General features: G+C 37.3%; 4 protein-coding genes across 4 annotated transcripts in view; 3 read left to right on the top strand and 1 right to left on the bottom strand.

Moving 5' to 3' along the window:
- The window catches only part of LOC129281552 (endosomal/lysosomal proton channel TMEM175-like), a 37,500-nt gene extending 34,102 nt beyond the window's left edge, over positions 1-3,398 (bottom strand). The window contains exon 1 of the mRNA XM_064113199.1: positions 1,664-3,398. Within this exon, the coding sequence (XP_063969269.1) occupies positions 1,664-1,948 (285 nt within the window). The 5' untranslated portion in view covers positions 1,949-3,398. The remainder of the gene's footprint in view (positions 1-1,663) is intronic.
- A 17,186-nt stretch (positions 3,399-20,584) lies between these two features.
- LOC129281383 (cytochrome P450 2J5-like) lies at positions 20,585-29,430 on the top strand. The gene is made up of 6 exons (XM_064113318.1): positions 20,585-21,083; positions 22,375-22,549; positions 23,183-23,270; positions 23,974-24,364; positions 26,920-27,385; positions 28,007-29,430. The coding sequence occupies exons 1-6, from the start codon at positions 20,883-20,885 to the stop codon at positions 28,183-28,185; spliced, it is 1,500 nt and encodes a 499-aa protein (XP_063969388.1). The 5' UTR covers positions 20,585-20,882; the 3' UTR covers positions 28,186-29,430.
- Positions 29,431-31,969: 2,539 nt separating this feature from the next.
- Positions 31,970-41,838, top strand: LOC129281553 (farnesoate epoxidase-like). Its single transcript, XM_064113412.1, has 5 exons — positions 31,970-32,270; positions 33,904-34,078; positions 35,264-35,664; positions 38,067-38,532; positions 39,970-41,838. The coding sequence occupies exons 1-5, from the start codon at positions 32,070-32,072 to the stop codon at positions 40,146-40,148; spliced, it is 1,422 nt and encodes a 473-aa protein (XP_063969482.1). The 5' UTR covers positions 31,970-32,069; the 3' UTR covers positions 40,149-41,838.
- Positions 41,839-45,867: 4,029 nt separating this feature from the next.
- On the top strand, positions 45,868-65,736 carry LOC129281313 (isovaleryl-CoA dehydrogenase, mitochondrial-like). Its single transcript, XM_064113346.1, has 11 exons — positions 45,868-46,056; positions 49,228-49,317; positions 50,609-50,660; positions 51,868-52,037; positions 54,823-54,916; positions 55,709-55,842; positions 59,571-59,667; positions 61,030-61,123; positions 61,755-61,836; positions 62,715-62,892; positions 63,707-65,736. The coding sequence occupies exons 1-11, from the start codon at positions 45,877-45,879 to the stop codon at positions 63,841-63,843; spliced, it is 1,308 nt and encodes a 435-aa protein (XP_063969416.1). The 5' UTR covers positions 45,868-45,876; the 3' UTR covers positions 63,844-65,736.
- Positions 65,737-72,089: the final 6,353 nt, after the last annotated feature.

Genomic DNA, 72,089 nt, shown 5'->3' with positions numbered 1-72,089 from the left:
CTCTGGTGTGGACATAGATTCCGGGCTGGTGTTAAATCAACAACGGAGTTTTTTCAGTGTAGAAATGAAGGAGGAAGGAAGGAGATTATGTAGGTTAACCAAACTATAATAGAACAATCTTGAAAACGTGTCATTGATTATCAATTGATGGGCCCCATGGGGGAGGGGGATAAAGGGGGAGGAGACGGGGATTAGAGCTTAGAAAGGGGCCCCAAAAACTGGGGCTTTTAAAAAAAATATGTGATTTCATTTTCGACACCCTTTGCCAAACGAAACAAGGATTCATTGTTTTTCTTATCAGTAATTAATCAATCCTCGGTTGATCCCTAAAAAAAAATATTTAATTTCATTTTTTCGACACCCTTTGCCAAACGAAACATTGATTTTATTGTTTTTCTTATCAGTGATTAATCAAGTCTCGATTGATCCCTAACAACTGTGGTCAATTACCATATAGAATTGAAGATATATAGGCCTATATTGGTTTAGTAAGGGCTGTGGTAATTCATCGGTCTGCCAGGAAATTAATAAGAACCAGTTGCATGATATCGAGGAAATGAAAATCCATCCCATCCTCAAAGTGAGGCTTTTCTTCGGATGTGACTCAAAATTTCACTTTGTCCTCTTGTCTGTGCTAAGGTTAACTTGTTTCGTCTGAAGACAGTAATAATATTGTTATCTAGGACTCCCTTAAGACAGGGTCAAAGGAAGGGGCATGTAGACAAGGGCAGACCCAGGATTTCATGGACGACGAAAAGAAAGTGAGTGGTGATTGTTCAAAATTTCACTCCGAAATTGACGCAGTTGCTGAAAAAAAAACCAGTACACTCTTAAAACAAATCAGTCAAACTGACTATAGACAAGTAGTCAGCTGGGGGCAACTGATATGCTAGTCACATTTCTGACATATATTCTGGTTAGAAAGAACTCTGTTCTAATACATATACAACTAGAAAATGGTCGAATATGACTAGAATAACAGCTGCACACAGCTGACCCTATTTACAGTAACTTTTGACTGATTTGTTTTTAGTTAGAGTGTAAAACAGGCCTCCCTAAGACAAATTGTTATTTAAAGGAGATGCACAATGCTAATTAATTGCGACTGTAACTGGTTGACTTGGTCCGCCCCACCCTCCCCCTTTTCACCCACCCCCTCCCACCCCCCCCCCACATCCACACTTGCATGCAATAACTATGAGCAGCTCCGATTACAAAGACTTTTCACTTCCAATGACCAGACGATTCTAGGTTAGCAGGAATATATGCGTGGAAGTAAATAAAAATAATTCAATCACTTACTGTACTTGCAATTATCCCGAGGTGTTATACGTTTACCACCTAACCTCTTTAGCCCCCATACAGATACAATTACTTTTTTGTCACGAACGAGTCAATTTTTTAGGGGGGTATATATGACAGTTTAGATTTGTTGGTCTTTTAGGGGTAATGAGACATCCTCTTCTGGTCTGATGCTGTACAAAATTTGAAATTCCAGATACATCCCCTCCCCCTCCTCAATGACAGTTGCCCATTCTAACACACATGCAGTAAAATATAGGTCACCTGACGGCCAATAAGGGGAGCATTACGGGAATTTTCCATCAAGTCCTATTTATACTGTATAATTATATAAAACGCTGATTTTTTTTTTCTTACTTACCAAAGCTGTCAAACAAAGCGCGAAGACCATGTCCGTGTAATTTTCAATTTTCTCCACCGGTATGCAGTCGTGGTCGTGTTGGTTTATCTCTCGTCTTGTGCTGATAGTACTGATCGGGGTTGATCCAGGCGCTGTCTCGTCGGCGTCATCGACGGCGCCATCGTTATCGAGGTCGTCGTAGCCATCCTTTTCGACGTCGCGATCTGCATTGAACTCGCCTTCGTCGTCCATTTTGACGACGAGGTCATCCAAATCACCGTCGACACTTCGACTATTGTTCTCCATTTTTTAAGATGCGTTTTTACAAGAAATCCCTGAAGTTTCTAAATGTTATGCTCATTGAAAATAATAACATCCGTCACTGAAAAATATTACATCCGTCAATCAATGCGTGGGATTCAAATACACAATGAAAATGCATTTACATTCTTTAGCTGCTAAATCTCCTTACACAATAAGAACGAAAATAAACTTCTGATGTCTTGAATTGGAAATATGGATTGACTTGTACACAGCTCTCCACAGGGGTTTTCGTAGAATGTGAGGACAGGAAATTCGATGAAGCGCCAGGCAAATTTCGGACAAGCCAAAACACAATTACTCCGCTTACATCAGCTCATGATGACCCGATAAATGTTAAGTCCATTTTCCTCCAAAGGTAATTTGACACATAATTGACAACATAGAGCTACTAAGGTCCTTAAAAAGACGTCCTTGTTTCTTCTCGTTATAATCCAAGAGTGATGTGCAATTTTCAGGAACAGTGGGAACCGCCAAGAGAGCTGTAGGGTTCCAAGATGCTGAAGATATTAGTGAAGTTAGCTGTCTAAAAACTGTCGCATTCTAATCATGCCTTTGAAGAAAAAAAAACAATGATTGGCAGTTTACAAGACATTCGTCATAATCTGGTTGAACAATAGTGATTGTTTATTTGTCACTTTCCTTAAAATATCACAGTTATGAAGTCATAATGCGAAGCAATCCGAGCCTTCGGAGACGCAAGCTAAGACGCGATCGGCAGAGTAGACGATGAAGTGAAGATCACATTCATCGAGTAATCGCGATGACTAAATAATTGTTGGTCCCTTCTTTTCGCGCGCCTTTCATCCATCCGCCAACCGCGGTGGAGTCATCAATCCGCGCGAAGCTCCTCCTTAAATAACGATCTCACGTAGCAAAAGTTCTCTTGTCACTAATTCCCGGGTTGACTTTGTTTAGCTGCCCCCTTGGAGTCTAAACAGCGGCAGCGAGACTACCAACTGGAGACTGTGAAGAATGACAAGAAGTGTGAAGTCGGAAAATTAGCACTCAAAACAGAAAGGCGATCGTCTCTGTCACCAATACCCCGCCTACCTTGTCAACGCAGGAAATTGTACAGTTCCCACCCGTAATGATCTGTGTTGGTTCAATAAAGTCGTACAGCAGCTCGCGAACTTGACACACGCAACAAAGTCATACCCACGTTATTGATTTCATTCCTTTTCGTTGGCCTGGTATATAGACTCGTGTCTCAAAGTTATTACAGACTGCCGTACTGGTGCAATAGTGTTAAACAGCAAATTGTGAACTTGTCACAAGAAATTAGGAGTCACATTTGCTTTGTTTTAATCTCATAAAACAAACCCTGGCGTCTATGATCACATGGAGACTGTCACATTGTCCAGACTGTTTTGTTTCTGAAAAAGAATACTCGTTCACAATCCACTAATACAGGAAGTTAATGTACCTGTTTCTGAAGTGCGTTGCTCGACCCCGGGTGTTCGACTGTCTGCCCGCTTACGCCGCACGCTATTGCTTGAAAGTTTGGTGGTCGTTGTGCGCATGCCCAGACTGTCTGCTCTCCTCTGAGCAGAAAGTGCCATCGAACAGTTTGACAAAAGGGGGGGGGGGCATCTTAGAAGACCGTATGCAGGCCGCTACATCGACCTGTCTACAATAATATAAGAAGACCTAAACATTAAAAGGCAGGGAGATGAACGGCACCCCGTATACACAAAGCTTGGCAATCATCGTACACTGCAAAAACTCCGGTGTTGATTTAACACCAGCCCGGAATCTATATATGTCCACACCAGAGAAGTGTTAAACAACACCGTTTTCGGTATTAGTCTAACACCAGATAGGTGTTTATACAACACCAATTAGTATTAAAACAGCATCGGTTTGATTCCAAACTGGTGTTGTTTCAACACTTCTCTGGTGTGGACATATATAGATTCCGGGCTGGTGTTAAATCAACACCGGAGTTTTTGCAGTGTAGAGGATTTTTCTACGATTGATTGCATTGACTTTAATGTGCAGTTAATCGTGAAAATCAAGCATAAGATTAATCGCTAACCTTTGTGTTACGGGACCAAAGATGAAGGAGGGGGGGCGGACAGGAAGTTGTCTCCTTCAATAAAATCATCAAGACTTCATACCTTAATCATGTCGGTAATATTTTGTTGATATTAGTCACTCTTTGGCTCCGATCCATGAAAGAATTTCGTATGAAGTTTTAACGATGCATAAATGCACATTTCTCAGGAAGGAGTTTAAATATGGATCGAGGAACCTACGTGTTTCTTGATGTCACCGCATCAGGTCCCTGTTTCAGCAATAGCTGCAATCAAACTCAAATCGAGCGTCAACCAATGAGAAGCACACATTGAAATTGAGTTTGATTTTTTTGTAAGTTACGTTTTACACTCAGCTCTCCTAGCAACGGCCCCTCGTTATGATAGGTTTATATGATTACATCCACCTAATATACTAGTCTACTAGCACATGGTCTGATTATTAGATCGTCAAATACAATCATGGCTAAACCTAGATAAACAACTTTCAATTTGGTTTAATTATCATTTGGTCTAACCATCACTTGGTCTAACAAATTTGTCATTTAGTCTTATCTCCACTTAGTCGTCTTACTACTTTGCACTTTGTCAAATGAATATTAGACGAATTGGGTGTAGCCTAACTGGGAAATGGACATTGGTATATGAAACAAATGGTTAGTATTCAAACTGGTTTGAGACGAACTAGGATTAGACAATGTGGGATGAGACCAAACAGTAGGCGAAGTGGTAGTAGACCTAGTGGCAAATTACCAACCTACCTTGTTTGAACTAGTTATACGATATAGGATTAGACCATATGGGACAAGAGCAAAAGGAAAGTATCCCGCCACAAACTTTTGTTTGAGGGACTTGCACCTTCTTCTATAAACATAACTCGTGTAAATTATCTTGATAATCTTTATAAAAAGCAATTTTAATGAATTTTTCATTATTTTGTGTGTTAAAAAATAGCTCTATGGTGAAATCGAAGAAAATGAATATTTATATGAGTGAATAAAAATAGTGACTAGACAAAGTGGTCATAGACCAAATGGAAAATTATTAATCTACCTCGTATGAACACAGCTTGTGGGAGGCACTCGGGGCCAATTCACTGATTAAGTCGGATTAACACCGGGAACAACGCGAAGGTTATTGTGCCTCGTCATGAGCAATTTAGTTAATCCAGGGGTACAGCGATTAACCTCATGAGTGAGGGCAAAACTACAAGTCGATGTTAAAGAGAAGATTATTAGCACATAGTGGGACGAAAGAGGGGTAACGGGGGGCACGACATTTTTATCCGGGCTTAATAGCTAAGAGGGCATATACAATTAGGAATGTAATAGAGTATTTAGTTCAGAATAATGTAAAAATAACGATTAGGGTTTATTCAGCTTTGGAGGGTAGACTTTAAAGTTTGGCTTAACGTGCAGATTTTCGATCAGAGCAATTGTCGCCGGAGCAAATGTCATATTGAACCAGCGGCGAGGGGGTTCTCGAGAGTGAAGATTTCGCGGATCAAGGAATTTCCATACGCCAGACTTCATACGACCAATGAAAATCGAAATAATGCTTATTCACCATTTCTTTAGCATTTGTTGATCTCGTTCAACAAAGAGGACTTATATTTGTTGGTTATTAAGAAATTGTGGCAAAACGCTATGCATAAAGGCGACCGCACACCTTGCGATTGGTCTGCGACTCAATTTTGGAATAAAACGTAGTAGAATTTGATGCTAATATTGGGACTTGGAATATCTTACTGTGTAATGTTCAAAATCATCGTACGAATACCTATGTTCAAATCTGTGATTATGCTACCATCCTTCTTTGAATAAAAACAAATTTAATATGTAGTCGTAATGACGTCATAGTAGGCGTACGATTGGCTACGATTTGAAACTAATTTGGCCTTTACTCCAAAATAAAGGCTTACAATCTTACAAAATAGTTATATTAGTATTCTTTCAATTAATTTTAACCTCAAATAAAATGATATGGTCCATTCTTATTTTCAGAAAATGAGCAAAATGCGATTTGTTCCAAAATCGAATCTCGAACAGTCGTAAGGTGTGCGGTGGCCTTAAAACATCTAAAATGGTTTATAGAGGTGACAGAAAGGGGACTAGATGGAATAGCACCCTTTAGAGGACAAGTCCATCCCAACAAAAACTCGATTTTAATAAAAGGAGAAAAAACCAACAAGCACAAATCCGAAAATTTCATCAAAATCGAATGTAAAATAAGAAAGTTATGACATTTTCAAGTTTCGCCTAATTTCACAAAACAGTTATATTCACATCCTGGTCGGTATGCAAATGAGGGTACTGATGACATCACTCACTCACTATTTCTTTTGTATTCTATTATATGAAATATGAAATATTCAAATTTTCTCCCCGTTGTCCTGTGAAACAAAGTTTTATTCCTCCCTGAACATTTTTTATTTAGGAAATTCGGAACTACAAATGTTTGTGAAAACGGGGGTCCTTGGAACGGATCGCCAGCGTGTGAGTGCGTATGCATCCCTATGGAACGGGCATGCGTGCATGATGCAGCTAGCCCGGCGGCACGGCCGCCGGGTGCACTCGCGCAAAGGCGATGGTCGGACAGCGCTCTGCGGCCGCTTTTCACCAAAATTGCAGCTCATTGTAGCAGATCAATGCGACCGGAACGGCGTAACGAAAAATATGCGAAGCTTTGGAGCGGATTTCTTTCTTCTTTTTTCTCGATAAGAAGAGAATGCTATGCTTTGGAGCGGCTTTCTTTGTTCTTTTTTTCAATAAGACAAAAATGCTATGCCTTGGAACGGAAATTTGAGTGTAAAAATGGGGGTCCCCTCCGCGGCACATACCCACTATGCATTATATACTGAGTGCCCCCCCCCCCCCGGTGCCGATGGCCTTAGATACTGTTTCTGGAGAGGGAGGGAGGCTTTAGGTGCATATTCATTTTTATTTGTATACAAGTCTACTAAAATATATCTGCTAACCTACAAGAGCAGCGGAAGGGGGGGGGGCTTTAGCCACTGACTCCCATCTTTTTTAGAAAGCATGTTAAAAAAAACCTGTTAATTTTAATCAATGTGTGCAGAAAGAGGTTCCTTTGCAACGTTCCGTTCAAAAAATTGAACTACCTTACTGTTTAGGAGCACCTCCATCACTTTATCCTCTGTTATCAGAACAAAATGAATAAATCAATTTTATTCAATTTGAACTCCCCCCAAGACATTTAACGATTCAATAATCGATATTTAAGAAAACATTGCAAAGATTCGTACGTAGCACCACTGTTTTCCCCCATTTCAATGGTTCTATCAAGTGGCGAAATGAGTCAAAAACTGAGATGGCCAAACATGGTGCATGGGGCTATATTTCTTTGAAAGAAAGAGTCGCGAGCGAAGCGAGCGAGCACACGTTTTTTCCAACTTAATACGAAAAGCTAATGGGTGAATATTTTATTTAGAGTAAAAAAACATATTTCACTATTGGTCATTCTCTTTTCTTTATTTTTCTCATGTTTTATTTTTCCAATGGTGGAACCTACCTACGTGGCTCCCCAAGCCCCCCTCCCTCATTTATACGTCATAATGGTTCTATCTTTGTAAACAAAACAGACTGCAGACAAACCAAACCGCCGCCAAATCGAAAGCCATCATGCTTAAGGCACTTTTCCCATCTTGCGTACAACACCCCTCGATACTAACCAAAGTAATGTGTCTGGGTTCGGGACTACGGAATCATTTTCTGACGTCGGATCCCTAATCCAATCTGTCATTGGGCAACATGGATTCGCTGTTCCCCCTGAGCACCGCGGTTAGGGTCGATTGGCTGTCTGTTGAAGGATGCGTGGAGCTGAAGGCGGGGTCAGCGAAATGGCGGTAGAGAGTGGAAGACAAATGTTTTGCTAAGTTAATTCGTGAGACGTGACGCGGAAGTCATTGCTCTGGGGACCTGTTTCAAGGGAAATGTTAACAAAAGTTTAAGGCAGCCTTTCATAACAATGCCCCCAAAAGGATCCCTCGGCCTCGAGGTGTACTTTTTCGATAATCAGACTGGTCTTGAGGTACGAGCTGAACCCCCCCCCCCCCCCAAAAAAAAAAAATAAATAAATAAATAAATAAATAAAAAAAAATAAATAAATAAATTAAAAAAAATAAAATAAAAATAAATGATATCAAGCAACATGGAATTTTGATTTTTTTTTCCAAAAACTATGCATTTGTTTAGGTAATTATATTTCATTTCGTTTATTTCCATCTCTAACATTGTGTTTAATCGTGATAAATTTCACAGACGGCCTTCGGTTGCAGCCTATTGTTCACTGTTGCATAGCCTATCAAGGGCGTAGGCTGGTTTGAGCATGGGGAGGTGGAACTAAAGTGGTATGGGGATGCACTTGGGGAGGTGGAACTAAAGTTTGGAAAATCAGCTTTTGAAAGCAGATGAAGGGGAACAAATTTCGTTTTGCTTGCCAGTGTCGGAGCCTCCTCTGCCTTAGCGGGAGGGTGCACCCCCAGCTTACGCCCTTGCCTATCTAGATATCGCCCCCCCCCCCCATGTTTAGTACACTCGCTAACGCCCTTGATCGGCCAGGAACACTGCGCTGTTTCCAAATCTTAGCCACAGAAATTGGTAGACTCCTTTTCTTTTATTGCATGTATTAATACAAATTTATCGAACGACGAAACAATTTGATTTTGAATAGAATCGATTTTATATACGAACCAAAGGAGATTCCGTGGCCGAGTGGTCTTAGGCGCCTGGCTACCCTGGCTATACATTGAAAGTCCGGGGTTCGAGGTTGCCGGGGTTGCATGCAATGCATTTAATCTCCATTGCTCTTTTATCCTGCTTTCAAATAAATAGAAATGCTATATGCATTGTTGGTAACTAGGAGTGCACTTGTTTAATAAAAAATCAATATCTATAACAATTTGATTCGTCTATTATATTGATTATTTTTCGTCAAGCAAAAATAAACATTTTCGAAGATTTTCGTTCCTTCTGTATCAGCCTTTGAAGGACTTTACGTAAGTACATCCTCTTGGGAAACGTTCATAAAAAAAAATATGAAAATGGATGCTATCTTGACAATGTGAGGAGGCGATTACGTCATAATACGCTATATTGCAGTAAATCGTTGTGACATTTAATACGTACATGAACATTGGGGAATCGAAATGTTGCGCACAAAAGTAATCTCTGTGGAAATAATCACTGTCATTTTCATTTTATTATCGGGATGGTAAATGTCTTTAATTTGCCAATATGAAAGTTTGTAGATCAAAAGCAATTATGTATGACAGCAAGTCGTGGATTTTTGTGATATCTGTATTTTTTTTCTGGGCAGGTTAATACGTACGCGCCTGTAATTCGATTGAGAATAAATGACGTCCCTTTTAGGTCATCGTGCTGTCGTGAAGACAGTGCTGACTCAAGCACCCCCCCCCTCATTTATTCCCGATAACTTAACGATTTCAGACAGATTTTTGTGTCGTTCAACAGACGATTAGGGTTGTTCACGTGGTTAATTTTTGGTCATCCAAACGCGGTCAAAAACTTCATGTTTTGTCGGCATATTTTTAGCATTGTTAGGAAAAGCTTGAAAAATAAGTTATGTGATCATTCCCCACCGATAAAAGAAGTTAATCGTAAAACTACATAGAAGTATTATTTACAAAAGTGCGATTGAAAAGACAACAACTCAAAATTGACCATAAGAGTGGTTATATCGCCCCCAATTTGCTGCTAAGCAAGAGATTTCAATGTTTAGTCTTAACGTATAAAAAAAATCGGCGAACAGAATGTATCAATGTTCAAAATGATACATTTCTTTGTTTATATGTTTGTTTTATATATTCCCCACGAAAAGTGTGCATTCACATTGACAAGAAAAGCAGAGTTACATTTGAAGATAAGAATACTTAGTAGGAACAAAGAACTCGTCACCATTGCTCAACCAGGTATACACTTTGATCCGTTTCCTTTGCGCGTTTACTTCATACTCGTTATACATCACCTGTGAAACATTCTCTTATTTTAGTCCACATGCAGATATGTTCTTATCATCGTCTCTCCTTGTGGTTATTCTTCGTAAATTACTCATTTCATGCATCATGTTATTGTTTATTTCACATTTTTCTTCCCCTCTTTTGGCCACTATCATTATTTTAATAATGTAATTTAATATTAATGAATAATTTGTTTTGAGGGGTCCACGATTTACAAGCACAGCTTCACAGTGGACCTTTCCATTTCCAGCATGTTATTTTCAGCCACAAATATTCAATGATCCATATTAGTTTCAAATGTATAATTTAGATGAATTGTGTTACATGTTTCTTTATACATTTCAATTGTTATAAATGTATTTATGATGGATTTTGTATACTGTTTTGTTGGAAATGAGAAAAAATAAAAAACTGAAACTGAAACTGAAACAATAAAAAAAAATATTTGACGCACAAAAAAGGGCACAAATGCCCCCGAGTGATGCATATTTTCAGGATTATAAATCGGAAAAATTAGAATGTAGGACAATGGTCAACGATGGCTTTGCTCAGCACTCTTTTTGGTGCTTTTGGTGCTAGAGGCCTAATAGACCAATGGAATTATGTAAGTGTAAGCGCCCCCCCTCCCTCATCGAGATTATGAATAATGCTCCAATGAGATAGGAAGTCCCGATCAATTGGTGGGACCTACCAAGTAATCCCTCGGATGTGTCTTTAATACCCCTCAATTTGCCCCCTTCCTGTACCCCTCTCGTAGCAAAGCATCTAAAGTCTTATGCGACAGGGTCACACCAACGAAACCGACTCCAGACCGATCAAAGCTATTACGTTATTACCAATGACATACGATCGGTCGGTTTGGAGTCGGTTTCGTGGGGTTGACTGGGGCTTAAACCTGACCTAATTTGTCTATCTTATAATTGATATTAGAGCCCGATTGCCGACATCGCTAAGCAATTCAAATCCAATTGGTAGATTATTAGGTCAATCAATTCAATCACTGGAATCATGTAACGCTAATAAATGCTATTTTTAGTTTGTGCTATAGTTTTAATTGTGCTATTATAGTTTGCGATACAGTATAGTTGCTCAAATTTCCCACATGTCTTAAAATGCTGTTTGCAATGTTTCGTATGTTGAAATGAATTCCTTCAATTTCATTGGTCATTTTATACCTTAACTTAATCTTTTTATCGTTTAAACTTAACAAAATGTATTGTAATTTATTTGTTTTATATACTAAATAATTATAACTATTGTAATCGTAATAATAATCAACATCATACCATCGTTATAATCAGTAGCGTTATTTTTGTAGTAACTGTTGTATTTATGTCCACACCAGAGAAGTGTTATGCAACACCAGTATAGTTTTGGTCTAACACAGATAGGTGTTTATACAACACCAATAAGTATTAAAACAGCATCGGTTTGATTCCAAAGTGGTGTTGTTTCAATACTTCTCTGGTGTGGACATATATAGATTCCGGGCTGGTGTAAAATCAACACCGGAGTTTTTGCAGTGTACAGCCAAGGTAAACATAGAGCACTTAAATTTCAATACGATAAGAATCGTCTATAATTTTCAAAATTCATGTAATAGATCGAAAAAGGAATAGTGTTTGCAATGGGATAGGTGTCTCAGACAAAATCTAGTCTAATTTGTAACGAAATCACCTCCGGACCTACCGGCCTCATTCGCAATAATGCCAGTAAACCTAGAAAGATGATAACTAATCCCAAAATCTAAACTCGAAAGCTATATAGCCCCAAACCCTAAGCTGGCCTTTTCTTTAGTTTGTTTAAACTGACTCATAACCATCTCTCTTGCAGATCTAATCAAATCATATTTCTAGCATCAACTAAAATTAAAGATTATACATTGCTATATTGTGTTGGATGATGAGCTTCGCCTCTTGATGAGGTACCCGTCTTTGGGAAAGATTAACTGTTATTATAACAGCCGCGTAAAGACGGTTTTGGGTTGACCTCATTTACTTCTCATAGTAAGATATGGAGCAACATGCCTTTAAAGGCCAATTCCATCCCATCAAAAAGTTTATTTAAAAGGAAGAAGAAAAGTACAACAGTGAAATAAGAATGCAATGGCCTTTCAAAATCTTGCTTAAGTCTTTCTCTTCACGTTACACTCCCTAAAAGACGGTTTATTTTCAATTGATATAATGCCAATTCGTCCTTTAATTTTAAGAAAGAGTTGTATGAGTGCACCTCCTGATTGGTATGCAAAATAATGGGGGGAACTGATGACGTCACCCACTCACTTTTTTTTTAAATTTCACTATATGATTTACAGTATATTTCTGTCTCTTTTCAGATCTGACAATTAGGAAGCATCTTTATGAATCGCAAAAGGTTGTAACAATGACATTCCAACAATTTTCATAAAGGAATCAAACCTTGTTTCCTATCATAATGAAGGAAAAATAACATATTCCATATTTCATACAAAATACAAAAGAAATGTATTTTAGAGGATAATAAAATGTTTTCAATATTATGTATCATTCATACAGCTGTAAAAGCTATTAAAGCACATAGCATGAGTTCTCGTCTGTTTTAAAAAGTGATTGACGGATCTGGTGAAAACTTCATGTGACTTTGTGGGAAAATTTGAAATGAAAAGTATATATGTTTCGGGAAATTAAGGGGGAGCAAGTGCCCCCTTGCCCCCCCCCCCCCACGTGGGCTATGATATATCAAACATCCATGCTGTCGATGTATACATGTATCGTCCCATCTTCACTTAAAGGGATGCTCCGGGCTGAAAATATTTATATCTAAATAAATAGAGTAGAATTCACAAAGCAAAATGCTGAAAAATTCATCAAAATCGGATAACTAAGAGCAAAGTTATTGAATTTTTAAGTTTATCAATATTTTGTGAAAACAGTTATATGCATATCGTCATGAATATTCATTAGGTGGGCTGATGATGTCACATCCCCACTTACCTTTTCTTATATTATTGGCCTACATGAAATCATAAATGTTTCATTTTTTCATACATGTGTAAATGATGTGTCTCCATTATGATGAAATAAGTTGCGGCAATAAATAACTAATGCACGTAATCATTTGTCAATCCAATTGTTTTAGTTCTTGGTAGAAAAAAATTGAATAAACTTAATTTCATATAATAAAATGCAAAAGAACAAGTGGGGATATGATATCATCAACCCACCTAATTAATATTCATAAAGACATGCCTAGAACTGTTTCACCGGAATAATGCAAATATTTAAAATTAAATAATTTCGTTATTTGTTATCCGATTTCAAATTTTCAGCATTTTGCTCTGTGAATGTTACTCTATTTATTGAGATATGAATATCTCCAGCCTGGACCATCCCTTTAATAGCCTGAAGCTACTACCCCCTCCCCCGAAAAAAAAAATAACATGAACTAAAAATATAAAACTAGATGAACGACTAAAGAAATTAAAGCAAAAAATAAAAATAACACCTTGTTCAAAATTGGACAAATCAACTGGTGAAAGATGAAAACTTGTTGAACAAAAAATTGTCTCTTAAAAGAACAACTCACGTATTTTACGCGTATTTCTTCAACCAATCAATGTGTTATTTTGGAATTATAAAGTTTAAGACCTATATTCTGAATTCGAGTTTGGTTTAAACTGGTCTAAAGTTGTGGTTAAACTATGGATAGCCGTTGTGTCAGGTATCTTTACAGTACAAGTTTAAATTGTCAGCTCATTTGGCACTCAAATCATTCACAACTGACTGATTACTGAAATAGTTATCTTCATCATTATAATGAGGAAAGAGCCAAGTAATCTTTTTTTTTTTTTTGGGGGGGGGGGCTTTCCATAATTTTAACACAGAGTAAGACCATAACTTAAACCGGGGTTCCGAATACGGGCCTTCATATTTTTATTTTCAAGATCCATTCCACACGTGATACGTGCTCACATCAACACAGTTTCCGAGTAGAGTCGTCGGCGACTCAGGGGCCCGGCCATAATAACACATTTCCATTGTTATATTGGATTACGGGGAGGTAATAAGGGGATCATAATATTATTAGTAAGAGAAAAAAGTTGGGGGAAATTCGGAAGTGTTCGATGTAGTCCGGATTAACGCCTTAATGAGGTTGCTAATTTCATTTCGGGGGCAATTCATTACATGGAGATATAGCTTTAAGAGATGATTAATTGGGAACAAATTACTTAATGACATGTAAAATATACATAACGTGTATGATAGCAGTGGTGTACTCATAAGATGTGGGATAATGGGTTACTGCCACCCACCAAAAAACAAATAAGTAAATAAAATTCATGAAAAACTAGATGAATAAATATATAGATTGATTGATTGAATAATTGATTGCATTTATCCTTTACCATTTCCAGTTCAAACAAAAAATACGATATAAAGCCAAATATAAAATAAAGAAATGAAAACAAGGAACCCATTGTAGCTTGTTTATGTGGGATGCCTGGAGTAAATAACTCATTAAGACATAACTTTTCTTCAATGAAATCCAGATAATAATTAAGAATGTTCATCAGAATAATAAAAGGCACTATTTGAGCCAAACTCTCTATGCCTATACACAATTTTGAAATAGATAGTTAAAATGAATAGATAATTAAAAGTATAGATCACAACATATTAAAAAACCCCATAAAAGTCGTATTTTTGTTAGATCACTGTATTCTTCAAAATCGTTGTCTTCATCGTTTTTCCTTCAACATCTGGCTTAAAATGGACATGATGAATTAATGATTTTAAACAAACACACAAAAGAAATCGATATTTTGCTCCCTCGCCTCACTCGCAAAATCTCAACTATATTTGTTTACTACATTGTCTTATATGAATCTTGGGAGTCTGAAAAATCAGTGATAACTGACGTGGAAGTGTGAACGTTCCTCTTTGGTACTCTTTCAACGTTGTTAGTTGCATGTAACTCCAAGAAACAAATTTACTCCCGCGATAACAAACCAAGCAATCGTGACCTACATTATGACACAGAGTCATTGATCGTAGAAATAAACCCAAACTCTGCGTCTTGTGCCTGTGTGTACACATCCCCGGCTGCAATAGTTTTCTTCACCCGTTACCCCGTGGAACTCGACGGTCCGTGCTTATAGTCTATGGAAGTCAGAGAAATTAGCAGTCAATGGGTTAGCCCCGGGTTAGCTGCATGTAAAACAGTATAATTAGTATGAAAGGAAAAAGGAGAATACCAAGATAATGTCATATGACCTTTTCTGAAGTCAGGGATTAACAGACGATCACAAGACTATATTTATGGTATTGTGACCTTGTGCGAATATGCAGAAAGATTTTGAACTATTTACGGCATTCACGCAATAATTTGTCACGGTATTTTTTAACGGATTTTGAACTTGATACTTGAGCATTATTTCCCTTCCTTGTGAAGTTGTTTGGACATCGGCGGATCTGTCATTAAATCCTTTAAATGTCTTCAGCGAACTGATAATAAAATACCTTAGTACTCTTGTTCAAAAGATTGTAAAATCAGTATTACTGGGAGGTTGCTTTTTTCAAGCATGTGCTGACAAAGAGTGTAAAAAATAAGTGATAACTATTTATATCCTGATCATATTTATAAAAAGCTCATGAAGACAGAAAATATTTAAAAACAAAATGTGTAACATATTCAACAGTTATTTGTGTTTAATCCTTGTTTTGTTGCTTTATGTATTATTTGTAAACCCACCGTGGTTTAAGTATGATTTTTGTCCTCAAATTTCAAAATAGAAATCGAAGACTCCAATAATCTTTTTTTCTCTAGTGCAAAAGAAAATGTAAATGACAGACTCAAAATCTATATTATTTAGGATACATTTAACGTTTAGAGTTTACGATATGCGAGTGGCGCTGAACTCAATAGGGGAATCGTCAGGCTATCGCACTGGGAGGGGGGTCTAGATGACCCGATGTCTAAAGGTTACCTCATTTTCATTTCCGGTTAAATAACAGCAAATACAGAGGAAAATTACTCAGTCCTTTCTGCTCATGATATTCTTACTTCTTTCTTAAACTTTGTCCTTCTAATTTTCTTATCTTTTTCCACCACTTGAAAAATCGTACTGGTGGGTCAACCAGCTCCTCCCCCGAAGCGCAGCACATGAGTACAATCGAGCATGTCGTTCCGGCTTTTTTTTTTTTATTTTTTTTTTACGAATTTTAAAGCTGATATTCCCACATCCATGGCATTGCACTTATTGGAAGCTTCGTTTTTTTAATTCAAATTTACAGCGGACATGTATAATGTAAAATATTCAAGAGAAAACAATCATAATTAACTGATATACCCAATCGCCCATCACTGACGTACAGATTGAGGTGCTTGGACCCCATGCCCCCTTTAAAAAATATCACAAAAATGGAGAAAACGAAAGAAAACGAAATACAAAAAAATGTGATATGCTACTATTTGAAGTGTTATGTCAAAATCGATCACAAAATTACATTTCTGTGATATAAAAAAAAGGTCAAAATTTCGCTCGCTCGCAGCATTTTAGAAACTTTGCCGCTTACACTTTGGCTACCTCATAACGCCACTGCCGCCGACCTAGATTAGTAGGCCTCCATGACCAGTTTCTCTGCACTACATTTAATACCTCAGTCACATTAGCAAAACCGACTTCGGGTCGACCAATAATATGTCATAGGACATAACGTAATAGATTTGGTCGGTCTGGCGTAGGTGTCTTCAGTGTGACTGTAGCATCATTTTGAACATACCTAGGGCCTTTTCACACGTGAATCTTGAATCATCATTGTAATGATGATTGCTATTGTAATCGTGACTGTGATTAGCGTTCGTGTTCTTGGTGATTCTAATCACGTTCTAGTTTGGTTTCACACGTGCTAAATATTCGCCATTAGCCTTATTTTTCACTGGAATCATCATTATTCTCATACTTTTTAAATGACATTTGGTTTGAAATCCTGACCGAAAACTTAATTAGTTTGTAGTACCTAAGTACACCTATCTTTCATGCTGTTTTCTCCATTGAGAGAGGGGTAGAATTTAGTTGACTATCAGGCTTGATTGAAAAATCCAGACCAAAACACTTTTTTAAATACCTGAATACAAATGTAGCGTCTGCATGGATGTCTCTATTGTTTGCAAGTGTTACAGCTCTTTCCCATACTGTTCTCTCCATTTGGAGAGGGATATAATTTGAAACTCATCTAATTTGGATGAATATGGCCTTGTTTATATTAAATATCGTCTGTACTCTTACTCAATATATTTTCTTAAAGTATAGGAGAAATAGGGATTTTTTAATTGGAATGCAAGCACATTAGGGCCCTTTTCACACGTGAATCTTAAATCATCATTGTAATGATGATTTCTATTGTAACCGTAACTGTGATTGGCGTTCGTCATTCTAATCATGTTCTAGTTTGGTTTCACACGTGCTAAATATTCGTCATTAGCATTATTTTTCACTGGAATCATCATTCGAATTACAATTTTTTTTTTGCGTGTGAAAGGGCGGCTGGTATTGGACGGATATATAGTAGAGAGGAAATACGTAGTTATTCGTTCTATCGCACTGAACAAGGTAACTGAGCAACCTTGAATGTGTTTCAAATTTCAACTTGGAAACTGGCACCCTCGTTTTATTCTACTACATTTCATAAAGACATTCCAAAATATTTGGGGGCTGAGATAAACACATCCACGTAGAAACAGGGTAAACATTACATTAAAAATTGTAAAGATAAGAGCATGGGAATATCAAATAAACGTTGAATGCCATAATAAACCAAAGTGCACTTATTGGCGACATATTGGGTTCATACCTGTGCGATTTAGCAAACATGACCCCATCAGCAAGCTGTATTCTGTATTCGTGCATTTATTTAGCTCTGTAGAATTATGTGTTGGAAGTTTTCTGCTCTCTTTAAATCGTCTTTAAATCTACTTTCTTCTTTAAGTTGTCTTCTTTTCCACCCCCTCCTCCTCCCACCCTTCTTCTTTCTTTCTTTCTTTCTTTCTTACTTTCTTGCTTTCTTTCTATTTTTCTTTATTCATTTATTTATTTCTTCTTCTCCTTCTTCTTCTTCTACTTCTTCTTCTTCTTCCTTTTCTTCTTAATTCATCTTTTCTTTCTTTCTTTCTTTCTTTATTTCTTTCTTTCTTTCTTTCTTTCTTTCTTTCTTTCTTTCTTTCTTTCTTTCTTTCTTTCTTTCTTTCTTTCTCCTTCTTAATCTGCTTCTTCTTTTTCGTATTCTTCTTCTTATTATTATTTTATCATTATTCCTCTGAACAGTCGTTACCCTTTCCTTGAATAATTTGCTCTAAAAGCTCGAAGTAATTTTAGTGCAACTAAGAACTTTTACACTACTGTCAGAGAGTCTTTCATATCATTCCTGTCGGGCTTGGAGGGTTCTGCCCCCCCCCCCCAAAAAAAAAAATCACATTCGTCCCTTGGTCTGGTTTTGAAATACCCGTGTTACTACTTTGACAGTGTTTAAGTTTTGTGACATCCCCCTAGATATTTGCAGTCATCAAATATTGATGACTGCACGGTGGAGTAAGAAGCAACGAAGCTGAATACCGCCAGCTTCCTTTCAATATCAGTTCTCTTCTTCTGTGACGCTTCTGTAACTGGCAAGATAACGCCAAGGGCAGGAGTAATAAGATATTTGTATATTTCTTTCTATTCATATCGATTTAGTTTAAGGGTTTGGTGCGCAAGGTTGCCAGGTACAGGAACTACAAAGTTCAGTTTCAAATAATTAATTATCAATAATTTATGCAAGGTTGTTTAAGATTTTAAACACTTGTTTAAACTGTTTAAACAACTATTGTGCGATTCACATAGTAAACAGCGTTGTTCAACTTATTTTTAACAGTGTAGCTTGTAATTGTTTATTAAGTTAGCCACTATCTAGTCGCTAGCTAGTTACTAGCTTGCAGAATGCTTAGATATCTGTAGGGGACAGACCATACCTCATCTCCTAATGGGTAAATGACCTCTCTTTTTTACTTGTCAAAAATTGTTTGTAGTGGAAAGTGATTGTGTTAATAGCAGTCCGCTATTGACTTTTTTTTCAGAAAATGCTCTTTTCATGACTTTTTCATCTGTCCCTAGTGTCAAAGCATAAACTTGAACTCGCTCGCCTTGCCCTCTCGCAAAATAAAGCGGTTTTCTAGATAATCAGCAATCAAATATTATAAGTTGTCCATGGATCTGGAAAATACTACCCGACTTGATTGATTTATTTATTTATTGATTGATTGATTGATTGATGATTGATTGATTGATTGATTGATTGATTGATTGATTGATTGATTGATTGATTGATTGATTGATTGATTGATTGATTGATTGATTGATTGATTGATCATTGATTGATCATTGATTGATTGATTGATTGGTTGATTGATTGATTGATTGATCATTGATTGATTGATTGATTGATTGATTGATTTATTGATTGATGGATTGTTTGATTGTTTGATTCATTCATTCATTTGATTGGTTGATTGATTGTTTGATTTATTGATTGATTGATATAACATGGCATACTATACAGAGCAAAACGCATTCGATTTTTAGGCTTGTATCTAATTCACGTGATTCATATGCACGTTAATAATGTTATGTTTATATTCAATTATCCCTATCACGCATTACGGAGCGAAGTCCAAAGGTAGACCTATAGGCGCCATTCTGAGTGGAGCACGTGAACCCAATAAAAGCTAGCTCTATAAAATCTGCTTTCCAGGGGTCCCATCTTACAAAGAGTTGCCACAACTACAATATGGAAAGCCAGAAACGTCAAAATCTAAAATGCATGTTTGTTTACATTATCTTCTCAATACATGGCGCCGTAACACAAAAAGTTGCGATTGATCGATTGACTAGAACTATGGAAAGCCAGAAACGTCAACATCTAAAATGCAATCCATGTTTGTTCAAATTATTTTCTCGATATTGCGCCGTATTACAAAGAGTTGCGATTGATCCAACCGGAATGGAAATTCATCGATTAATATCATAATTAAATATTGCGAAATAAATTGTATAGGCCTATTTAATATCATTCTTATGCCAGGTTTAATGGTCTTCTAGTACTTTCCAACGCTATTTGAACATAATACTTGCATTACATTTTATACATTTTTCAAGTTGTCAAAGTTATTGGGGGAATCTATGCCCCCCCCCTCCATATTTTCATTAGGAGGCGATCGATCATCTGTGCCCCCCCCCCCCCCCCTCCCGCCGTTCATGCGGAAATTCAGCAAAATTATCTAAAATTACGAAATAATGATGGGTTTTTAAAAAGTATATTCGTTGCCGGGGCCAGAGTGAATAAACAAACAAACAATAAAAAGACCCTACACCCACCCAACCCCCTTCGTTTGGCTGTGGAACATTCTGCTGATCGAGGCCCATGTACTGATAGTTGCCCATAATCCACTGTCATTGCCACTTTATGTTTTGAGCAAACATTTATTAATGTCCAAACGGACTTTGAGAATTATGTTTGTTCAATTGTCACGATGAAGGTTAAACTTCGAGACTATCATGACATTACGACATTGACCGTGCTTGACAAAAGCTATCCACAAATTGAGAGATGTATTGATAGTTGCCCATAGTCTCTTGACATTGCCACTGCAAATTTTAAGCATACATTTATAATGTTCAAACGGACTTTGAGAATTATGTTTGTTAAGTGTCGTGAAGAAGGTTATCACGTGATTTTTGCAATAAAATAAACATAAAACGTCGAGACTATCATGACATTACGACATTGACCGTGCTTGACAAAAGCTATCCACAAATTTGTGACGTTGCCATTGCTGTTTTCCTTAGACGACTTCTTGAGCTCTGAGAGAAACCATGGCACTGGATTATATTTCCATCAATGATGCTTCTCTTGTCAGCGGCGTCCTAAAGACATCGTTTCTGGCTCTTCTTTGCTATTTCCTCTATCAGTTCTTCAAAAATGGCAAACGGTACAATTACCCGCCAGGACCAACAGGTTTACCTTTTCTGGGCAGTGTTTTGAGTCTGATTTTTACTAAGAAATATCAACATGAGGTAGGTAATTTATATATATATATATATTTCTAAGTGGATATTTCAATTGATTTATTTTAGGCTTGATCGCCATGGCACGTGGCGTATAACGATTTCATCCTTCGTCAGACTGTGACCATTATAATTATGTCTATGTTGCGGCAAATTTACCCCCCCCCCCCCCCTTTGCCATGAACGGTATGAAGCACTGTCAGCCAACGGGCGATTGTGGTAAAACCATAGCTAAGCTGTAAATTACTTACAGGATGATTTTATTTCTAAGTCAAGTATGTATACGCATGCGTTTCTTTGTCTTACACTATTAAAAATGTTGGGCAACATACTGTCCACACAACAATTGGTTAAAACTTTATCAAATTCTTGGTACTTTTAAACCAATAATATGTGCTTTGGGTGAGAACTACACAGTATTGGTTGAAAACTACCCAGAGTTTGATTTAAAAAATTAACAAATTGTTGTGTGGACAGTATGTTGCCCAACATTTTAAGAGTGTACCGTAAATTCTACGGAGGAGTGTTAACTCTGCGGCACTTATTTATTCATGTCAATTTAGAGCTCCATTAAAATGGTACAGTTTGGCACCTTTCTGGTCCGAAAGGTGCAAAGCTCCAAGACCTGGGGGCCGTTTCATAAAGCTGTTCGTAAGTTAAGAGCGACTTTAAGAACGACTGGTGGTCCTTTCTTGTGGTAAATGATATTCACCACTAAATGTTCATTGGTTATCATTTAGCGAGTACGAAAGGTTCACCAGTCGTTCTTAAAGTCGCCCATAACTTATGAACAGGTTTATGAATAATCCACCAGGGGAGCGCCAAATAATACGGAGGCTTGGACTCCGACGGTAGCCCGATATCTTTGTTGCCCGAGGCACCGGTACATGTGGACGCTTTCAACGACTTCCCTCGAGTATCTTCAGGGAACGCCTGTTGCTGGCGCTCTCCCTTTCGTTTACTTTTCGGCCAAACTTGTTCTCTTTTAATGAAGTATTCGATGTTCGCTCTCCATCTCGAAGGCGGCAGTAGGGGCTTCTACGACGCACAACGAATTCAAGTAAACAGTAAACGTAATAAAATGCCAGTCAAATGACAATGAACAGCTGAGAGCTTTTTCGAAAATTTGTGACCCGGAAGAGCAGTTTCGTCCTTGTTTCGGAGCCGACGAAAAATTGCAAATACGTCGTTTGTCCAGATTCCAGGACGATGTTGCTGTTTTCATTCAGACTTCTTGGTTGTTTATTGTCATGAAAGGATTTTAAAATATGTATTATTTTTCCAAAAAAAACTTTCCAAGGTGGTGGCTCAGTGGACGAAGAAGTTTGGTAATGTCATTTGCATCAAGCTCTTCAACACTCGACTCGTAATTCTGAGTGATGAGCAGCTTATTCAAGAAGTGTTTGGTGGCCATCACGTGATCGATAGACCGGCAATGCCTGTCGTCAAAGAAGTCACCGGAAGGAAGTTTGCTGGTAAGAATTTACAAAATAAAACAAGATAGCTCATTCTAGCTCTCAATATTGTTGCTCCAAAGCTGAATAATGTCAAATGAAAGGCGTATTCTGATTGAGGACATCAGCCTACCAGGACCAAGACCACGCCCTCGTTGCATAAAAGCTATATGATTATGGTAACCTTGCCTTCCAATGGTAACTACCATGGTAACGCTAATCAACAGCCAATAAGAATTAAGGATTCCATGCAAGTTACCATTGCATGGCAAAGTTAACCTAATAGTAACTTTTATGCAACGGAGCCCAGGAAAGTAACTTTTTCCTTAAAAATGGTAGTCCATATTATCAAAAAACCTGTATGTTCTCGTGTTCTCATTAAATAGAAGCATTACATGTAATGAGAAAGCGGTGATTCTCATCGCCTCAAAGGCAACCACTGATGACACCACCCATCTCTTAATTTGTAGATCCATAGTTTAGTGGCCGTAAATAATTGTCTGAAGGGTTGTGTGTGTATTGCAGAATTGAACTTGATTAATCATTGAGAGTTTATTTCTATTTTCCAGTGTTTGGTGAACTGAATGCATAGACGCAAAAGACGCAAAGGTATTATATTTGGTTAAGCTTTTAAATTGTATATATCTTCCTTAGGTGTTGCCTTCGCTAATGGTGAAATATGGCAGGAACAGCGTCGCTTCTTTCTCTCTGCTTTCAAGAAACCTGAAGTAGGTGGGATCAGGTAAGATGATTTGCTCAAGACTTTCTTCCGTGATTTCCTTACTAGTGTGACGTTCGATAGGATGTCAAGAATATGGAGTTTTATCTCCAAAGACGCACATTCGGGCAACAGTTGCGCAACATTGTTAGCCGCGTTGCGATCGGTCGTGCAACACTATTGCATTATCGCACCCGGTTGCGAGACTGGTCTCTGTGGATCGCTAGCGCACGTGCGCAATGGTGCAAGACGTCTTGCCTCCAACCGACTAAATGCGTAGTCGTGCAAACTTTCGCATCAAGTCGTGGAACGTTCAACAATACTCGCAAGACGAGTGTTCGTATGATCCGATGCGAGTGAATTAAATGTTCAACGTTCAGATGCGACCAGTCACAGGCCCCTCAGGTTCGTGCGATCGCCAACGGCTGGGTGTTCTCGCAAGACACCAAGCGATCGGTCGTGGCAGGCAGTCGCAGGGGGTCAATTGTGAAAAAGGGCAGTGGTGGTCAACGTTCTTTGAATTGATACTCGCTGTGAAACATATCCGGATAACATAATATGCACAACAATGTCACACACCCTGAACAATCAGACAAATCCCGGGTTCTTAAGTATGCATAACTATATAACTCCGCTTAACAATATATATCAATAATTGTATATTGCAATTGAACATTCATATCAATATAATTTACGATCGATTGCAATTTGTTTTTTTATTAAACAGGTATGAGAATATCATCGAAGACCAGGCGATTCGCGTGTTGTCAGAGATTGAAAAGAGCAATGGGCAAATGTTCGAACCTAATCAATGGCTATATGCCTCCATTGGAAACATCATTCTCAAGATCGCAACCGGAGTTTCCTATGAGTACGACGATGATAAATTGCGTCGTATTTTGGTTCGCTCTAAGCGAATTTTTGATGCGATTGGCCCAGGCGGCCTTTTGAACGTAGTGCCCATCCTTGCAGCTATCCCGTCTCGGCCGAAGCAACTTCTCTCAGAAGGGTGGAGTGGGCTCTTTGACTATATGAGGGAGAGTATCGCAAGCCACAAGTCAGCAACTGGGTCACAAGGAGATGACTTCATCAAGAAGTATCTAACGATGTCTGGAAAGGTAGGAGAGGTATCTATGTATAACTTTTGATATTATAATTTTTGAATAAAAATGCTGAGGGCCACAGACTTGCCAAAGTTTAATGCCACTTGGTTCCAATTGGTCCCATGATGAACCGGTCGTCAGTTGGTTCAGATAGAACAATTAGGACCAACAAGTTCCTATAGGGACAATTTGGGAACGAAAGCCATTTATTAGTTTTCAATAATTCCCTTTGCGATACACTAATAATGGGACTTGTTTGACTTCGACTCGAACAACTGACTCTTAAAATCATATTTAAATATTAGTCCGAAATTTAAGTTGCAGTTACAAGACCACGATCTTGAAAAAAACCAAAAGAGCCGAAAAGGTTGCAGAGTGCTGAAGCTGAAATTGAAACTGAAGAGCTCCCAAATAGTTTTTTTTTGTATACAGGGAAGCTAAAATAAACTGTAATTAACCCGAAAATCAAAAGCAATTAGCTGAAATCAACTAAACATATGACCTCTCACACCCCTGGAATGTAAATACTAGTCGCGGGAAATGTTGCGTCCAGATTCCCAATCGAAACCAATAAAATCAGAAGGAAAGCAAATCGACTTTATTCCTGGGCTGATGCAGTCTACAAGTTTCCTGGAATACCGAAATGTACATGAGGCCTTTTAACCCCAAAACCGCCTGGGGGGAAGTGTTGATACAACCGGTATGCACTTCAGATGAGCACCCAAGTTAATGCCTTATATGCAAGGCTGACACTTGCACGAATTTTGGTCACGATTTTGTCGTGGCAAGTCATGCCATTTTGGGGCACGAACTGGGAGGCTCCCGCATTGATTTCGACTAGTTCACGACAAGTTCACGACGAGTTTACGAATATTTCATGAATGCGTGCCCATCAGTGTCCACATTGACACGACGAGTTCACGCATATGACTTACGCACTCCCCGCATTGACACGACGAGTTCACGCATATGGCTTACGCACTCCCCGCATTGACACGAGTTCACGCATATGGCTTACGCACTCCCCGCATTGACACGACGAGTTCACGCATATGGCTTACGCACTCCCCGCATTGGCACGACTAGTTTGAGCAATTCAGATGGTGTCGTGCCGACTTGGGCACGCCATATAAAAAGGGGTCCCCCAACCCCTGGTCATTTTTTTGATTGGCTGTGGAAGAGACAACATGCTAATGTCTGACACAATCATTGGAGCGAAAAGAAGATGCCTATACCTGGCTGCTGCTCTAGCCATTGTTGAAGAGCAGCAAAAAAAAAAAGGCTGGAAGAGGCAGAAGAGCAAGAAAAGGTAACCCCATCTCGAAGAAATCCACAAAGGAAAGTGTCGGTCAGGGAATGAATTCCCAGAAGACACGAGTTTGGACAGTATGACAGTCTACGGACCTGTTCCAAGAAATTGTTGAGAAGTTAATCCCTGCAAAGAAATAATATAGAGAAAAAGAAATTAAAAAAAAAGAAACGAAAAAAGAAAGGGGGAAGGAGAAATGAAAACGAATAATAAAAGATAAAAAATCCCCTTCACCCAAAACAAAATGGAAAAAAACCCGAAGAAATGGAAGTAAACGGAAAGAGAAATGAAAAGAGAGAGAAACGGAGAAAAGATAGAACAGATCGATTTTGTTTTTTGGGGGTGGATGAGGGATTTTTTTTGCGTTTCTTCAATACCACCCCCTTTTTTGTGTGTGTTTCTTTTTCTCTTATTCGTTTCTTTTTCGGTTTATTTTTTGTTTCCATTTTCTTGTCTTGTCTTTTTTTTTTTTTGGGGGGGGGGGAGTGGGGTAGGGGGTTTTGTTATTTTTTTCGTTGTCTTTTATTTTTTCGTTTCTGGAATTGCGAGCAGTGTCCAGGAAGCCCTATATATACCACTGGACCGACACGAGTGCCACTGTCGCGAAGTAGTCCTGAACTGCTCGTGCCGTGCGCAAACTATTCGTGAAGTGCGTAAACTATTCGTGAACTGCTCGAGCATCAATGTGTGTAGTGTAGTACGCTTGCCCGTGTCAGTGGGAAGGCACGGTCACGCTGCGACGCGCACCAATTCCTGAACATGTCGTGACCTACTCGTGAACTCGACGTGAGCTTTTCGTGAACCATTCGTGGCAGTTCGTGACAGTGGCATGGCGCGCACTGGCACGCATCCTCCATAATCGTCCAGACGAGTTCACGACCCGGTCGCAAAATTTTGTCCTGACCAATATTTTCAACATTCTCGTCCCGACATGGCTCGCAGTCACTACAGATTTACGCACACTTCACGCCAGTTTACGACTAGTTTGCGCACTGGCACGACTCGAGTCGTGCCACTGCGTGCCACGGAATCGTGCAAGTGTCAGCCTAGCTTTAGCGCGACATCCTGATTTATGGATCCTCCTGCTGAGTATCGTCGTAAAAATAGAAGTAATCAATAGACTATTACAGTACTAATATAATTTGGGTTTATCACACATGCTCTTAGTTCTTTAGTAGTACAGCCGTCTTATACTTTTCGGGCTGGGGGCATAGGACTAAATTATTTGATCTTCCATCAATTTTGATTATTTAAACCATAGGTGGATGGTAAGGGAAGTTTTGATGAAACCAACCTTCTTGAATCTTCAATCGAAATGCTGATTGGTGGGCTAGAAACATCGGCCACATCTCTTGAATGGATTCTCCACACACTGGCATCGCATCCGGAAGCGCAACGCCGAATTCGTCAAGAAATGGCCGAGGTCATCGGCAAGGACCGCTTTCCACAGTACTCCGACCACAACAGAATGCCCCAAACTATGGCCATCATTGCTGAATGCATGCGTTTCCGACCAGTGGCCCCTATTCCTTTCACTCACATCGCTAATGAGGATTTCAAGATCGGCGAGTACGACATCCCAAACGGCACACAGATCACGTTTAGCGTCTGGGATTTGGCAAGAAGTCCGATGCTCTGGGAAAAGCCGGAAGAGTTTAGACTGGACAGGTTCTTGACTAAAGATGGGAAGTTCAATAAGAAGCGAGAGCCATCTCATTTTGGAGTGGGTATGGAAATTAAATCCTTATTATGCCATGTATGCGGGAATCATTAAAACTGTTCTTTATAAGAGTCTCGTGATATTGAAACATCTGCAGTAATGAAATGCCGACTCTCGAAACCCTTTTCTGTAGGTTCCCGCGCATTTTTAAAAGCATTTCTGGAAATTATTAGAGTTCTCATACATTTTCTTTCAAACTGTTGCATGAAAGGCACTTTGCAATAAAGTTAACGTTGATCCTAACCAGGTCGGGCTTTTTTGGTTGGTCTGTGCTAGGGGCAGTATTCTCAGAGCCGTACTGTGGCAAAAGGAAGCAAGTTACAAAAGTTTCATTATTTGTATTATTATGTTGTAAATGAGCAGTCATTTACATAGGCGTCAATATTTAACAGTATATTTTACTCAATATCTTTCCATAGAACGATCATTTCTTCCCCAAATTCTGCCTGAACGTGCAATATACATGATATACGTAGGGTGCTTCAGATAACTCAAATATGACTGATGTGTCACTTGCTTCCTTTTGCCAAAGTTGGGCAGTATTGTCTTCTTTATTTAAATCATTGTTACAGCTGCACTAGGAGGAGACTTGATTCTGTTTTCATGCATTTCATTCATCTGTGTCTAGGTCGAAGAATTTGTCCAGGCGAGGTGTTGGCCAGGGCCGAGATCTTCTTGTTCACCACTTACATCGTGAGGCGCTTTAACCTCCGTCTGGCTGAAGGAACTCCAGAAAATCCGAAGTGCCTCGTGGGCCTTACTGTCAGACCAGAACCATACCAGATCCATGCTGAGAAGATCGAGTAATCTAACCGTCTATCCGTTTTGCTAAGGGCGGCAGTTTAGAGGAACGGGGGACATGTATTTGAAAGCCCCCCCCCCCCTTAACCGCCGCCACCACAAATGCCCCTACCTTACCTCCGCTCGTCCCCGAAATTCACGAGATCTCATGTCGAATCGTCATAATTAAGACAGTAAATACCTTCGCGTACAGATATTCTACGATGTGTCTGTTTTATTAGTCCCGCATTTTCATTTTATATTATTTTTACAGAATGGTGACAAAATCATAGAATTGCGGATCCAGTCGACATTTATTTATTCTTCTTATAATTTCATGCTATCAAAAAGAAGAAAAATTTAAATCAAAATTACGTTAAGTAAGAAGATGGCCATCCAAAACCAAAAAACTATTCAAATCATAATAAAATGTTTCGGTTAGCTGAACATTCAATTGGCTACACTTCTAAAACAATTTGTACTGTTTTCCATTGCCAGTGCCATTTGACAGGGGCAGCAACGTTTGCCACCTCCGCCTTAAATCAAAAGGGGCTCAAATATTTGTCCATAACCTTATTATTCTCTGATTTATCCAAAAGCCCTCGTTTTATTACAAAATAGCAAGTTTTTTTCAGTCATGTTTATATTTTCGTCATCCTTATGAAGTGGTGTTCAATAATGTAAAAGTTTCACTTTATCAAGTCTGCAGTACTGTAATATTATTTGGAATGATTCTGAAACAACAAAACTGGAACCTCTAAACATAATGTCATTGAAATCTTGTGAATATGCAGAAACACTCCGTTAGTTCGTTGAGAGATCAATCCTAGAGTTGCACTTCATGTTATCTTCTCGTAACCCTCAACATGCTAAATGTATATGGTATCTAAAAAAACCAAATAGCATCAGTATTCTATGGTATATTTTGTATTATTATTCAGAAAAATATATATCCAAATGTTTTTCGAAACGAATTCGTTCCGAGGAAATCAATAGTTTAACTATACAATAACCATTATAACATCATAGAACTAAGTTGAAAGGTTTATAAACTTGATAAAAGTATATGCAAAGTTGTTTCCTTTATTTCCTCTCGTAACGTTAAAATGGTTCTCCATTTGGTACTGTGCTGGAGTTTTTTGTACTTTATCCTTCTTCTTGTATAATCAATTTTGTCTAGTTAATCAATAGTCAATACAGTGTCTGTATGATATCTTCTGTCTATATTATCTTCTTATTATTAAATTTCTGTAAAGATCTCTTTGGTTTTCATATCTCTCTTGTCATTTAGTTACATTTTGTATATTGTTTTGATGGTGACTAGATCAATCTGAACAAAACTGAACAGAATATCAGTCCTTGATGAGCAGCAAGTGTAGTATAAGATGAAATTACCAGGATGAGGGCAATCATGATCTAATTAACGCTGCAAAATGCCATTGGGAGATGCATGCATGTAAACTTGTTTTCTAGTACTGCAATCTTTCCCCAAATGCCGAAATGATGAACATGAAGGAACAAAATATGTCATTAAATCATTATCAGATATTAATTGATTATTTGAGTGCAAAATGCACTCATAGATTGGAGCTCTTCCCACTTCCCCCTTCCCCCCGGAATGCCATCAAAATCGATGACTTCACAATGGAGTAAGAAGCACCGAAGCTGAATACCGCCATCTTCCTTTCAATATCAGTTCTCTTCTTCTGTGACGCTTCTGTAACTGGCAAGATAACGCCAAGGGCAGGAGTAATTAGATATTTGTATATTTATTTCTATTCATATCGAATTAGTTTAATGGTTTGGAGCGCAAGGTTGCCAGGTACAGGAACTGCAAAGTTCAGTTTTAAATAATTAATTATCAATAATTTAACCAAGGTTGTTTAAGAATTTAAACACTTGTTTAAACTGTTTAAACAACTATTGTGCGATTCACTTAGTTAACACCGTTGTTTAAATTATTTTTAACAGTGTAGCTTGTAATCGTTTATCAAGTTAGCCACTATCTAGTCGCTAGCTAGTTACTAGCTTGCAGAATGCTTAGATATCTGTAGGGGACAGACCATACCTCATCTCCTAATGGGTAAATGACCTCTTTTTTTGGTTGTCAGAAATTGTTTTTAGTGGACAGTATTTGTGTTAATAGCAGTCCGCTATTGACTCTTTTTTTCAGAAAAATGTTTAGCCTCCTTACGAATATTCACGCATTTTCTGGGTTTTTTTCCTCTGTCAAATGGATATGCTCGTTTCATGACTCTGTCATCTGTCCCTAGTGGCAAAACATTAACTTGAACTCGCTCGCCTTGCCCTCTCGCAAAATAAAGCGGTTTTCTAGATAATCAGCAATCAATAGTTGTCCATAAATATCTCGAGAACACTACCAGACTTGATTGATTGATTGATTGATTCATTCATTCATTCATTGAATGATTGAATGATTGAATGATTGATTGATTGATTGATTGATTGATTGATTGATTGATTGATTGATTGATGGATTGTTTGATTGATTGATTGATTGATTGATTGATTGATTGATTGATTGATTGATTGATTGATTGATTGATTGATTTATTGATTGATTGATTGATTGATTGATTGATTGATTGATTGATTGGTTGATTGATTGATTGATTAATTGATGATTGATTGATTCATTCTTTCATTCATTTGATTGGTTGATTGATTGTTTGATTTATTGATTGATATAACATGGCACTATACAGAGCAAAATGCATTCGATTTTTAGGCTTGTATCTAATTCACGTGATTCATATGCACGTTAATAATGTTATGTTTATATTCAAATATTCCTATCACGCATTAAGGAGTGAAGTCCAAAGGTAGACCTATAGATATGGCGCCAACCTGAGTGGAGCACGTGAACCCAATAAAAGCTAGCTCTATCAAATCTGCTTTCCAAAGGCCCCATCTTACAAAGAGTTGCCACAACTACAATATGGAAAGCAAGAAACGTCAAAATCTAAAATGCATGTTTGTTCAAATTATCTTCTCGATAATCTTGTTGCGATTGATCCAATCGACCTCAAATGATTGGCAATTCATCAGTGTCATAATTAAATATTGCGAAATAAATTGTATAGACCTGTTTAATATCATTTTTATGCCATGCAGGTTTAATGGTCTAGTGCTTTCCTATTCTATTTGAACATAATACTTGCATTACATTTTATACATTTTTCAAAATTATTGGGGGAATCGATGCCCCCTCCATATTTTCATTGGGAGGCGATCGCTCCTCTGTTCCCCCCCCCCCCCCGCCGTTCATTCGGAAATTCAGCAAAATGATAACGAAATAATGATGTGTTTTCAAAAGAATATTCGTTGCCGGGGTCAGAGTAAACAAAAAATACATAAAAAGACCCTACGCCCACCCCACCCCTTCGTTTGGCTGTGAAACATTCTGCTGATCGAGGCCCATGTATTGAGAGTTGCCCATCCACTACAAATTTTGAGCAAACAGTTATTAATGTTCAAACGGACTTTGAGAATTATGTTTGCTCAAGTGTCACGAAGAAGGTTATCACGTGATTTTAGCAATAAAATAAACATAAAATTTCGAGACTATTATGACATTACGACATTGACCGTGCTTGACAAAAGCTATCCACAAATTAAGAGATATATTGATAGTTGCCCATAATCCACTGCCATTGCCACTTCAGGTTTTGAGCAAACATTTATTAATGTTCAAACGGACTTTGAGAATTATGTTTGTTCAAGTGTCACAAAGAAGGTTATCACGTATTTTTAGTGAGTAGTAAACATAACATTTCGAGACTGTCATGACATTACGGCATTGACCGTGCTTGACAAAAGCTATATCCACAAATTTGTAACGTTGCCATTGTTGCTTTCCTTGGACGACTTCTTGAGTTCTGAGAGAAACCATGGCACTGGATTATATTTCCATCAATGATGCTTCTCTTGTCAGTGGCGTCCTCAAGACATCCTTTCTAGCCCTTCTTTGCTATTTTATCTATCAGTTCTTCAACAATGGCAAACGGTATAATTACCCGCCAGGTCCAACAGGTTTGCCTCTTCTTGGCAGTGTTTTGAGTCTGATTTTTACTAAGAAATATCAACATGAGGTAGGGCATTTCTTTATATTTCTAATTTCTAAGTGAATATTACAATTGATTTATTTTAGGCTTAGTAGCCATCACACGTGACGTATAACGATTTCATCCTTCGTCAGACTGTGATCATCACATGTCTATGTGGCGGCAAATTTACCCCCCCCCCCCCCTTACCATGAACGGTACAAAACACCGTGAGCCAACGGGCAATTGTGGTAAAACCATGGCTAAGCTGTAAATTACTTACAGGAAGATTTTTTTTTTCTAAGTCAAGTATGTATACGCATGCGTTTCTTTGTCTTACACTATTAAACATGTTGGGCAACATATTGTCCATACAACAATAATTGGTTAATGTTGTGTGGACAGTATGTTGCCCAACATTTCAAGAGTGTACCGTAAACTCTACGGAGGAGTGTTAACTCTGCGGCACTTATTTATTCATGTCAATATAACTCCATTAAAATGGTGCAGTTTGGCACCTTTCTGGTCCGAAAGGTGCAAAGCTCCAAGACCTGGGGGCCGTTTCATAAAGCTGTTCGTAAGTTAAGAACGACTGGTGGTCCATTCTTGTGGTAAATTGATATTCACCATTAAAATAATGTTCATTTGTGATTATTTAGCGCGTAAGAAAGGTTCACCGGTCGTTCTTAAAGTAGCTCTTAACTATTACGAACAGCTTTATGAATAACCCACCTAGCTAGGGAGCACCAAAAATAAGGAGGCTTGGACTCCGATGGTAGCCCGATGTCTTTGTTGCCCGAGGCACTGGTACCCATGGACGCTTTCAACGACTTTTCTCGAGTACCTTCAGGGCACGCTTGTTGCTGGCGCTCTCCCTTTCGTTCACTTTCTCGGCCATTGTCCTCTTTTAATGAAGTGTTAGAGGTTCGCTCTCCACCTCGAAGGCGGCAGTAGGGGATTCTACGTCGCACAACGAATTCAAGAAAACAGTAAACGTACACAGCACAAACTGTGGTGTTAACTGGTGTACATAGAAGACCACACCAGTCATTTTACACCGGTGTTAAATTGACAGTGTTAGTTTAACACCTATAGGTGTCATTACAACGCCTTTGGTGGTTACATTTACACTCTTTGGTGTCATGTTCAATCTCTAGTGTGTAATTATAACACCTCAGGGTGTGGTCCTTGTCATATGTTATCTCATGTTCATTTCACACACACACACACACACTCACATATTGAAACAATGATGTTGGCACTCCATACACACATTAACAACCAGACTGGCTGGACCTGAATTGTATATCATTTCTCAATCCGTGTCGTTATTTCAGTTTATCCTAGAGTCAAACTAACCCACATAACAGTCCTCTATAGACACCAACTGGTGTCAATTTTAACACCACAGTTTTTACAGTGTAATACAATGCCCGTCAAAAAATGACAATGAACAGCTGGGAGCTCTGTCGAAAATTAGTGAACCGGAAGAGCAGTTTCATCCTTGGTTTCTGAGCTGACGAAAAATTGCAAATGCGTCGTTTGTCCAGATCCCAGGACGAATTTACTGTTTTCATTCAGACTTCTTGGTTGTTTATTGTCATGAATGGATTTTGAAATATGTATTTTTCACTTTGTAAGTCGGGGCTCTGGTATTATTTTCCCCAAAAAACTGTCCAAGGTGGTGGCTCAGTGGACGAAGAAGTATGGTAACTTCATTAGCATCAAGCTCTTCAACACTCGTCTGGTAATACTGAGCGATGAGCAACTTATTCAAGAAGTGTTTGGTGGTCATCACGCTGTCGATAGACCGGCAATGCCTGTCGTCAAAGAAACCACTGGAAGGAAGTTTGCTGGTAAGAATTTACAAAATTAAAAAAGATAACTCATTCTGGCCCTCAATATTGATACTCTAAATCTGAATCATGTCATATGAAAGGCGTATTCTGATAGAGGACATATCAGCCAAAAAAGACCAGGACCAGGAAAGTAACTTGTTCCTTAAAAAGGGGTAGTCCATATTATCAGAACACCTGTATGTTCTCATGTTCTCATTAAATAGAAGCATTACATGTAATGAGAAAGCGGTGATTCTTTTCGCCTCAAAGGCAGCCACTGACACCACCCATCTCTTAATTTGTAGATCCATTGTTCAGTGGCCGTTAATTGTCTGAATGGTTGTGTGTGTATTGTAGAATTGAACTTGATTAATCATTGAGAGTTAATTTCTTTTTTTCCAGTGTTTGGTGAACTGAATGCATAGACGCAAAAGGGACGCAAAGGTATTATATTTGGTTAAGCTTTTAAATTGTATATAATATCTTCCTTAGGTGTTGCCTTCGCTAATGGTGAAATATGGCAGGAACAGCGTCGCTTCTTTCTCTCAGCTTTCAAGAAACCTGAAGTAGGTGGAATCAGGTAGGATGATTTGTGCAACGTTATTAGCCGCGTTGCGATCGGTCTATTGCATTATCGCACCCGGTCGCGACCCCCGAGACTGGTCTCTGTGGGTCGCTAGCGCACGTGCAAGACATCTTGCCTCCAACCGACTAAATGCGTAGTCGTGCCAACTTTCGCATCAAGTCGTGGAACGTTGAACAATACTCGCAAGACGAGTGTTCGTATGATCCGATGCGAGTGAATCGGTCGCGTTTTGATTTTGAACATGTTCAACGTTCAGATGCGACCAGTCACAGGCCTCTCAGGTTCGTGCGATCGCCAATTACGACTGGGTGTTCTCGCAAGACACCAAGCGATCGGTCGTGGCAGGCAGTCGCAAACTGGTCGGGGGTCAATTGTGAAAAAGGGCAGTGGTGGTCAACGTTTTTTTAATTGATACTCGATGTGAAACATATGCGGATAACATAATATGCGCAACAATGTCACACACCCTGAACAATCAGACAAATCCCGGGTTCTTAAGTATGCATAACTATATAACTCCGCTTAACAATATATAACAATAAATGTATATTGCAATTGAACATATTTCATATCAATATAATTTACGATCGATTGCAATTTGTTTTTTTATTAAACAGGTATGAGAATATCATCGAAGACCAGGCGATTCGCGTGTTGTCAGAGATTGAAAAGAGCAATGGGCAAATGTTCGAACCCTAATCAATGGCTATATGCCTCCATTGGAAACATCATCCTCAAGATCGCAACCGGAGTTTCCTATGAGTACGACGATGATAAATTGCGTCGTATTTTGGTTCGCTCTAAGCGAATTTTTGATGCGCTTGGCCCAGGCGGCCTCATCAACGTAGTGCCGATCCTTGCGGCTATCCCGTCTCGGTCGAAGCAACTTCTCACAGAAGGGTGGAGTGGGCTCTTTGACCATATGAGGGAGAGTGTCGCAAGCCACAGGTCTGCAACTGTGTCACAAGGAGATGACTTCATTAAGAAGTATCTAGAGATGTCTGGAAAGGTCGGAGAGGTATCTATGTATGACTTTTGATATTATAATTTTTGAATAAAAGTGCTGAGGGCCACAGACTTGCCGAAGTTCAATGCCACTTGGTTCCAATTGTTCCCATATGAACTGGTCGTCAGTTGGTTCAGATAGAACGATTAGGACCAACAAGTTCCTATAGGGACAATTTTAGAACGAAAACCATTTATCAATTTGCAATAATTTCCTATGCAATACACTAATAAGGGGACTTGTTTGATTTCAACTCGAGCAACTGTTGCGATACTGCAACAAATAACAATGAAAATTTAGTTTTAAATTTGATTTCCTTTTTTTATTACAGGAAATATATCAATCAATCAAAACAACAAAAAAACAAAACATCTTACATGCCTTGAAGAGTTAGATGTGCAATCAAAGGTTATGATAGTCCAAATAAAATCCAAGTCAGTTGGCGAAGATTCCTTTAATTAAATTTCACAATGATGACGCTGATGAAACTGATGTTGAAGCACGATGAATAATAAGAGTCATTGTAACGAGTTGAAATGTCCGTGGAGACGATGTTGATGATGATTAACAGTCAATTTCAGCAATCCATGGGTTGAAAAGCGTTCATTAAAACGGGTTGATGATCTCGATGAGAACTGAGAATTCCTCTCTTAAAGTAACTGTAAGCAGTTCATTGATGGCGTGCAAATAATTCCACAGAAGATAAATGTTGTATTCCAGGTGGAAATAAACTATGCTCTGACATAAAGTCTGGTGTGAAACTATGGGTTCTGATCTGATGTGATGAGATCCTTGAAGAAACTGCCAGCTTATATACAAATTATTCACTATTCTGGAAGCTTCTAGTATTGTCTACAAAAAGAACACTCTCCTTCTTTCTGGAGCAATCAAATTCTAGAAGACTCTTGAATGACCGGCCTCAGTGAAATTAACAATGTCAACAACATAGCTAATCCTATCGTCCATTTCCACTACCACTAGGAATCTCTATTGTGTTGCAGTCTATTATTGACTCTCTTTGTGCATAACACAAATTACTCTCATTGAATAGACATGCCTAACAAAGCTTTACTGCATGAGACATTCTGGAATATTCTTAATCATTCTATGCTATGAATATCCTTAAAGAGGAAAATAACTAAATAAATGAATATAATTGCTTTAACAATTTTTCTTATATATAACACAACTGACTTATAAAATGATATTTGAATATTAGTCCGAAATTTAAGTTGCAGTTTCGAGACCACGAATTTGAAAAACCAATAAAAGAGCTGAGAGGCCGATATTGAAAGAGTTTCCATAGTTTTTGTATACAGGGAAGCTGAAATAAGGTGTAATTAACCTGAAAATCAAAAGCAAAATTAGCTGAAATCAGTAAAAAAAAAAAATTAAAAAAATCCGAGCTCTTACACCCCTGGATGTTAAATACCAGTCGCGGGAAATGGTGAGTCGAGACTCCCAGTCGAAACCAATAAAATCAGCGGGAATGCATATCGACTTTATTCCCGGGATGATATGCAATCTAAGTTTCCTGGAATACCGAACTGTACATGAGGCATTTCAATCTTAAAACTGCCGGGGGTTGAAACAAGCCCCCAGCCCCCTCGACCCTTTTCGCATTCCACTGCGCAAAAACTTCCCAACGCACCGCTCGCTGACTTTTTACTTTGCTCATCTTTTGAGACCAAATTTACGATACGGTTGCGAAATTATATTACGTACGTGTACAAAGTCAATGTAAATTGTGCTTTCTCATCGTATTCATAAATATTTGATTATGTTTAGTTTCATTAGATGAAATTCATTGACTTTTGCATAAACATGCTTCAAAACGTTCTGCAATAAATTTGGTGCAAAATCAAAGAAAAACAATTAAACGTTAAAAACCAAAGACAAATTTCATAAAACAATAAAATAAATAGGAAATTGATTTCCAAATCAGACTTTTCTTTATTTTTAATTGTTAGGAATGGTATAAAGAATATTTAGAACAAAAATTAGCCATCTAGGAGCTTTTTAAATGAATTAAGAGCAAAACGTATGATAAACGCAAAATTTTAGCATAATTCATTAAAAAACTTAATTTGGAAAAGAGCCTTGTAGATTACATTGCGCAGTGATCATGTCAATTTTCACAGCGTTCCCGCGATCGGCAGCCGAGATCTCGGGGGGGGGGGGGGGGGAATGGGATTGATTCACCGCCCCCCCCCCCCCCCCCGGGCCAGCTACCCCCCTCCAAAAAAAAAACCTGATAAATAGACTATTATAGTATTCATATTATTTGGATTTATCATACATGTCTTACATACATGTCTTAGGTATTTAGTAATACAGCCGTTTTATATTCTTGGGGCTGAGGCATATGTGACTATTATCTGATCTTTCATCAATTTTTATTATTTAAACCATAGGTGGAGGGTAAGGGAAGTTTTGATGAAACCAACCTTCTTGAATCTTCCCTCGAAATGCTGATTGGTGGGCTAGAAACATCGGCCACATCTCTTGAATGGATTCTCCACACACTGGCATCGCATCCTGAAGCGCAACGTCGAATTCGTCAAGAAATGGCCGAAGTAATCGGCAAGGACCGCTTTCCACAGTACTCCGACCACAACAGAATGCCCCAAACCATGGCGATCATTGCTGAATGCATGCGTTTCCGACCAGTTGCACCTTTCCCTCTCTCTCACGTCGCTGTAGAGGATTTCAAGATCGGCGAGTACGACATCCCAAACGGCACACAGATCACGTTTAGCGTCTGGGATTTGGCAAGAAGTCCGATGCTCTGGGAAAAGCCGGAAGAGTTTAGACTGGACAGGTTCTTGACTAAAGATGGGAAGTTCAATAAGAAGCGAGAGCCATCTCATTTTGGAGTGGGTATGGAAATTAAATCCTTATTATGCCATGTATGCGGGAATCATTAAAAGAGTCTCGTGATATCGAAACATCTGCAGTAATGAAATCCCGACTCTCGAAACCCTTTTCTGTAGGTTCCCGCGCATTTTTAAAAGCATTTCTTGAAAATATTAGAGTTCTCATACATTTCCATTCAAACTGTTGCATGAAATGCACTTTGCAATAAAGTTAACGTTGATCCTAACCAGGTCGGGCTTTTTTGGTTGTTCTGTGCTAGGGGCAGTATTCTTAGAGCCGTACTGTGGCAAAAGGGAGCAAGTAACAAAAGTATCATTATTAATTTTGTATTATTATGTTGTAAATGAGCAGTCATTTCCATAGGCGTCAATATTTAACAACATATTTTACTCAATATCTTTTCATAGAACGATCATTTCTTCCCCAAATTCTGCCTGAACGTGCAATATACATGTACGTAGGGTGCTTCAAAAACAATAATAACTCAAATTTGACTAATGTGTCACTTGCTTCCTTTTGCCAAAGTTGGGCAGTATTGTCTTCTTTATTTAAAAATCATTGTTACAGCCGAACTACGAGGAGACTTGATTCTGTTTTCATGCATTTCATTCATCTTCTGTTTTCACTTGTCATCCGTCTCTTTTTCGGGATGTACCATTAATGTGTCCCAGACGTGTCGTAACCTAGGGGTCATGTTAGATTGTGGAATGTCTATGTCAAATCAAATAACCAACATTTGTGGGTCTGTAAGGTATCAACTCCGTAATATTGGGTTCATCAGAAAATATTTGTCAAAATCTGCTACTGAAAAATTGGTTCAGGCTCTGATTTCTTCACGACTTGATTTCGGGAATGCCTTACTGTACAATTTACCCAACACCCAGTTGTCTAAACTCCAAAAGCTCCAGAACGCTGCAGCATGCATGGTCACCCTATCCAAAAAAACATGTTCACATCACACCCATTCTGAAATCTCTTCATTGGTTAAAGGTCAACGATCGCATCATCTTCAAAATCCTTCTCCTTGTATTCCACGCAATTAATGGCTCTGCTCCACAGTACAATATTAATCTATAATCAGCAAATACACTCCAGTCAGGTCTCTACGTTCATGATCCAACTCTGGTTCCCTATATAGTTATTCCTAAATCCGTTTAGACATGGGGGCTCCGGGCTTTTGCTCACGCTGGCCCTATTCTCTGGAATCATCTTCCCCTGACAATCCGTGAATGCACGTCCATTGACACATTTAAACGTTACCTTAAGACTCGTCTATTCAATGCCTCTTACTCTTAATTGTTCCTGAATCTATTACTATTATATTTGTACTTTTTCTCTTTCGTTCTTTCTCTCTTCTTTCACTGCGCCTTGGACACTTTGCCGAGTGGATTTGGCGCATTCCAAATCACATATATTATTATTATTATTATCTGTGTCTAGGTCGAAGAATTTGTCCAGGCGAGGTGTTGGCCAGGGCCGAGATCTTCTTGTTCACCACTTACATCGTGAGGCGCTTTAAACTCCGTCTGGCTGAAGGAACTCCAGAAAATCCAAAGTGCCTTGTGGGCCTTACTGTCCGACCAGAACCATACCACATTCATGCTGAGAAGATCGAGTAATCTAACCGTCTATCCGTTTTTCTAAGGGCGGCAGTTTAGAGGAACGGGGGACATGTATTTGAAAGCCCCCCCCCCCCCTCTTACCGCCGCCACCACGAATGCCCCTCCCTTACCTCCACTCGTCCCCATAATTCACGAGATCTCATGTCGAATCGTCATAATTAAGTAAATACTTTCGCGTACAGATATTCTACGATGTGTCTGTGTCCCACATTTTCATTTTATGCTATTTTTACAGAATGGTGAAAAAAATCATAGAATTTCGGATCCAGCCGACATTCTTTTATTCTTGTTATTCTTTCATGTTGCCAAAAAGAAGACAAATTGAAATCCAAATTACGTTCAGTAAGAAGATGGCCATTCACAACCAGAAAACTATTCAAATCATAATAAAATGTTTCGGGTAGCTGAACATTCAATTGGCTATACTTGTAAAACAATTTGTACTGTTTTACATTGCCAGTACCATTTGACAGGGGCAGCAAAGTTTGCCACCTCCGCCATAAATCGAAAGGTGCTCAGATATTTGTCCATAACCTTATTATTCTCGGATGTACATAAAAATATCAAAAAGCCCTTGTTTTATTACAAATATCAAGTTTTTTTTAATCATGTTTATATTTTCGTAATCCTTATGAGTTTTATGCCAAAAATTGGTGTACTGTATTGTAAAAGTTTCACCTTATCAAGTCTGCAGCATTTTATTTGGAATGATTCTGAAACATCAAAACTGGAACCTTTAAACATAATTAATGTCATTAAAAATATTGTGAATCTGCATATACACTCTCCGTTAGTCCGTTGAGAGATCAATCCTAGAGTTACACTTTATGTTATCTTCTCGTAACCCTCAACATGCTCAATGTATATGGTATCTAAAAAACAAATAACGTCAGTATTCTATGGTACATTTCGTATTATTATTCCTAAAAATATATATATCCAAATGTTTTTCGAAACGAATTCGTTGCGAGGAAATTAATAGTTTAACTATACAATAACCATTATAACATCATAGAACTACGATGTGTTTAAGATCGCATGCTCAATCTGTAATGAGGATCATAAGTCAGAAAAAATTGGAACCAGTGGGATTCGAACCTGCCATCTACTGCTTTCCGGGCGGCGACTTAACCACCAGGCTATTCTGGTTCACGGCTAAATCACGATGAACTGGAATTCAAATACCCTCAATCCTCTTCTTTCTGACTGATTAATATGCAAATGCAGTCCGCCGTGGACAATAGATAGTAAATAAAGAGGCTTTAATACAGGAAAATATAATTTGTTAAAAAAAATCGACATTACTCTTATGTGTTTAAGATCGCATGCTCGATCTGTAATGAAAATCATAAGTCAGAAAAAATTGGAACCAGTGGGATTCGAACCTGCCATCTACTGCTTTCCTCCTATTAGAGCCTCTTTATTTACTATCATAGAACTAAGTTAAAAGATTTATAACCTTGATAAAAGTATATGCAAAGTAGTTTCGCTTACTTTCCCTCGTAATGGTAAATGGTGCCCATTTTGGTATTGTGATGGAGTTGTTGTACTTTGTATAAATATGATTTTTTTTTCTTCTTGTATAATCAATTTCGTCTAGTTAATCAATAGTCAATACAGTGTCTGTATATCTTCTGTCTATATTATCTTCTTATTATTAAATTTCTGTAAAGATCTCTTTGGTTTTCATATCTCTCTTGTCATTTAGATACATTTCATGTATTGTTTTTATGGTGACTAGATCAATCTGAAAAATACTGGGCAGAAAATCAGTCCTTGCTGAACAGCAAGCAGTATACTAACGATGAAATTGTCAGGATGAAGACAGTCATGATTTAATTTGCAATGAAAAATTTCATCGGGAGATGCATGTAAACTTGTTACATTATATTTTATGTCTTATTTTACTGCAAACTTTCCCCAAAGGCTGAAATGATGAACATGAAGGGGGGAAAATATGTCATTTAAATTTGAGTGTGAAATGCGCTCATGGACGTCTTCCCACAATTATTTTGGAAATCAAAGACCGTATCTTTCAAAACTACATGTTGTAAGAGTCACAGTTGAAGCTTATTCATGGTTGCCATAAGTAAATACTTTAGGATAAGGGTTATTGTTAAACGCCTTTCATACAGCTCAGAGGATGGATGTTGATTTGCAAGAAATGTATCAGATCTGCAAGAAATGTATAGATACCATTCATTTCACTGTATCCACAGACGGCTTTATGTTTCACATTATTTTCGCATTTTTACTCATGAAGTGTAGATTTTCTTTCTAAATACATAAAATATGGACGATTAAAAATTAAAATGATTATACCATGTGAGTAAAAAAATGACACCTCACAAATCTACAATTTAAGGAATAAATTTGTCACGAACACGTAATTATTAAATATGACCTGAAACAGTATATTCTCCCAATTAATTTGATACCATATTTATGTGGTATGTGTTAACGCTTGGATGATAAGGAGGTATTCTTTGCAGTGATGTAAATTTGTATTTGCACCAAACCATGGATCCTAGTCCATGGACATGACTGCAATGAATGAATCCAGATATCAATGATGTCATATAATCCTACAATGGTTGCATTAAAATCCATTTCAAAACACCCTTTCAGTAATTTACATGATAATGTTAGCATCAAATCTCACGTTAATTTCATTGAAAATGGATTATCAAATATGTTTGCTAACTCGTGTGGGATTATTGATATCTTCTTGATTCATTCATTGCAGTCACGCTTTACTTTGGCGCAAATCAAAATTTACATCACTGCAAAGAATTCCTACTGATTATTCGAGAGTGAAGACATTGCCATAAATATGGTATCAAATTATTTAAAAGAAGATAGTCTTTTCAGCCATCTATATAAATTATGCGTTCATGACATATTTCTTCCTTAAATTGGGGATTTGTGAGGTGTCAATGTTTACTCGCACAGTAGTTGGAAGCACCTTTTATGTCTATTCGTTGTTCTTACTATTGTCTTGTCAAATATGACATTGTTCTGGTCCGAAAGACCACAAATACTAGAATAAAAACATCTAAGACTAAAATAAGAGTTGCAACTATCTGTCACGTTCATCATCTAGTCATTTTTATTGGTTTCTTATAACATTGCAAACATAGCGCTTATCAACCAAAAGACATTATATCAACTTTGTAAGCGCACAATTAGAACAAAATGTCCAATGAGGATGAATTACATGTATAGCTTCATATAAACTAAAAAACCCTGGAGCGAATTCAGAGTTTGTATAGAATTTCTTTAGACATGCTACACGCAGTCATGTTGGGTAAATATTTACCCAACATAACCTATCTAAGGAATCCTATGCAAATTTTCAGTTTATCATATTTTTATCCTGTTTGAATATTTTCTTATAAATAGAAACATATATGTATTTACACCTCCCATATTTTGTTACAATAACTGATATAATGAAAAATATATACACTCTTATATAAAATTATGTTGAGCAACATTCTGTCCACACAACAATTGGTTCAAACTTTATCCAATTCTGGGTAGTTTTAAACCAATAATGTACAGTATTTGATGAAAACTACTCAGAGTTTGATAATTTTTTAACCAATTGTTGTGCGGACAGTATGTTGCCAATTTTTTTAAGAGTGTACCTATACACTACTGACATTAAGAACACTGAAATCAGATATCATAATCATAATCTCCGGGTCGTGTGGTCCAGTGGTTAGAGCATTGGACTCATAATCGCAAGGTTGTGAGTTCGAATCCCTACTCTGCCATTGTCTTCACTTTTATAAAAAGGCCCGAGAGTAATATCTGTCGTCTATAAGGTCAGTCACTATGACTAATTAACCTAGACAATGTTTCGTAGATAATTGGTTATATACCAGCTTGGCGTTTACCAGCAAAACGCTGTTCTGCCGAGTTCCTACGGGAGTTACCAGAAACAGTGTCATAATGTACGAATGATTAGACCGCGTATGGTACATTAATTACATTAATTAGGATCGAAGCATTTATAAGCATACAATGAAAATTATGAAGGAAGGAGTTGACGAAATTGATTGCACCATTGGACTCGAGACATGCAGGCGTAGTGCCAAGGTATCCATCTGGGGGGGGGCAAAAATCAAGAAACAAAGTTGAGTTCGACTATTCTTAAATGAAAAATATAGGACTATACTATAGGGTTAAAACGCCAGTGTGGTAGCTATTCACAGATGTGGAATATGAAAACAGGACTGAGATGTTCACTACGGTAATCACAAAAGAGTTACTATAAATACGATTACATATTTTGCATTGTAAATATAAATTCAATAGAGCGACGACAACAACACAAACAACATCTGCAGAGTGTAATGCAACAACTGGAATAATATTAAATCGTTTTGTAATCAACTTATAAGACTATATTCGATTACCAACAACCGCGGCGTTACATATTTGAGAGAGAGACATAATATGGAAAGGGACAGGAACGTGAGAGGTTTCCATGACATTTGCTCCGGCGACAATTGCTCCGCTGTAAATTCCACAAATTAACTGCACCCCGACCTGGATTTAACACTATGTCCTATCCTAAACCTTACCCTTAACCTAACATAAAAGATAAAACTCAACCTTAGCCCTAACCCCACTAGCGTACCTAAGGAGGCCGGGGCAGGTGGCAGACTGCCCCCCTGACGTGTCACAACTCATGCAGGGGACGTATCCCTGCCCCCTCCCCCTGACGAGTCACAACTGATCCAGGGAAAGTGTAATGTAAAAATGCAATGATTGGTTGAAGACCTTTTTTTTTTTTTTTTTTTTTTTGCTTGTCAATTTTTTTTTTGTGGTAAGAAATCCTGTATTTGTGGTTGAAGACCCTTTTTTTTTGTTGCTTGTCAAATTTTTTCGCGGACGAAATATCCTCCAAAAAATTTGCCCCCCTTTTGGAAAATCCTAGGTACGCCAGTGCCTAACCCTCTATCCTAGACGAAATAAAGCCAGGGGCGATTGTCGTGTCACCCGTAAGAGACCCCCAAAAATCGGAAAAGTGAGATTTCGAATTTGATATATCTATGAATATTTTTTTGTATTTTCGAGCGAGTCGCGTACGTGACAGAAAATGTTATTTCGCATTTAAAAAATAAATCCACGCATTAATAACAGTACATATAGTATTAATCATTTTGATGATCAAAAAAATATATAGTTTCTGCCTTGAAAAGTGTGGGGATGATTCTACATATGCCATCACATCCTCTCCGAAAAGTGAAGGATGTATCCCCCATCCCCCCGGGATTTAACGTTAAGCCAGTGGTTCAGCGTATCCTCAAAGTCCCCCCCCCCCCTTCTCCCCAGGCCTGTCAAAACCGTTCCGCTGCCCTGCTAGCCTTTTAGAAGAATAAAAAAATATGAAACAAAAATTAAGTCAGAAATGAGCATGGGGAGCGTGATCAAACCCGGTGATCATAACTTTAATTCGTGACTTAATTCTTGTTTCATTCTTCTAAAAGGCTAGCCTGTTTAGGTTTTAATATGAAATTGGAACTTTGTTATTCAATATTTGACCTGGATTAATTTTCACTGGCTATCTCAATGAATTTTTGAAATTCATTGGAAAAATAAGAATTTTTTTTTCAATCATCGATTTCAAGTTATCGGTTAAAAATAAGTATGGTACGCCATTCATGAAATAATATTTCATCCCTTTCTTGCACTCCATACTCATAGTGTTTTTATGAAAATGGCATTTCTTGCGCGAACAGCTTTACGGACAATTAGTCCAAAAATATTGCCAAAATTCTGTCATCCATCTATTCCATCGGCGTTATCATGTGGCAGGAAATCATCAAGTGTCGTCAGCACCTTTTTCGAGATCGACGATGTCTTGTCAGGCCTCACGGATGAAGAAATACAGGTCGGTTGATGTTGGCTGTTGATTGGACTCTGGACTGGAGTCGGGGAAATCGGAAAAGGGGGTGTGTCGGCCGTCGGTGGTGGAAAGTCGGCCAGAGTTTCGGCGAACTCAGACGGTCGTTAGTGCTTGCCTTGAGGTTTTGATTTCTGCGGACTTCATGGCCTAGCTTAGTTATCGATGCGCTTAGATCTACTTGGTGATTTGGGCTTTCGCCATGTTTGCAGAACGTGTCCTGGGGTGGTATTCTGAGATCCATTTTATCTCAGATAAAATAAAATATTTTATCTCCGTTAAAATCAGTGAGATAAAATACCCTTAAAATCTCTCCGAATTGGTATTCTGAGAACAATTTTATCTTCATTTTATCTCTGTAAGACACACCTATTTTTTAATCAATATCCAATTAGAAATGCGCTTTTATAGCTCTCTCATATCACTCAACCAATGAAAATCCATTCCGCCAGGAGGTGTGGCAAAGGAGTGAGATTGCGTCAATCTATTGACTTCAAATACGCTTGCAATATACGCTTGCGCGTCTTTACAGAGATTTCTTTTTTTAAAAATGACAATACTCTCATCTTTTTTCGAAGTCTATATTTCCTCTTTTCAAGCATCATTTCAAAGACAATATTAGTCATGAAAAGTCTCATGAAATACTTCCAGATTGTACAGGAATAACGTTAAGGTATTATTCTCAATAAATATATAATTTTTCTTCATTTTCATGTCAACATTTGCATTTAATTCACCAAGAAATAATGATGAAATCAACGTCGCGGAGATAAAATAGCCCCTACCCTCTTTTAAGTTTATTTTATTTTTCTTCAAAGTAACATGAGCGCAAGCACATCATCCGCGTTGCAATGGCCAGATACGCGAAGGGTATGTCTACGCAGGCACTCCCCTGTTGCGTATTATCTGTAGATACGCAAGATAAAATTTCTACGCAAGATAAAATTTAAAATTTTATCTGAAAGTCATCTCAGAATACCAATTTCATTTTAAGAGATAAAATAAAATATTTTAAAGATAAAATGACCTCAGAATACCGCCCCTGCTTTATAGGTCTAACTTAAGTACTAATAGGCCTAATTTAGTAATTATGATCAAAATCACATAATATAATATAGCCTAGCCCATGGGTGCGGCGCGCGGGCAGAAATGGAAAATTACTAAATTAGAATTTAGATTGGTTGCAGATCATGCAGATGCGAGATAGACTGTTGACAATGGAATGCTGTTTTGGCTGTAACCCAGGGAGCCCAGGGCCGGCAGGGGCTTACCGTGTATTTGACCATACTCACGGGACTAGCGTGATTTATGGTCTAAATATTTCTCCAAATGAATTGTGAAAATAGAAATTATGCACTTACCACGATTATATGGATGAAGGTCTAACGAGTGGCAGTTTCCTGACATCTGGGCACAGACTGGAATCTCAAAAAACGAAAAGTTCTCTCCTTCTACCCCCGTCTCGATCGGCCATTTTTGTTATGAATCGTAACAAAATGGCCGATCGAGACTGGGATAGAAGGAGAGAACTTTTCGTTTTTTTCAGGTTCCAGTTTGTGCCCAGATGTCAGGGGCCGATTGCACGAAAGGGTCTTTCCAAGGACCGTCTTTCGTGTCGCCCATCTTTTATCAGTAGAGGCGCCGGTCAGAAAATTGGGATCGTCCCAGAATACAGGGACTGTCTCAGTTTATAAGGATTTCTTCACACTAGAAATCTAGGAAAGTTCATTCACCTGTCAAGTGCCGACACCAATCAAGTGTGCTAGTCAATGTAAACATATCAGGTTTCATAAAAAGATTATTGGAAGACGGTAAGTCATGAAAAATAGACGGCGAACTGGGGGGAATTGAGGTCACTGAATCTATTTTTAGCACTCTCAATTTCCGTAATTGCTGTCTTTGTCCCGTAGGGAGAAGTGAAAAAAAAACGTCCCCATAAACAAGGACAGTCTCAATTTATCAAGACATGATTTGTCTTGGTTTATGAGGATATCCTTGTTTTCTGGGACAATCCCAGTTTTTGGACCAGCGCCTCTACTGTTTATGATGCGCTATAAGCGGGGTGTTTCTGAAATTTATGATAAACAAATAAAATTTGTAAGCTTGCTTTTAAATCAAATTTTATACAATTTCATGAGATATCACATCATTTTATAAACAAATATTTTGTTTATTTTAACGGACAAATAAAATATATTTGCAGATAATTTATTTGAAATGCGTTTCACATGGCGTATCATAAAAGATGGGCGACACGAAAGACGGTCCTTGGAAAGACCATTTCGTGCAATCGGGCCCAGGAAACTGCCACTCGTTAGACCTTCATCCATATAATCGTGGTAAGTGCATAATTTCTATTTTCACAATTCATTTGGAGAAATATTTAGACCATAAATCACGCTAGTCCCGTGAGTATGGTCAAATACACGGTTAGCCCCTGGGCTCCCTGGGTTATTTTGGCTGTTGCCTGATGGGTTTTGTTCTTTCTGAAGAGTGTAGACTATTCCTGTAAATCGAGTCTTTGTTCTTGAAGTTTTTCCTGAGTTCAGTCCCACAAAGCTAATTGAATTAGACTTTTATTTGACAAGTTGAAAGTTAAATTAAATGGTTGTGTGCTATAATTTTATTTCAATTCTTATTTAAGCCAAGTTAGATCTAGATCTACATGAATTGGGGATTCAAGGGCCATGGGTTAGTAACTTAGAAAATTATGTGAGAAGGAAGAAAAACAAGAGAATAAGTAGGCCTACATGTAGATCTACAAAAGAATAGCAAGTAAAAAGAATTAGAAGAAAGAAAAGAAAAGAAAAGATATAATGGGGAAAAGAAGGCAAAGAGAATAAAGGTAATGACTCATTAAATGAGTAGTGCAAAAAGAAGTTTGTCTCCAAAGTGATAATTTTCATGACACATCTCTTTCTCCAATCCTCATTTCATATATCTCATGTTAAATACATGCAGGTGTGTGGAGAATGCATGTAGTAATAGTATACAGGTACCAGTACTATCAAATGACAGCCAACGCTTATGCTGCGTAGGATTGGAAGTTTTAGAACAGTAGGCCTAATAATTTCCCTGTGGAAACCAGTACTATTAGTACGGTAATACTTGATCAACTACAATCACTTTTCATCATTTTTCTTTCTTTTCTTTTGTCAGTTGAGAGAGACAGTGTTCAAGTTTGCCAAGGAACATGTCTACCCCATTGCTGCTGAGGTGGATAAGACCGATACATTTGTTGGAATGAGGGTGAGTAGTTTTTTTGTTAAATGCCCCAAGTTCATGATCTTAGTGGACATTAAAATATAATTCAAAGTAAGTGTGAGGATGATTTATGACTTGTGACTTTTTATTGTGCCAGACCATGTTATCAATAATTTTCATTCCCTTCAGCTAAAGTCAGAGTCCAATCTTATTATGATTTTTATTGTTTACAAGCATTTGAATGCAAAGATTGTAGGTTTGTTGTTTTGTGAAGATTTTGTAGATCCATGGATAGTTCATATTCCCATGATGTTAAAACAGAAAACAGGCTCATTTCTCATTGAGCACAAGAAAGGTCACCATTGCACATAATGTCTATGAAGGGGGGAGGGGGAGGCATGTCTGCACACCTAAGTAACTATTTAAGTTTAACGTGAATTTCTTTTTATTTCACTAAAATTTTCAGTTGATTATGTTCCCTACATCCTTATGAGTAAGTGTGCCAAAAATCTTGTAATTTTAAAGAAACGTATGATTTTCTTGGAAAAAAATCAGCCAGTCATTTTCAGATTGAACACGCGATTCGGGGATTTTGATGACAAACGCTGCATTTTGAGGCTGTCACATGAAATGACCAAGTTTCATTATTTTGCCACCATTTTTATAGTTGTTTTTTTAATGAATATCTTTCTATTATATGTGTAAAGTTTGTGGTCGTTGCTTATCTTTTCATACTAGGGGTAGTAGGGGACCTTACCATACATTTTTAACATCTTCATTAAATGGCCCCTGGCAGGGAATAAATAGTTTAAAAACTTATCCATTTCAGATTGAAATTCTATTCTATGAGATTTGATTGGTCTACAACTTCTAACAAAGGCTACTATATATATATTTATATATATATATATATATGTATTGACTGTATTTTGACTTTATTTTCATGTATGATATGATGATTTTTGTTGTTCTTTATGTTTTCATCAGGTCATTCATGAAAAACAGTTTTATGTTGATCTTTCGTACCTTAATAAATATGTTCTAATAAATAAATAAATCTCAGTCAGGGCATTAATAAGTCATATCCATTAATTGATATGAATTGTTTTCATTTGAATGCTGAAAACGTTTCTTATGATTGTATATTACTTGACAATAGGGATTATTTTTATTTTTATTCATTGATTGAAGATAAATACAGGCCTTTTGTGAATTTTGTGAATTATATATATATAATTTAATAATAAAAAAAAATTAATATATATATTATTTATATATATATTAATATATAATAATATATATAGGCTATATATTATTGTATTTGTTTTTAAATCAGGATTTCTGGAAGAAGGCAGGAGAAATGGGTTTCCATGGAATTACCGCACCAGGTAAACAGAAAAAAAACAATGAAATGTGAGATGTGTTGCTTGTCATAGTTACTTGTACTTGTGACATAAAGATGTGTCTACCTTGTCAATGATAGGATTCATGTTCATTGCAGTCATTTTCCAAATCAACAAAATGTATGAAAGCACCTCTTTGTAAAAAAAACTGGCTATTTTATTTTGTGTTGTTTTTAATGATATAGTTGTAACATTCTAATGTACAGTCAAACTTAACTAATGACAAAATAATTATATGGAAATATTGGAGGGCTTCTTGTCAAACACAGTAATTTTCCAAAGCAACAGAATGTTTTTGTATGAAAGCTTTGTTTAAAAAAAATGTAAAAAATAAATTGACACCTATTGTATTTCTATTGTCTTTATAACTGTTATATTCCAATCCTACAGCCAAACATGCTTTGTCAACCAAAATTTGATTTTACTTGAATGGATATACTGTACAATTATGTCTGATTGAAACTACTGAATGTACATGTATTAAAGTAACCTGTCCATTAAGAGCCATCTTTGGCCCGTATTCTGAATTCTGGTTTAACCTAGACCACGGTCTATTTAAACTCTGTGCTAACATTATGGGAAGCCAAATATGTCAAAATTTTGTTTGCATTTGTATGTTTCTTTTCATAATTTAATAGTGAAGACATCTATCCCATTTAACCTTCCCGTACAATTAAGAATGATTTGAGACTCAAATTAGCTGATACATTTAACCTCTGTTGTTACAGATTTATGTCACAATTGGCTATCCATAGTTGAACCACAACTATAGACCAGGGCCCCGTCTTACAAAGAGTTACGATTGATCCGATCAATCGCGACTATGGACGGCCAGCAACATCAACATCTATTATGCATGTTTGTTCAAAATATTTTCTAGCTATGATGTATATTCATGCATTCATTGTTTTCTTGAAAATTCACTGCGCTTCTCTTTGCATACAAAGGACATTGTGCAAATTTTTTGTAGAAAAAATTGTCACACTGATGGATTTCCATAGAGTTACGATTGATCGGATCAATCGCAACTCTTTGTAAGACGGGGCCCTGAGTTTAAACTAAGCCCCACTTCAGAATACTGGCCTTTGTCTCTCATTTGGATACAAGTTTCATTGTAATAGTTCTGTATATAAAAGCAGAATATTATTCATTATTATTTGGTAAATTATTAATTTCATGTTCTTTCCTGCAGTCGAGTACGGTGGATTAGGGGGCTCCTACATGGACCAGGTCCTGATCTTGGAGGAGATAGCGAGGGCGTCGGCTTCCATTTCTCTCTCCATGGGGGCGCACTCCAACTTATGCATTAATCAGATGGTACGCAACGCCAGCCCAGAGCAGAAAGAGAAATACTTACCTGGGGTGAGTTGAAGCCTGTCTTTAATTTTGTTAAATCCCCAAAAGTGAATGTTACTATTCAATTTTCATTACTAGTTTACAAAATGGAAGTGCCCCAGGAGAGTAGCAGTGTGAAGGATAAACTAAAAAATGTGCATTATTGGATAAATTTTATGTAACGTAATGTTCAATGATAATCGGGTATAGTTCCCATTCAGGGACCTGGGAAGCGGGGGTGCTGGGGGTTCTACGTGTATTATTTTCCATAGACAGCACCCCCACGAAATCAGGTTCCCCCTGTATTGTTTTTAAAATGTTATAATGTACATAATTATCACATCCGACAATCGCAAATCATTTACATAGTCTTTCACATATTCCAATAACATCCCTCCTATAACGCGACTCAATCAAGCTCCAGCGGCGCAGCACTCCGATACAGACGTGGTCGCGCGCAATACGTGATAACCATACACATGCACTCTTCGATAGCAGGGAGGGACATGGGGTGGTTGGACTTGAAACTTCCAGGTTTTATGTCGAATCAAGTGAGCGGGCGCCCGACCGCACGTGTATAACTTATAATTATAAGTCAGACAATAGAAATCAAATTTCACAGTCTTTTTCGCCCTGCCCCATGTCCCTACGGGCTGGGAAGCGGAGGTGCTGGGGGTAAAGCACCCCCAAAATTTGGGGGTGCTGCGTGTGTTATTTTCCATAGGCAGCGCACCTCCTGGAAATCTAGTGGTAGGTATGATAAATGACAGAATAATGTAATGAAAATGAACGACGTTTTGTAGACCCCCCCCCCCCCTTCAGAATTTTCCGACACATAACTTCGCGCTCGCATTATTGATTTTTATAATAAAAAAATGTATTTAGAATGCCCAGATACTAGGTCTAACTCTAAACACGCGCACGCATGTTTATTCAGATACGCAGCTTGATTTTTTTTGGGGGGGATACTCCGGGCTGAAAATATTTATATCAAATACATTTTATCAAAATAAATATATTTTATCAAAATCTGATAACGATTAGTTAAGTTATCTTATTCTAAAGTTTAGTAATATTTTATGAAAATGGTGATATGCATGTCGTCATGAATATTTAATAGGTGGGCTGATGCTGTCACATACTATCCTAGCTGTTCCTTTTGGAATCAAAATTGTTTCATTTTTTTCATACCAGAATGAATGATATGTCTCCCTTATAATGAAATAAGTTGCAACAAAGAATATCTAATGGACTAAATCAGTTGTCAATTCAACTGTTTTGGTTCTTGAAAAGAAAATTTTGAATAAACCTAATTTTATAAATTTTATAATAAAATACAAAAGAACAAGTGGGGAATAATGCTAATCTTTAAAATGCAATAACTGTGATATTCCTTGTCTGATTTTGATCAAATCTTTATTCTTATGTTCGTCTGAGTTTTCTTTATCTGTTCAAACCATTTTACATTCAGTTTGGTGTTTCAGATCAGAATATCAAAAATTTTCTGCACGCGCTTCGCGCTCACATGATTAATTTAAGAATATATCAAATTACCCATAATTTTCTTGATTTACAAAACATGAATAGAATGTCCCGTTTTCAGGTCTGAAATCTCAACTTTGTTTCTGCTCGCGCTTTGCGCTTGCATCAATTGTATAGTTATATACCTATCCTGTTCATGATTAGAAAAGTGCATAAGATGTCTCGTTTTTAGGTTTGAAATCTCATTTTTATTTCCGCTCGCGCTTCGCGCTCGCATCAATTGTATAGTTTTATACCTATCCTCATCATGATTAGAAAAGTACTTAGAATCTCTCGTTTTTTGGGTCTGAAATCTCAATTTTGTTTCCGCTCGCGCTTCGCGCTCGCATCAATTGTATATATACCTATCCTGTTCATAATTAAAAAACGTGCTTAGAATGTCCAGTATTTAGGTCGGAATGTCAAATTTTTCAGCTCGCGCTTGGCACTCACATTATTTGATTGTTGATATATGTATCGTCTTCATGGGTAACTGCAAGCAGTCCTTATAACACGTCCCTTTCGATCAGGCCAGAGCGTATATAAAAAATATCTGATCGCGCTCACAATTATTATTACATAAATTGTTACATACGCATCTTGGACCACAAACATTGCTCAAAACGTTCAATTTTCAGGACAAAATACATGAAATTTCTACAAAAAATAGCTCACGCTTCGTGCTCGAATTATCTAATTATATATCTATGTTCTTTTATAAGAAAGCTAAGAAGTGACTGTCATATATATGTATATATATATATATGTGTGTGTGTGTGTGTGTAATTATGGAAAACTCAATTGTGTCTGTCCCCCCGCCTCTGAGGAGAGATTTCAGCACCCCCACTGAAAAAATCGTTCCCAGGTCCCTGTTCCCATTACCGCCCCTTTACCAATTGCTGAAGACTGGCTTTAAAAAATAGTATCATATTTATCAATAATAATAATAATATGCATTATTACTATTTAGAAACAGTCTATTCCGAGGCACATTATTATTATCCCGGCTTTAGCTCGAGCTGCCGTTCAGCGCTCGTGCATTCAAGAAATTAATCCTGCCGGGTTTCCCATTCACCTCACCTGGGTAGAGTGCAGCACAGTGTGGATAAATTTCATGCTGACGGAAAACACGCCATGGCTAGGATTCGAACCCACGACCCTCTGTTTGAAAGGCGAGAGTCATAACCACGAGACCACGACGCACCCACACAATAGTGTGGGTAATGATATTTTTTCTGATGTATTAAACTCTGAGTCATTCACATCTGTTTGTTTATCATTTGTACTGTAGCTAATAAGAGGGGATCAGATTGGAGCACTGGCCATGAGTGAAGCTGGAAGTGGATCAGATGTTCTGTCGATGAAATTGAAAGCCGAGAAAAAAGGTACAAGACATCAATTGTTCTTCAACGTGTAGCAATCAAAAACAAATTGGTGAAAACTTATTGAATATGCTCTATAATCTTCCCTATCAGATCACAGTGAGCAAATTGCTGTTTGTAGCTGCTTTATAGCATGTGCATGTGTGTACGTGTAGTTCAGTTTTATTAGACGTGTATCAGTCAGATATTATTATTTACGTCTGGGACCGACCTTTAACGTCACCATCCGAAAGAAGTGATGAGGGCTTGAACCTCGAACCTCTGCATCAATTCATAAATACCCCCAATGTAGCTTGAATTACAGGCACACGCCACAATGCCCAGTTTATTTTGTTATACCTTTTTATAGCCGATTGCAGCCATTTTGAAAATCAGTTACACGGAGAATTTTGTCCTCATAGATTTCTCCATAGTACAAGAAACAGCCGCAAAGTGATTAATTTTTGTTAATTTTTCCGCAGCTTAGCTCATTGTGTATAACATCCACAAAGCAAATTTTTGTTCATGCTTGACTGAGCACAGACTTTTCTTTTGTCATATCCCTTTTTAATTGTCTATATGCTATTTCACAATTATAAATGAGCAAGTTTCATCTTCTTTCGGCACAAAGTCATTTTTATACCCGGCCAAAAATGATAAGTGTTAGGTCAAACATGAACCAAAATTATTGTTGACTTGTTACTGTACAGTGTAGTTATATCAGTGGTGGGGTATGGCAGTGGTAATGGTTATAATAATAAAGGAATAGTGAGAGAGCCGGTCATCACATTGTCTCTCACCAAACTAATCTTCCAGGTGATTACTATGTCCTCAATGGCAACAAGTTCTGGATCACAAATGGATGTGACGCAGATGTTCTTCTGGTTTACGCAAAGACTGATCTCGGTGCTGAACCAAAGAATGGGATTACAACGTTCATTATTGAGAGGGTAAGGAAGAGAGATCACAGTGATCAACTTAACATTTTGTAGCCCTTTTATCTCCCTTTTTATTGCCATTTTGAACCTGTTTTGAAAAAGAAAATAGTGATTTTTGTCCATTAAGCTTTCTCCATAGACTTTAGTTTATGAAAAGGCTATAAAAGTGAAGTTTGTCAATTTTTCATTGCTTTTTGTTTTAATACTGTGACTATATGAATACAAAACAGCTTCAATTTTTTTTGTAGGTGGAATGAAACCAAAAATATGAAAAATTGCAAGCTCCATATTAGTAGACTTGTTAACTGCAAAAAAAGGGGTGAACGCTGCATTTTTTAGTACAAATGTCCCACTTGGCACAAATGTTCCTTGAGTCAAAAGAAAAAGATTCATCCAAAGAGACACGCTGTATCTATGCAAATAAGCAAGTAATTTGCATAAATTTGCATATTAGGTCGATATAGTGAAAACAAGTATTTAAGAATATATATTTAACCAGAACTGCCCTAAAATTGGAAATAAAGACTTAGGGTAAGAAAGGGAAGAAAATTGACATAAAATGATTTGAATATCCTTGTTTATTATTACCTAATTTACATGAATTATGCAAATTATAATTTAAAACAGAGTATTTTTTTCATGAATCCTGAACTGTTTTTAAAAAACAGCAACTAATACACAATGTCAACATTCTACATGAAAGAGAATATATTAGCGAAAACATCGATATGCTTCATGACAGTATTAGTGTCTTAATTTGCTTAGAAAGAGAGCAAATATGTCAAAATGTATGACGTGATATTGCGCTAAAACGAGACCAAAACAACCTCTATGTCACAGTCACACTCACGAATCGGACAATAAAGCGATCAATGGTATGTCATTAGAGATAACACAATCTCAACACAATAGCTTCCATCGGCTTCTCGTATCGCTTTTGTTGGTGTGTCTGCCACACCGTAATCTATGGTATATACGGGCAAAATGCATTTCGGTATCGGTAAAACACTATTAATTTTGTTTTATTTGTTTCTCTTGGAAAATTTACAGGAGACATTGCTTTGCAGATTACTGCTTTAATGAAGCTCTGGCACATGAATCATGACGAATGTACCCCACCTCAATCCATATTTTAACTTTGTTAAAATATATATCTTTTGGAGACCCCGAAGTGGCGAAACTGCATTCCCCCGCGGCATTCCCGCTACTTTACTAAACCAGTTTGACTTGTATTATCGACTTGGAAAAGACATACCGTAAGTATGAGACATCAGTTAACATGTTTCCTGAAGATATATACTTATTTTTGTTTATTTAAGCCTATGTCCACGGGAGCCCTCCGAATTTACCCCATCTCCTCTCTGTATTTCGACACTAAATAAAAAAAAAATATCGTGTTTTAAAGCCACCGGCAAGGCAAATTGCGTTTTTGGTATAATAAAGCAACTTTTATATCTATATTTCATATTTATCTATATTAATATTATTATTATTATTATTGTTATTATTGTTCTGCAGTTTGTAATAATGCTCTGGCACAGTAAAGGCTATAACCCAACAGGAGCATGCCTAGGATACCCTTTCCCCTTTTGGTTTTATGTGTTCAAAAATAGTTAATTGTCTTTAGAACTCTTAAAAGATTACTTTTGTTTGTATTGATATCTTGGAAAAGATTGAGGAGAAAATACTCTACAATTGACATGCAGAAGAGCTGTGGTACATTGAAGAAAAGCCACACGTAAGCTCTAAAATACTCAAACCTCTTTATTGATTCCACGCTATGTTAAATTTAAATATTTTTAGAGCCCATTCGGAAGAAAGATACATTTCTACTACCCACAGTAAAGCCTCTTTACTTTCTCCTCTTGAAAAAAAAAACATAGAAGGCATTGTTTTATATCACATAAAATAAGTTCGTGTACATGACGGTGGCCTGTCGAAGTTGTCCAACCCTTTATTTTGTTTTGACAATATATATTTAGAATATCGTCTAAATGAAGCCCTCATCTGGAAAAGGGCACTTATTAAAGGCAACATCTACATTATATAGAGGAGGCCCTGGTACTTGGAAGCGGGGGCTGAAGCTTCTTAAATTTCTTGGGACCAAAATTTTACATTGAACCTGGGAGGGGGAGGGGGTGCTGCGTGTGTTATTCTCCATAGACAGCACCCCCGTCACGTAAACGAACTTATTTCATGATATATAAAACAATGCCTTCTATGTTTTTTTTTTCAAGAGGAGAACGCAAAGAGGCTTTACTGTGTGTAGTAGAAATGCATCTTTCTTCCGATTGGGCTCTAAAAATATTTAAATTTAACATAAGAGTGGAATCAATAAAGGGCTGTGTGGCTGTTCTTCAATGTACCACAGCTCCTCTACATGTCAGTTGTAGAGTATTTTCTCCTCAATCTATTCCAAGATATCAATACAAACAAAAGTAATATTTTAAGAGTTCTAAAGACAATAAACTATTTTTTAATACATAAAACCAAAAAGGGAAAGGGTATCCTAGGCATGCTCATGTTGTGTTATAGCCTTTACTGTGCTAGAGCACTATTACAAACGGCAGGACAATAATAATAATAATAGTATTAATAATAATAATAATATTAATAATAATTATAATAATATCAATAATGGTGAATATAAATATAAAAATATAGATATAAAAGTTGCTTTATTATACAAAAAAACGCAATTTGCCTTGCCGATGACTTTAAAACACGATATTTTTTTATTTAAAGTCGAAATACGGAGAGGGGATGGGGTAAATTCGGAGGGCTCCCGTGGACGTAGGCTTAAATAAACAAACAAACTTTCTTCAGGAAACATGTTGACTGATGTCTCATACATCTGTCTTTTCCAAGTCGATTATACAAGTCAAACTGGTTTTGTAAAGTGGCGGGAATGCCGGGGGATGCAGTTTTGCCACTTCGGGGTCTCCAAAAGATATCTATTTTAACAAAGTTAAAATATGGATTGAGGTAAAAAATACTCTGTTTTAAATTATAATTTGCATAATTTATGTAAATTAGGTAATAAAAAACAAGGATATCCCAATTATTTTATAACAATTTTCTTCCCTTTCTTACCCTAAGTCTTTATTTTCAATTTTAGGGCAGTTCTGGTTAAATATATATTCTGAAATACTTGATTTTACTATATCGACATAATATGCAAATTTATGCAAATTACTTGCTTATTTGCATAGATACAGCGTGTCTCTTTGGATGAATCTTTTTCTTTTGACTCAAGGAACATTTGTGCCAAGTGGGACATTTGTACTAAAAAATGCAGCGTTCAACCTCTTAACAAGTCTACTATATTGATAACAGATTGATACAGAAGTAGACGATTTGATGAATAGATAATTTAATAAATGAATATATTGATCTGTTTATATCGAGATTTCCAATTTATAAATGTCACTTTATTGTTCTACCTATTGATTTGTGTTTCTCTATTTCTTTTTTTCTAATTGGTTTGTGAAAAATTGAAAGAAAACAAAATGAACCAGTAAAACAAATTAATGAATTACTAAAGAGAAGTACATCTAGATGAATAAATTGAATTGTTTTTTTATTTATTATTGAAAAAATAGGAGTAACAAAATAGGAACAAGAAACCAAGAAAGTGAAAGAAAATGAAATATCAGACAAAGGTCTATCTGTGTCATTTTGTGTGATCCTGAAAATAAAACCGGCCCTTCTCTCGTTCTACATTGAACTTGTGTTTTCAGGATATGGAGGGGTTCCATTCAGCTCAGAAAGTAGATAAGCTCGGGATGAGAGGATCCAGCACGTGTGAACTGGTCTTTGAAGATTGCAAAGTGCCAGGTAGGAGGATACTTTCCAACGAGATATGTTTAGAGCTATTTAAATGATACTAAATAGGTTCATTATTGCGGAATGAAATAATCGCTAGAGGGTATTCATTTGTCTCGCAATCTACTATGGTCAACAAGGAATTTCGTGATCACTCTCGCAAAAAGTGTTCACTAGCTTACAAGTTCACGAGCTTTCGAGTGCCGCTGCAACTCTTTATCAAGTGACAAAAATTATCTGATAACGTAGTCTATTTGTACCAATCCCCAGGACCGTACGCACGAACGTGGGAACAATAGGTGGGCACTGATCCGTTATGTGATTGGTCGGGCGTATATGCAAATACGCCGCGAGACGGCAATATGCAAATAAGACAAAAAAATTCACTAATTTCCTTATTGACCATAGTAGATTGCGAGACAAATTAATACCCTCTAGCGATTATTTAAATGATGTTCAAGAGGGCTTTGAAAGCACGATGGAAGTATACACAAAGAGTTTGAGTCAAAGAATGTCTCGGAAGAGGTTAACAAGTCAAAATCCAAGGGAAAATGTGGACCTATTCAGATTTGTTATTAGCTGGCTCTACCTTGGCTTCTAAGCTGACACCCTTTGAGTTTTCTTTCCATGCCTGTCTTGCCTGACATAGAATTACCAAAGGACAGATGTGTTTTGGAAAACGTTGAAAGAAAATTTAAGATTGAGCACTCAGAGACAAATCTTTATCTGACAATTTTATGTTCTTTGTCTCCTGCTTGTATTTGAATGGCTGCCTATTATTCAAGGCCTTGGGGGAACAGTAACTTTTTTTCTGCTGCATTGTGAGAAACTGATTTTAATATCTAAAGGAGATGTTTATGTGGTTTAAACTTGTTGATGTACTAATTATGAAGATGCTGATAGTAGTAGTAATAGTAGTGGTGGTCAGTTCGTATAAAGCGCATATATCATGTTACCATTGTATGCCTCTATGTGCTTTCAATCAGACTTTGGATATTGTGACCCTGGCTTACCCCCCCCCCCACCCTGATATGCTAATGATGATGATTAATTCCTTGAATGCATGAGCACTGAAAGGCAGCTCGAGCTAAAGCCAGGGTTATAATAATAATTACAACAATGCTCCTCGGAATAGTTTGTTTCTAGATAGATGGCGCTACAGAAATGCCTATTATCATAAAAACCGTAGAGGTAATGATATTCAGTTCCTGTATAGCGCATATCACATTACCGTCTTACATCTCTATGCGCTTCGGATCAGACTTTGGATTATATAACCCTGACATTATCCCAACCAGCCATTTAAAGCGCACAAGAATTTCAAGGAATTTATGCCTGCCATCACTTCATCTCTTTGTGTTTATCTTGTTTCAGTTGAAAATGCTTTAGGCGGAGTGAACAGCGGAGCATTTGTTCTCATGAGTGGACTCAACATAGAGAGGCTAATCATTGCAGCAGGTCCGATTGGGTGAGTTACCTGTGCGTTTACGATCTCTTTCACATTACCGCTCACCTTCCCTTAACAGGTATATGTGACCCAGCACTACAAAACCCCTCAAAAGGTTGCACTTTTTAAATCTTCAATTGGAGCCAATTAAGAGTATTTTGGTCAGAATGTTCAAATTTCAGATTATAGTCTTTTCTGAAAGAGTATACTCCACCTATTTACTGTAAAAATTTTAATGTACCATTGTTTTGTTTCTCCTACTCCAAGAGGCATCAATAGAAAAATAAATAAACTTTAACTTAAGCAAAAGTGGTCTAATGATTATCTCCCAAGAAAATCATTTTTAGACCATACTGTATGGGAGCTTAGTAGAAAAGTGGACTAATAATTATTTCCTACATTTTTTAAACTCTAGATAGTGCAAACGATTTTTGTCTATTTTGTGCAAAAGATTTTTGTCTAATATAGTGCAAAAGATTTTTGACTAATGTAGTGCAAAAGATTTTTGTCTGATATAGTGAATAATTCATTCACACTTTTTTTATAATTCATAGTAAAATGTTGATTAATCATGTGATTAACTTTTAACCATTTGTAAAACAAGGTTCTTATGATGTATTTTATGTTTGTTTTTTTGTCTTCAATTCCCCAGCATAATGCAGGCATGTATGGATGTTGCCGTCCCATATGTTCACCAAAGGAAACAGTTTGGAAGACCTATCGGCGAATTTCAGGTAATTTTTGGTTGTTCTGGTTTAATATATTTTTTTCAATTTCAGCATTGATTTTATAAAATTAATTTTTTAACAATATGTAGTGCTTAAAACATATTATTACCCCTATATTGAAGTTCTAAAGAAATGTATATATATCTTTTATTGTTTACTTTCTAATCAACATTAAACTATGATTGAAATGTGAAATCATTTTGGTGGTTAACAAAAAGGATTTGCTTCAAGCTGAATCTCTGACACTTTCTATCATGGGTACATTTTTCTTTTCTTTTTCCATAACAAAATGTAAATAAAAAATACATTTTCACTCAAAGGTAAGGTCTTGTTCTTGGGAGCAATAAATAAAGATTAACCTCATTTTATCTCAAGGGTGATTAAGCTCCTTTTGTGATATCCTTAGGTCTCTTTGTGCTGCTAGGTCCTGGTACCACCAAGTTTGCGATTGATCACAAAATGGCATTGACCAAAAATGATGATCCACAGCATTTATATTGCGCCATATTTCTGTTCAAGAACATTCATAGGCGCAGGCTCATCCAATTAAGCTAATTACGACACATCTGCTGAAATGAAATAAGTTAGTTTTGAGAGACGATTTGAAGAATTCAATGTTGTCAATTTCATGGAGTGAAGAAGGGAGGGAGTCCCAGAGACGTGGAGCAAAAGATGAAAAGGCACGGTCTCCCTATCCCTTTAGGTGTGTGATCATGTTTATATCGTTCAGTAAACCCATTATCAACCGATTTGAATCGTCATTTGAAATTAAAATTGATCAAAGATGTTTGTGTGAATGGGTCTAGATTTAACTGTGTATCACCTTTGATAGGTTTACAGTGCATTCACACTGGTTCACCTTTTCTGTGTTTTTTTCTCTATAGTTAATGCAGGGCAAGTTAGCAGATATGTACACCCGTCTGAACGCATGTAGAACTTACGCCTACAGTGTGGCCCGAGCAATGGACAGGGGTCATGTGACGAATAAGGACTGTGCGGCCGTTGCCCTCTTCACTGCGGAGAATTCAGTTCAAGTCACCTTAGATGCCATTCAATGTCTTGGTAAGTAAAGAAGGCAGTAGTTTTAGTTATGTCTGTCTTCTAACCATGGGTGGGTCCAGGAATCATTAGAGGGGGGGGGGCACTTTTATTGATTTATTTTAAATTGTTTTTTATCCTTACAATGGCAAGTAAAAAATAAGAAATATAAAAGGAAAAAAAAGGGTTAGTATGACTCATGGGGGCAAATCAGTAGGAAAAAAATGAAATTAGAATTGGTCTAGGGGCCCCTGTGCCCCCCCCCCCACCACATAATGTGCTTGCACCCCACTGAAGACCTCTTACTTTGTTTACCTATTCTTGAAAGTGTCTGTTTTCGAGATCCGCACTGCAGACCTCGATCCGGTCCTGCAGACCTCGGTGCGGTATATCCATTGACTCTTCCCACACATCATTCATTATTTGACCCGCATGCACACGCTTACATGTACGTGCATTATTTGTATGCTGGTATATGGGAGACACGGCTCGACTGGATACGCTGTTTACTCGGGTCCATGAGGTGGGAGAGAAATTTGCCCGCATATTTCTGTGCAAAATTTTGACTGTTTTTGGTGAATTCTTGCGATATGGTTTTCATTTTTTAAGCATCACAGTCACATTACAGGACACCAGCACTTTGCGCTGCCTGCGCCTGTGCGCGATGTTGACTGCAAAGTTAGACAATTGGCCTGTTTGCTAGCAACCTATAGCTGGCGCAACATATTGCGAATCCACCAATTGATAGCATGTTTCTTGCAACGCTCCATTAGCCACCAGTAAAATTATCACCTTTCAAATATTCACATTATTAACAATCTTGTTTGTCATCTTATAGGGGGAAATGGCTACATCAATGACTATCCCGTTGGTCGTTTCTTGCGTGATGCCAAACTGAACGAGATCGGTGGTGGCACCTGTGAGATCAGAAGATCAATCATCGGACGAGCCTTGAACGAAGAATATCGGGCGTAGGTCACTGATTCTGAAACTGAATGATATCGATTTTAGCAGCAGTCGGATCAAACAATTAATCATTGGATGCACATTGAACGGAGACTATCGGGCCTAGATTGCTGATTTGGAACTGAACAAGATTGGTGCTGCATGGTACCTGTGAGATCAGGTTAATCACTGGATGAGCCTTGAATGAAGAATATCAAGCTTAGATCGCTGATTCCGAACTGAATGATATCAAAGGTAGCACCAGTGAGATCAGATTATTATAAATTGGGCAAGCCTTGAATGAAGAATATCAAGCTTAGATCACCGATTCCGAACTGAATGATATCAATGGTAGCACCAGTGAGATCAGATGGTTTATGACGATTGTCTGTGTTTGCGGAGCGGGGGTGGAGCGGGGATGGCCCCACCCTTTTGTGAAGACTGGGGGGGGGGGCTTTTCTTGAAAAAGTGGGTTGAGGGAGAGGAGTCAAATTAACACACCCTTTCAGGAAAACCGGGGTGGGGGGGGGGGGCTTTTCTCGAAAGGCTGTATTAAGTAGTTTTCTGAACCAGTCGTTTGTATGAAAAATTATTCATCAAATGATTATGATATTGGTAGATTATGATAAGAGAAAAAGAGGAGAGCATTTATTGTTGATTTTAAATTTCATAATTCTAGACCCCCCCCCCCCATCATAGAACAATTGAATTAAGAGAAATAGAATGTTTTCTATTCTGAATAAATTTGCATTTGCATAGAAGTTTAGAAGCTCCATCCAACAATATCAGAAAAGAACAGAATTAAACCAGCCTTAAATATAAAAGTAGCATTTTTGTTGATTTGGGGGCCGTAACGCACATAGGCCTTCTTCAGCCCTTGCTTGTAATATTTACGAATAAGACAAACGGTGTAGAGCTTCTTCGCTTCGTAGTTCATAAATAGTTCTCTGAAAGTTTGGAGCACCTCTGTGCTTGTAATATTTGTGAATAAGACAAACAGGGTGTAGCTTCTTCGCTTCGTAGTTCATGAATAGTTCTCTGAAAGTTTAGAGTACCTCTGTGCTTGTAATATTTACGAATAAGACAGACAGGGTGTAGCTTGTTCGCTTCGTAGTTCATGAATAGTTCTCTGAAAGTTTGGAGTACCTCTGTGCTTGTAATATTTACGAATAAGACAAACCGGGTGTAGAGCTTCTTCGCTTCGTAGTTCATGAATAGTTCTCTGAAAGTTTGGAGTACCTCTCTGCTTGTAATATTAACGAATAAGACAAACAGGGTGTAGAGCTTCTTTGCTTCGTAGTTCATGAATAGTTCTCTGAAAGTTTGGAGTACCTCTCTGCTTGTAATATTTATGATTACAAGTGTACGACTTGCCCTTTGCACGTTTTCCCTCAGCTGAAATATTGTTGTAGTGATCCAAAGTGACTCCGCATTTTGATCTACTGCGTTTAGCATATTTTCCATTTTCTTCAGAAATGACATCTTCAGCAAAACGCATCTTAGAGGTATCCACCATATACCGGGCCCCTCGCGTGCACCACCTAGACTATCGGAAATAAATAAATAGGCCTAGGCCCAAGTTTTTAAAGATAAAATTGCACAAAAAATGTGGGGTGTTTTCCCTTGTTTCCTTCCTCAATTACACACATAAACACATGCCATCACACACTGAGACATACACACCCACACACACACACCCTCACCCCATTTTGGCCTACATACATACCCTCACAAACTTACACAGACATACAAATCCGCTACATTTTATTTTCATTTTCTTTTATATTTTGACAATTTTTTATCGCTTATACTGTGATTTAAATTATTGTACTCCTTTGTTGTTGTATACTTGTACATATGTTTTTAAAGGATGTCAAATAAATGAATTGAATTGAATTGAATTGAATAAACAACTGGTACAGGAGACTACTCAGCACAGCTTTTTTGTGAAAAGCCCCCCCCCCCCCCCCCCCCCCCGGTTTTCCCGAAAGGGTTCGTTAATTTATTCTACTCCCCTCCCTCAACCCACACTTTCGAGAAAAGCCCCCCCCCCCCAGTTTTCCTGAAAGGGTGGGGCCATCCCCGCTCCACGAACGCAGACGATCGTCATAAGCCAGATCAGATTGGGCAAGCCTTGAATGAAGAATATTAATTGGGCTTCGATTGCTGATTTGAAACTTGGTGCTGCTACCAGCTAAATCAGATGACTAATCATTCAACGAGCCTAGAAGAAAGGATATTTGGCCTACATGGATTGCATCAGCATACGATAAGCACCTTTGGCACCAACTTGAGGAGGCCTTCGCCCTGCCATGGGCTGATCATGGCTGATATGATGATGATGATGACACATGTATGTGTATGTGGTACTTAATTATACCAGTAATTTCTCCAATAGTTTTACGATTATGTATATCTTTGAAATGTTTCCTGAAGCAAATAGTGATTTTTAATGACTAGTTTGTTCTGAGCCAAGCAGATGCAAATATTTTAGCATTATAATTATTGTAATTTAAAGGTAAAAGAAAGTAGTTGCAGCAAACAATTGTTTCGTCAGAAAGTCATTAAAATCAAGGTCATTTGTTGCAATATTATCATAGATATAGATCTGGTACATTGAAGTAAACAGATCTTTGTGAAATCATGAAATCTTAGCTCAAAACCGATAATTGTGATGATCACTAACGCAAAAATGCATATGTAGGACAGTGTATTGATATTGCTTGGAAAAATACCCAACATTTGATGGAATTCTGTGCTTATTTCTCAGCAATTTCACATTTTCTTCCAGAGTCATCTGGCACATTTTTTTATTTTTACGTGCAAACACTTTGGCGGTCATTTGATTCCATTTAAACTCATTTTGAGATCACTACCTCAACTATCTTTAATATTTATTTCAGGAAATTCTCCCCAGTACCCTAGTCATGTGAATGGCTGGCACAAAAAAATGTGCACATTTTCCACTTACTGGGGAGTATTACAGCAGTCTACATGGACATTAAATTATGTATCCTACTGGGTGCCCGTTTAACACCCGTGTGGAGAGTAGCAAATTTAGACAAATGCCTTTATATGTGTACAAGTGAAATGTTTGTATCTCATATACTGTATCAGACTGAAATAATTTTATTTTCCAATGTTTTCAGGTGAAATTATTAAATGATTTATATTTTCTTATCAAAATCAAATAATATCTAGTGTATGTATTTCATAATTTGTTGTTTTCTGATTAATGTGACCAGGACCCAATCAAGAGTTACGATTGATCCAATCAATCACAATTATGGACGGCCAACAATGTCAACATCTATTATTCATCTTTGTTCAAAATGTTTTTCAACTATGATGTATATTCATGCATTCATTGTTTTCTTGAAATTTCACTGTGCTTCTCTTTGTTTACAAAGAACATTGTGCAGATTTCCTGTAGAAAAAAAATTAAGACACTGATGGATTTCCATATTGAGTTATGATTGATTGAATCAATTGTAACTCTTTGTAAGACAGGGCCCAAGGATACCTTGCAATTATTGCAATCAAATACAACCCAAAATATCAAGCATAACTCAATTTTGAACCAGTATCAGAAGCAATATTTTTTTTTTACTTATGTTGTATTTAATTGTATTTTTGCGGCAACAGGCCCCAGACGGGTGTTTCAAAGGGGGTCAGAGGCTGTTGTACCAGGAAGGGGGGGGGGGGACAGGTGTTGACCTTTTCCCTATTGCAAAGGGTTTTAGTATGACTTAAAAAGCTAATGAAGTCATTGCACTTTGTGTAGTATAGAATGCACCACGTTGAACGCGTCATTGGTCAAAAAGTAATGCATGCAGTGTACCTCAAAAAAAATGTTTTGAAGAAACATGCATTTTAGATGTTGATGTTGCTGCTATGGCTTTCCATAGTTGTGATCGATCGGATCAACCTTAACTCTTTGTAAGACAAGCCCCAGAATTACAGGATTTGTCTAACGATTTTGAAAGTGAGGGTGGGGGCTGACCATGCGAAAAAAATCAGATGGTCATTTATTAAGGTTTTTGTGCAAGATTATATAAAAAAAGTGAGGGGCTGAAGCACCCTAGCTTTTCCACTCGTTTCGATGCCCCTATAAATAATAGCCACAGAGTAGAGATATCTATTAAACAATGCAAACTATAATATACCTCTGATTATACCAATTCAATCAATTCAATTAATTTATTTAACCATCAAAAGTATAAACAGAACAAAATAAATTATTAACAAAGTAACAGAAAAACAAGATGGCTTGGATACCCCGGAGAAATTAATGCTTATGGAAAGGGGTCACCACGATACATCAATACATTACAAATAACAAGTGCGAAGATAATAGAAATTACAATATTTATAATGACAAATTAAAAATAACAATATAATGTGGTTTGATCAAATAATTATGAAATTAAAAAAGAATGAATATCTTAAATGAAATGAAATCTGTCTAAATTCATAGACAACCTCTTAGTGCGTGTGACTCTAATCAAATGTCAGGTCCACCCATAAAAATGTTGAATGAAATCAGTCAAGAAAAAATCAAACAAGCATAACGCTGAATGTTTCATTAAATTCAAAATGTAAAATAAGAAAGTTATGACATTTTAAAGTTTCGCCTATTTATTTCATTTTTCATAATACGTTATATTATGATACAATACAAAAGAAAAGGAGAGTTATCAGCCCCCTCTTTGCATACCTACCAAGATATGAATATAACTGTTTTGCGAAATTAAGTGAAACTGTGGAATGTCATTAGCCTACTTTCTGAATTATTTTTTATCCGATTTTGATGAAATTTTCAGTTTTATATGCTTGTTTTATTTTATATATTTTTTTCTTTTTATTAGATAAACGTTTTTGTTGAGGTGGACTTTCCTTTAATAAGTCATTTGTGTATATTAAGGTATATTGATGTATGCTGGATCTCTATAGGTTTGACCGTGATACTCCCCTGTACTTTTTCTTCCCGTTATTGCTACGTCGTTTGCAAAATAATTGCTCGTAGAATGATTATCTGCTCTTCCCACGAATGGGTCAGTGAATACTAGACAGACCATGTAGTAAATGACAGTAATGGTATACTTCTCTTAGATGGTCTGTCAAATATGGTGATCCGCGGGGCCGAATCCAGGGCTTCAATTTTAAGGGGCATTAAGACCTCCTTAATTGGGACACACACTATGTGCCATGTCATGAACAATGATAGGTGCCCTAGCCTCCCCGCCCCCCATCCCGAAGTGACGAAGAAATTGTTAAAATTCTATTTTAAAGTTTATTGGTATGAATTAACCCTGGCATTCAAGGATTGCCATCAAAACAAAACAATAATTTAACATAAAGATGCATGATTGGGGAGGGGGTGCAAGCTTAATATGTTACAGACTCATTTTTAAGAGGAGTTTTAAATGTAACTTATTTGGTGTTGTTTTTATCATCCATCATTTTTATTACCACGCACTTTCCGAACTTTTTACACTTTCATGGTTGAGCGAGCACACTCGAAAACTTAGGAATTAGTACTCTTTTAACTGCATAAAACTGTATTCTTTTCCTTACAATTTCTCAGGATCAGTTGAATTTATGGACAAATCAGTGGTGGATCCAGCATTTGAAAGTGGGGAGGTGCCGAAAAATTGGGGGAGGGGAGCCACTAACATTTTCAAATTTTAACATGTTTTAACAAGTTAGAGGGGATACTACCATAAATCCCTATGATGATACGTCACCAAAAAAAATGTGCTCACTCAACCATGAACATACGTTATCAAAATTTCGTGTGGAGTGTCTAAATGCTGGATAATAAAACAGCGCTATGACCATAAAATTCACCAAAAAACAACCTTTGCCCAACTTTGTCATGTTTGTATTTACAAAATCTGAAAAAAGGACTCCTGTGACTTTCAAAAATTGTCATTTTTAATTCAATCTTTGATTACTCATGCATGACCTAACCGATCAATCTCATTTTCGCCCAGGAGTTGCTTCACGAGTGTAAAAAACCACCTACGAAATATTATATTTCAAAATTATTCCGTTCAAAAGTTACAGCATTTTGATTTAGGGGGGACTTACTTTGTTTGTTGTGTATATAATTTAGGCGGAGTCTGCAATGCAGCTTTTGTTTTTATTCTTTACGAGTCTGATCCTGTCAAAATTCAGCACTACGTCTGATACTGAAGACTACAATCACTGTGGGTTCATGCGTTTCTCTTTCCCTCTCTCCCGTCTCTTTTCAGGACTATTTTCCCCTCCCATTTTCCCTATCCTCCTTTCTCCTTCTCCGCCCCTTTTTTATACCTCCTTTTTTCTGTTTCTTCAATCACTTCATACCTCTCTCGCTGTCTCTCTCTTCTCTTCATGGCCTCTCCCCTCTCTTTCCTTTATCTCTTTCCTCCCGCTCCCATATCCCTCTCTATTATCTCTCGTTCTCACTCAGTTCGGATAGGCTCCGGGACGCTAAATTGCTTTCCTACATTTTCTTCCCAGCGTAAGAAAATGGTTTATACATGGGCAATTCCATAAAATATGTACGTCCGACCCCCTATATGTGGAACCATCATGAAATTTTCCGTCTCAGATTTCTTGTTCTTTTGACAGCATGTAATGTTCTGAAAGGACCATGACATGGTTAGTTTATCAAGTGAAGCAAGACTTGAAAAAAGTGGGGGTCGGACGAACAAAAAAATTGATCATTGAATTGCCCACATGTATATGGGGCCCATGTGGTATTGGACTATTTGAGTAGACCAACTGCTTATCCATCGAATGAATATAAAACAGTTTAATTGGGCAAGAATATGCAGTTTGAGATTTGCGACAAAACTGTGACAAAAGTATATTGGCTGGAAAATATCAGTAAGGACATGCATGCATAAGGAGAGGCTGTACTGTTTTGCGCAAGGGCATAAGAATATCATTTTGCAAAATAATTGTCACATAAATTTTGTCGCAAATGTAAACCAGCACATTTGCTCACAGGTGACTGCACGAAACAAAATAAAGAACATACATCAATAAAAAACGAGAGACTGCATGAGTATGGAGGAAAGAAAATTAGCTCAACATCTTAATTTATTTCTTTTTGTCTATATACAAGTTTACATAATCATCTGTACACATCAGTGGCTTAAGCTAAAGAATGTACGATTATAATCATTTGCACACTTTCTTGCTATAGAAAAAAAAAGAAGTAAAAGAAAATTAAAAAAGAAAACTGGTGAGACATGTACTGTCTAAAATATGGAGTTTGACACATAACATAGCTAAAGTGCTTGTAACTTTTTCTCTTTATTTTTTTATCATCAATTTTGCAGGCAATAATTCCTTTTTTTTGCCATGACATGATGTTAAAGATACCATAACTCTTGGCGGAGACATATTTGGAGGGAAGTTCTACACGCATATAGTACAGTTTTGAAATGATAGAACAGCGTTAAAAAAAGAAAACAAGAACTGGGATTTAAAGAAAAACACATCAATATACACGAATATCATATCGAAAAATAGTCTTAAATGTCATAAATAAAGAATACACCATTGCTTTGCACTGGTTTTCAAAATTATTTCAAATGAGATTGACAATTTGTTTTTTCTCTTGTTACAATGTAATCATCAACACTTCAAACACTTAACTTCCCTAATACTTGGTAAACAAACGACACAGCCGGTTTGTTGTATATAGTCTATTCTTCTTTGTACATTATATACACGGTTAAATTTACACCCGATGGGCTTCAATACCCAAGCATATGTCAAAAAATACATTTTTCCATCTTTCTACACCAGTTGATATCAAAACACAAAAGTCATAAATACGGACCTACATATATATATATCTCAAAAAACATTCCCCAAATCTATTGTTTGGTAATCAAGCCATTCAGATCCTATATACAATAATGCCTCACCTACGCCAAATTTCAACATGAGAAGAACTAAAAAGCCATACATACAACCAAACAAATTCAATTTATACAATTCAATAGATATATATATTTATTTATATATATATATTTTTCTTATGCCACACAATAAATGGGCAAAAAAAAATAAATCTCTCACACCGTTCTCATTTCATGGATGCACATTGTACGTCTTGCACATCAAACCATTTTTTTTTTTTATTAAGAACAAAATTGACAATTATGAAATCTGAATATTAAGTTCATTAACTAGTCTTTATATGATACAAACTTGAATATTTGAAAAAATACCCATTCTTGTACCTATAACTCCATATTTATAAAAAAAAATTA

Source organism: Lytechinus pictus, chromosome 18 (assembly GCF_037042905.1).
Source record: "Lytechinus pictus isolate F3 Inbred chromosome 18, Lp3.0, whole genome shotgun sequence".
In the NCBI taxonomy this organism is placed as follows: Eukaryota; Metazoa; Echinodermata; class Echinoidea; order Temnopleuroida; family Toxopneustidae; genus Lytechinus; species Lytechinus pictus.
This window is presented reverse-complemented; position numbering and strand designations above follow the sequence as displayed.

Excerpts from the sequence above, each read along its gene's own strand:
- LOC129281383 (XM_064113318.1), top strand. The coding sequence starts at position 20,883 with ATGGCACTGGATTATATTTCCATCAATGATGCTTCTCTTGTCAGCGGC. Across the intron at positions 22,550-23,182 it reads CACCGGAAGGAAGTTTGCTG|GTGTTGCCTTCGCTAATGGT; the intron begins GTAAGAATTTAC and ends TATCTTCCTTAG. Across the intron at positions 27,386-28,006 it reads GCCATCTCATTTTGGAGTGG|GTCGAAGAATTTGTCCAGGC; the intron begins GTATGGAAATTA and ends ATCTGTGTCTAG.
- LOC129281553 (XM_064113412.1), top strand. The coding sequence starts at position 32,070 with ATGGCACTGGATTATATTTCCATCAATGATGCTTCTCTTGTCAGTGGC. Across the intron at positions 32,271-33,903 it reads CTAAGAAATATCAACATGAG|GTGGTGGCTCAGTGGACGAA; the intron begins GTAGGGCATTTC and ends AAACTGTCCAAG. Across the intron at positions 34,079-35,263 it reads CACTGGAAGGAAGTTTGCTG|GTATGAGAATATCATCGAAG; the intron begins GTAAGAATTTAC and ends TTTATTAAACAG.
- LOC129281313 (XM_064113346.1), top strand. The coding sequence starts at position 45,877 with ATGAAAATGGCATTTCTTGCGCGAACAGCTTTACGGACAATTAGTCCA. Across the intron at positions 61,124-61,754 it reads ATTGCAGCAGGTCCGATTGG|CATAATGCAGGCATGTATGG; the intron begins GTGAGTTACCTG and ends TCAATTCCCCAG. Across the intron at positions 62,893-63,706 it reads AGATGCCATTCAATGTCTTG|GGGGAAATGGCTACATCAAT; the intron begins GTAAGTAAAGAA and ends GTCATCTTATAG.